The sequence below is a fragment of the Lytechinus variegatus genome, chromosome 9 (genome assembly GCF_018143015.1).
Source record: "Lytechinus variegatus isolate NC3 chromosome 9, Lvar_3.0, whole genome shotgun sequence".
NCBI lineage: Eukaryota > Metazoa > Echinodermata > Echinoidea > Temnopleuroida > Toxopneustidae > Lytechinus > Lytechinus variegatus.
Genome location: NC_054748.1, coordinates 442,945 through 510,713, shown reverse-complemented (window position 1 = coordinate 510,713; position 67,769 = coordinate 442,945). Strand labels below are relative to the sequence as shown.

The 67,769-nt window shown below is 36.1% G+C and overlaps 1 long non-coding RNA gene across 1 annotated transcript; it reads right to left on the bottom strand.

Moving 5' to 3' along the window:
• Positions 1-7,736: 7,736 nt before the first annotated feature.
• Positions 7,737-51,285, bottom strand: LOC121421567. Its single transcript, XR_005971002.1, has 5 exons — positions 50,044-51,285; positions 23,771-24,087; positions 10,258-10,482; positions 9,186-9,220; positions 7,737-8,487 (listed from the first exon to the last, which is right to left on the bottom strand). It is a non-coding gene; the product is annotated as an uncharacterized LOC121421567 (long non-coding RNA).
• Positions 51,286-67,769: the final 16,484 nt, after the last annotated feature.

Genomic DNA, 67,769 nt, shown 5'->3' with positions numbered 1-67,769 from the left:
GGGTATTGTGCTAAGTTACATTTCCGCTAAACGAAAACGGCAATTCTAAAAATGTCTTTCCAAACTTCCAAAATCTGTCAAATCTATACATTCCTGGAATGGAAGTCGATAACAAGATAAAGTAACACACTGAATAGTTTATGAGAATAATTTTTGTTGAGGGTATTCTCAAAATGTAATATTTAATATTGAAACTTGGGTGTTTGCAGGTCTCTGGCTCTTTTCAACTGTATATAATGTGAATCTGAAGTACCTCATTTCAATCACTCTAAGGAGTTAAATCGATTGTAGACGGTGCTAAAATACCTTAAAACAGCGAAAATTGCATTTATTGTAACATTCAATTTATTGATTTTTTTTAAATGCCGATACACAAATTTTTGTTGAGATTTTATTTTTGTGTTTCAGACTTGTTTGTCTTATCAATTTCATTGCATCAATTTGCCTTATTGATTTTTTTTCATTCTAATGTATATATGTGTATATAATATTGTGTATATATTCATATCTTATGCTGAAAGAAATAAGCCTGTGTCATATCTATGTATTTTGCTTTGTTATCGATTTCATGTGAAATAACAAAGGAAATGTTCCTCATCGAAGTTTCAATTCAATGAGTCTGTAAATAGGCTTTTTTCCCCCTCGCTCTTATTAGTTATGGGCTGTTTTATTAGGGCAGGTGCCAGGATATTTCTGGTTGGGATGGGGCAAGGCGATCTAAAAACGAAGACATATTGAACAAATATGTATGGCCGACCGAACTGGTGGTGGGAACTAGAGTTCCAGAAGTGACACCGCAGTGCAATTATTTTCATAATAATCATTTCGATATTGGCATATTAATAGGGGTCTTGTTTATTCAAATGCCGATCTTCCTTAATTGATTTCGAAATTAAATGAAATGAACGAACAAATAAATAAATACAAAATTAAACAAAAACAAATGGAAAAAAAGATAAATTGTCTCAAACGTAATTGAATTGAGACTGCTTATATATAGAAAACCAAAACAAATACATTCAATCAATAAATATACTATTGGTAATAAAAGATAATTATGTTTTTTAATCAGTCAAATTCATGGATAGAATTACACCATAGTTGTCTGCTGCGATTTCTCCCCATTTGAGTGTGTGTGTGGGGGGGTGTGGGTAATGCCCCTTTTAAATTGGCAACCACTACGCGGAGAGCTGCTGTGTCTGAAACCTTGTATTGAGGACAATACTCAATCACAAACATTGCTTCCCTTTGTAGAACGCCCTCTCGCTTCATTTAAGGATGAATTGTCAGAACCACTTGCAGTTTGGCCGGGCAACTAAATACGTAATAGACGGAGCTCTTCCAGATGCACATCGTTCAAATTTAGAAAATGAATTTGAAAAACGAGGGTAGCGTTATTGTGGAGATTCTTGCCATTAACTTCCATTGACATCTGTAAAGGCACTGATGTATTGTATCTCATTTATATTATTTAAGTAAATAATGATTTTTTTTTCTAGAAATACTACCAGGATTCCGTCTTACAAAGAGTTGTGATCGATCCAATCAACCTTAACCATAGTTTTCATGTTTTTTTTCCAACAGCCAATTGCATCAAGTCCTTTGTAAATAAATTGGAGCACACTGGGTTCCCAAATGAACGAGGAATGTACGAGTGATACGTGATATCTGGACCATATTCTTAACAAAATATTATTTAAGATGTTTGCGTTGCTGGCTTATCATGGTTATGATTTATCGGACAATCGCAACTGTTTGTGAGACGGGGCTCAACCAATTTCGGCTGAAGCCAACAAATTTAGGGGGAGGGGTCACCTTAAATTTGGGGATGGATACAGGTAAAAAAAAATGGACAAGAAAAACAAAAGAAAAAGAAAGAAAAAAAAGTTTTTCAACCAAAAATTTGAGGGGGGACCACAAACACTTTAGGGAGTCCACCTGAAATTTATGGAGGACACAAGTAAAAAATTGGACAATTGGAGGGGGGGGGGGGGGGGACAGGATCTGCATCTTTTCTTAATTTTGATTGGCTGAGAATACACTTCTTACAGTAACTGTAGGATAATAATTTGTTGAATAAAACATCTCACAAATCGCTAAACAAATGCTACCCTTATCCTGGGAGGTGCTTCATAAATGTACAGTATATCTATCAACTCTTTTTTTTCTTCAAAATTTGATAATTTTTTAATTAAAGAAGAAATATGGAAAAGTTAACACGATTTTTTCCTGCAAAATCAGCACCCTCAGATAAGAAAAGGAAGGAAAGAAAGATTAAATAAAAGAGAAAAAAATAGAAAGTACAATAATGATAAAAGGGAAAATGAGAAGACAGTAATAAAATTATTGAAAGGAAGAAGGAAAGAAAGAAAAAAAGAAAGACAAGAAAAATGACAAAAGAAAAAAGATGAATGAAGAAAAATTGATAGAAAGGCAATCAGAAAGAAAGGAATTAAAAAAGAATGAAAGAAACTAACACAAGTTCTGAAAGAGTCAAGTCCAACCCAGAAGATTATTTAAATCAAAAAGAAAATAAGTAAATTTGATTAAACAAATAATGAAGCCATGGAATTTTAAAACTTAGTTCCACTCATCAAAACATTGTTATGCAAAAAGGCTAGCGGCTACAAATATATTTTGCCATTTACTACTTCCTTGGCATTTATTTCTATCATGGACTTTAGAATAGTTCCATTTCATTTGAAAATGTAAAACAAAATACCAAAACTATGGTACTTAATCATGAAAGAATTTGCTTGTTCCCATTTTGTCAATTTGCCATTTTCATTAAATAGGATTGCATGTAAAAAGAAGGCATCTAAAAAATCTACACACTCTTAATACTTGAATTGCCATAGACAAAGCTTTATCGAAATCGCAAAGATCAAGGCCAAAATAATCATATGGTTTTACATGTATTTAAAGACTCAATTTACAATTTGTTCTATATTGTATGATAAGTGAGGGGGGGGGGGGTTATTGACGCATTTTACTTTCTTATTTCCCTGAAAATGACGTTGAGCAAGAGCATTTTTTTGTATCAAGGATAATTTTCAAATTTATTATTTAAATATGCAATTTTCAATTGCCTAAAGCCAGACACGCACTGTTGTACTTTTGTTTATAAAAAAAAATGGGCAGGTGTCTGCTGCGAACTTCAACTTCAAACATTCTAAAATCCACTGTTTAATAAACTATTCCACCGTTAAAAAAACTCTTCATCGTAAAATAACAACATGCTCACAGATTAATAGTTTGTTGTATATGCATCTTTATGTAGTATCGATAAACATTTACCAACAAGCATGATATATAATTGTGTATGATAGTCATTGTTACTGTTACAATGGTATTTGATAATATAATATTATATTAACTACTTGTATTTTTCTTTTATATAAATAGTGTATAAATCAGACACAACATGTCCGAATTATGTACAAGGGGTATAACAAAAAGACCTTTATACATGTGAATTACAGTATATATATCATAATGAATAGATACACACTTAGTACTTAGGAATATCGATCTCATATAAATTTATCTAATAACTGTGATAATTGAAATAAAACCAAATCGAATTTTGCTGATAATATTAAGAAAATGGTTAAAAAGACAACTGCTATCAGCCATCCCGAAACCAACGATAAGTCGCACAAAATGAGTTAAGAGATTTTCCCTTGGGCTTGAAAGAACAAAGAAAACACGTAAGCTATAAAATTATACGTGTGTATAACTTCTAAGCTCGACAAACAATAACCCCCACATGTATTTGCTTGACTGTAGAAGAAATCCAAAGAGAGGTACAAAAATAAGGAGAAAACAGGGATTGATTGATATAATTCTAAAAAAATAATATACACTCTAAAAAAAACACTCAATATCGGGTAAAATGGGGACATGTATGTTTCTTGCGTAAAATGATACCTAATACTTGGCAAACCTTAGGCAGTGTTGCGTTTAGATATACCCTTTAAAATTGCAGTTTTAGCAATATTGGGGAAAAGATTGGGCAAACATGTTCCATTTTTACCCAATATTGGGTAATTTTTTTCACTTCATTTTGTCGAGTGCAAGGTTTCCTCAAGCATGGTATAGGTTCACTATACAATCCCAAATGCAAGATATATAAACAGTCAGGAAAAAGTTGCGTTTACAAATCTCGTATGTGGTCCATCATTTAATTTTAAAACTTCAAAGATTGACAGTATGAATACGAATTCACTCGTTTAGATAAACTATTTTTCTAATGTTTACCTCCTGAATGCCAACTTACTATTTTGGCTATTAATACGGATTCTCCCCGGCCACTTATTGTTGGTTTTAGGGTGGCAGATGACAAATCTAAGAACGAAACTGAACATGCTACTAAATGTTTCGCGCAACATGTAATTGGTAATCAGAACGTTAAAGGGATGCTACGGGCTGAAAATATTTATATCTGAATACATAGGGTAAAATATCATCAAAATCGGAAAACAAATACTTAAGTTATTGAATCTTCAAGTTTAGCAATTTTTTTGTAAAAACAAATATTGACATCGTCATGAATATTCATTATGTGGGCTGATGATGTCACATCCCCACTTTCCCTTTTCTTATGTTATTACATGAAATCATAATTGTTTCATCATTTCATACATGTGTGAGTGATATGTTTCCTTTGTGATGAAACAAGTTACAGTACTGCATATCTCATGCACTAAATCAAATGTCATTCCAAGTATTTTAATTCTTGGAGGGATGAATCTTATTAAACCTAACTTCATATAATAAAATACAAAAGAACAAAAAGGGGATATGACATCATAAATTTGCTCATTGAATATTATGAAGACATGCTTAGAACTGCTTCACTGGAAAAATAAAAAAAAGGAAAAACAAAATGACATAATTGTGTTAATCCTTGTCCGCTTTTGATTAAATTTTTAAGTGTTTTGTTTCCCTGAAATGTCTTTATCTGTTCACATCATATTTACTTCAGCCTGGAGTACCCCTTTAGGAATTGGGTGACAACAAGAAGAGACAATATCACAGAATTTCGCGAAATTCATAGAAATTATGACGACGATTACTGTGACACTGACAATACTAATGAAAATAACAGTAACAAAAATAAAGAATTAATAATAATAAATATAATTATAATAAATATAAACATAAAATTCGATTATAAGAACTTTAAAAATCATTACTCAAAATATAACTTACATCATTGATGATAACAATTAGGAAATATTATATATACGTTATTTAATGAGCCATTTAAGATACAAATTAGTAATAAATGGAGAAATGGATGGGAAAATACTATTTGTCACCCAAGCAAAATAAAGTAAACAAAAGTAAGAATTTATCTTGATATATAAGTTCTATCATATTATGTGATCACTATATAATATTTTTTGCATAGATTTGTATCATAAGTACAATAATTACTCGTATAATATCAACACTTTCAAAAAATTACTACATTATGAATGCTATACAAATATCCCTTGTATAATATTCAATAATCATTACATTTTTTGGCATTTCTAGCAAAATCTAAAACAAAATTTACTTCTGAATGGCAGAGAGGATTGCAGAAAGTCACTCTGATATTAAACACTTTAAGAATAACGGTGTTAAATAAACACCTACCTTTGTTGTGAGAAAATTACAACGTACATGTATTTTGCCGATAATATACCACGGTTTTCTATAAACATAACATAAACCAGGGTAAAGTTTTACATACATAATTTATGATAACATCAAGTGGTTCTAAAAAAAACCTTCAATTGTTTTTGAAGTACCTCCCTTAACTCTCCAATGGCAACGTTCTTAGTGCATTTTTTTTCAATTGTTCTTAGACCACATTCTTGTAGTGTGAAATACCCAATCGGAAAAAAAATCTATTTCATTGATACCAAGTTTATTACACTCTTACTATTTCCTTTTTCACAATAATAATCATCTTTAGTACGTGAATTTACTCTTAACCTATTCAATATACCATGGCTAAAAATTACCCCTTTGATTTAGAATTTGCTTGTCACAAGGAACAAAAAGATGACCAGAAAAAAGGCAAAATTTATTCCACGCATGTATATCCGACATATGTAACTAAAGAAACAAAGACAACTACGGTTTTCGATCAAGGTTTCGTTCGCTGTCTCATTATGACGTCATAACATGGAGAACGAACGCTAGATAGAATAACACAATATGACGAGGGAGATGATTTGTTCGTTAAATCCTATCTGCCTAATTTGGAATGTTCACAAAAGGTTCGACGAATCCACTCTTTGCCTCAGAACGAAATATATACAAACATTATAATCGTGTCTTTTCTTCTATCAGCATACTACTGATAAATTCAGACAGAACTGTTTCGCCATTTATCTCATCTTATCTCTATTATATGCGTCAGAAAATCAGGTTCATGCTACGACTACTCCTCAGAGGAAAATGATATCAAAATATAAGATTTGCTGCAGGTAGAAACGGTCCATGTGCTCTTGATTGCATTTTAATTATACTAAACCTCGCTAGAAAATCATTTTCATTTGTTAAAAGAGGTAAATAAGAAATTGTATCATATTTATATCCTCGACCCCTTTCCCACGTGTTGTTTGTTCAGTGTCCATGGCAACACTGCTCTTTTGAATCGCTGATTCTCGTCATAGCGTTCTTTGTTATGAAGAGATTTAGATAATAGATTTTCTGCGTTCCAGAATGCGTCTACACAGTGGTTGAAAAGATTCCATATCAACCAAATACAATCGACCCATTTTTCCCCAATACTAACAATTCTCTAATCTTATTCACTGCATTGAACAAGGCCTAGTTCTTGTTTATCCAAAAATACACTCCTTGAACCTTTCGAGGTCCGTGATCAATTCTCTAGTGCTACTTCGTTGGTAAAGTAATACCAGCCTATTATACCGGATATGGATTGCAACAAAACGAATCAGAATTTTGGCCCACTCGAAGTAGGAAAACTTTCATACTTGGGAAAAAATTGTCTTATGCATCACACCAATCAGATAGACCATTAATCAACCGAATTAGTACTTACACAACATTTGGTATTTACACAACATCATTCATTGTTAAAGCGATTCACCTGTTTGATTTCAAGGTGTTCTTGTTTTAGCACTTATATGATGTGGCAACATCTACATTACGTGCTGGTGTTAAATTGACACCGGTAATTTGGATGTGTATATTCAATGGATTCCAGGCACCCGTATAGTGCTGACGTCATCACCAAGAAGAGAAAATGCGTTGCTCATGCAGTAGTATTTTCCCCTAACATCCCTCCCCTAATCTTTTTTCAAAATACATATTTCCTAGGATGTGAAAAAACCAGGCATTTACCTCACAATCATAGCATTATTACCACCATCGCTGCTATGGAAACAAAGCCAGTGATCTCCTTTAAATTCCTAGGGTATTATTAAAATGGCAGGTTGCAAGAGAAAGGGGCGATGTACATACAGTGTACGAACTGCGTTGCTTGTACATGTAAGATTTCCATTGAAAAAATGGACTGGAGGTTTAACGCATATTTATAAACTCAACCAAAGAATTCAAGGTGGTATATGAATACACATAACTGTACTGTCTAGATGAACTGAAAAAAGGGATTTTACTCTTACAGATGCTGCTATTTACATAGCTGCAGGGGCAAGCACGCCTCAACCCCCTTTTATTTTTTTACTGATAATGGCAATAAAATAATATATATATGTGTATATAGATAATTATTCATTTATATGTATAAAATGGTGAATGGAAAAACAATAACATTTAAAAGCGGCTGAAAACTTACGACTGTGCCGTATTCCTTTATGAAGAAAGAAAAAAAATAAGCTCCCTCAGCTTATTTTGACCCTGCCCCAATCGCTAATCACATTATCATGGCGTTGTCCTAGTATTGGAAATAAACCACTTTAAATTTATACTTTCAATCAAATAGATATAGAGCTCATAAACATAGTTAAATGGGCATCATAATAATTTCAAAATGCTTTTCCAACAGCAATCCCATGTTATTATCAAAAGATGAACGTCTGGACCCCAACAACAACATCGAAAGATTACTGCGATAAAAACAAGAGGTGTTTCAAGAAAATATGTCCAATATCAGTGTCTTCCTTATTGGAAAATTTAACAAAAAGAAATTTGCAATATAGGGATTCAAAAGAAAGGGGGACTTGTTCATATTTTCTTAATCCACATATATTATATTTCTTTTATAGCTAATGTATTATAACTTGTCTTGCTCGTTCAAACATCACGTTGCATTCGACGAATTTCACTAAAAAAGGGGACGAATGATTCGTAAGTTGTTCGATGAATTGTTTTTCCGAGTTTCACTGATGAATTGTGAAACAGTCCTCAGCAGTTGAAGTGATTAATGAAGTCGTTGTTGATTTGATCGATGATAAGAAAGCGATGACGACGACCATCTTATCTGTCGTACTAGGCAAGCTTCTGTAATGAAACCATGCAGAGATAATAGAACAAGGTGATTGCAAAGTCATATATGAAGGATTGCATTTATACTTTTTGCTAATTATGGAACAAAGCTCCTTCTTATAAGTCTTCATTAAAAATTGTAAATTTTATTTTCTCTTTGAGCGTAGATATAAATGTCATTTATTCTTTGATAAGGACAAAGTTCATAAATTGCCCTCCCCTTAACAAACCATAATATTATGCCTAAGCCTGTTTTTAATCAAATACACCCCGTTTGCATATATATATATATCCCTTTCCGTCTAAAGGAATGTCTAAATAAATTCACCCGCCTCATTTATTCTATTTTATGGCTAGATCTCTTCCATTAAAATTACTTTCCCTCAGTCATTTCTGCTTAAATAATTTATTTTTCTTGTGCAAGACAAGAGGGAAGCGACCAAGAATCGAAGGTTATACAGTATACTTTACGTGTTAAAAATTGTAGAAATGAAACAAACGGATCCCGTAAAATTTGTAATTTTGGCCGTTTTAATTCTAACCCATTAAGTGCAGTAAGTACAATAAAAATGACCATTGGGGTTGTACCTAATTAGACATATCATTTTCTCAATCATAATTATATCAAAAATGGTCGAATATCCAGTTAACTATGGTGTTAATGTTTTGTTTTTTTTAAAGATCGTTCATTGTTACGATATATTTGTATTTACCAAAGGAGGATCTCGTTAATGGCCATCCGTATTCCCTTTATATCGTGGAAAAATAAGAAAAAATATAAATGAGAGGAATGGTAAAGAAAAAAATAATAATACATATAAAACAAACAATACATTAGTGTTACAATCAGCCATGATCTAAATTAAAGCTCACCGGGGCGGATTGTCCTTTTTTGCCAATTCGATAAACAATCGGAGGGCAACTGCAAAAGTTGTGATGTCACAAATTAATGACCTTTAAAATGAATGTTCCTGTAATTATTGGATGTTTAGAAAACCATAGGATAAGCTTGAATATACTGTTGATATTCAAAGGAGGACACTTTTACTAAATTTATTAAAACAAATAAGGATGTGACTTAACACACACTCTAAAAAATGGAATGTTAAATCAACATTTTGAAAGGTTGGAGGAGTGACATTTTCTAAATGTTGCATTTACCACTTTAAATGGTTCTACCCAACACTTAAAATGTTGGATTTAGCTTTATACAAGGTTGGATGTAACATTTGGAAAAGGTTGTCACTCCAACCTTTCAAATGTTGATTTAACATTCCATTTTTTAGAGTGCAGAAGTCATCCTCTCCCCTCGACAACTCTCAGAATTCAAAGTAATTTTCAATCGGGGGTATGTAGCCCCGCTTGCCTTCAATCCGTGAATTAAAAAAGTGTATCTAGCGATCCTTAAACCTTTAATAGGACATAGTGATAGCATCACAATTAATTGACATTGAGTATCTATTTGCCTTAAAAGTTCATTAGAACACATTCGTCGCTCCTGGATTGAGGATTATTCAAAAAATATATAAATATCAATCAAAAAGGACAATATCTAAATGAAATACCTTTAAGTAAAAAAGTAAAAATGCTCTTTGAGGTTGAAAGACTTTTTCTTAAATCGTTTTAGCGAATTGAATTTTATTCAAATGAGAAAATAGTAAAATAACAATAATGATAATAAGGGTAATAACAGCTTTATGACAGACGCCATGAAAGCAATATGACTAAATATTTTGTCTAAAAGGCGAAAGAATAGTTTTATATACGAAATCAATGCATGCATACAAAACCCAGATAACCGTTGACTCGCTGTGTATCTGGCGGTTTAGAGTGTGGGTGTGTTCGTGGCTATGGAGGTGCGTGTGTTTAGCTCGTTGTGTGTGCGTCGTTGGATGTAGCACTTTCCACTCATCTTTTCTACTCCAGTATTAATCATTGATCAGCGTACACAGCTACTGCATGGGGCAGACATCGTCCTTCCGATATACGTCACAATGCCTAATGACTCACCTGTAACGAGTGGAAAACACACGGCAGCCATTATACTTTCGATATGACGCTTAGAAATATTTTAACACGCATATTAATTAATTTACATAGATGAAACCGTTCGTGCAAAGTCTTTTTGTGTAGAAGAGGGTTGAGCAAGGTATGAAAAAAATGAACACCATAAGTATGCTGAGCAAGATCCTTTTTGATGTGTGTTTTGCGGGCGTCTTATTAGGAACGCAGCGTTTCATAAACCTAAGTTGATGTTCACAGTGAAACATGCATTAAATTTTCAAATCAACTTTACACTGTTAAATTTGACAATTTTAATGTATAAATCATGCGTTTACATTGCCTCTTATATGAATATACTGTGAACAATCACACCGCTCATGTATCAATAATATGCCAATCTTCGGATTTTTTTTCTGAACATATTAAGAGTATGAATAACATTGTCAAATTGTCCACTATGTGAAAAACACTGTGAACACTGTTGAGCGTTGTGGCCCAGTGGATTAGTCTTGTGACTTTGAAACAGGGGGTCGTGGGTTCGAATCCCATCATGGCACTCATACAGTACAGGTGTCCTCAGTATGATATGGTTCTTACACAGTTTATTTTGAGCATTTTTAGATTTTATGAACACACTGTGACCAATTAGACTGTAGAGGTGTCCACAGTATAGCATATTCACACAGTTTACGTTTAACATTTTGGCATTGCGATTCACACGTGAGTGTACTGTGGACACTCATACTGTACAGGTGTTCTCGGTATGATATGGTTCTTCCACTTTTTTTTGAGCACTTTTAGAGTGTAAATCACATTTTGATGAACACACTGTAAACACTTAGACTGTAGAGGTGCCAACAGTATAATCATCTTCACGCAGTTTAAGTTTAACATTTTAACACTGTGAATCACATCTCTGCATGCTTGAATATGATGAACTATGTGAATGCACTGTGGAGACTTATACTGTACAGGTGACCAATTTATGAAATCATTTACCCTGTTTTTACATTTTTACATGGTAAACCACATTTTGATGAATACATTGTGATCAATCGGACTGTAGCGGTTTCCGCATTCATTACCATTGTTAAAAAAAATGAATTTGACCATTTTAACAGTGCAAATCACATCCCAACATAGTCCACTATGTAAGTATACGTTGTGAATCAAACTGCACTGTCGGGTTGTCCACAGTATGATGTCTTCTTTACACACATTTTTTTCCAGCAAATTAACATTTTCATTTGTGACCTACCACGCCCAAACCACCAATAAGTCGCCAGGTAAGGTTCTCTGTCAATATCCAAAATAGTATTTTAGTCTACCCCTCCCCCCAAAAAAGTAGCTTATCGGAAACAAAAACTTACTTCTTCTTCATACTGTGAAAATTTGAAGTAGTGAAGTTGAAGAAAAGAAAAGATGCAATAGTTTCTTGGACACTACTTTTTCGGAGTGTTTGGAAGTATCACCGAGATTACACAGCATGCACACCATCTCATTCTTGAGTAAATTCCAATCTTCAAACCTTGTTTTTTCATTATTTTTTAAGCTCATGCTGAAAATTTCCTCTCCATTCAATCAAGTACTTGTTGGTAAATTTTAACAAACTATATATCATTTTAAAGCTTAGGAAATGAATTTCCAAGCTCAATAAAAATTTCAACATTCATTTTAGTCGACATATTGTTGGTTCTCGGCCCGGGGGGGGGGGGGCAGTTCCATTCACGAGTGGATACCATGCGCGACCATGGGGTCTCGAAAGGCACCCTAAACACGTAATTTCCATATTCTGAAAATGCACCCCTTAACAAGTATTGGCGTGTGAAACCCTACCCTTTTAACAAGTATTGGAAACAAAACGATACTCTTGGCAAATATTCCCTGAAATGAACCCCTAAACAAGTACAGGAATGTTTTATTGTTACGGGTCCTTCGGTCGTCGGCTTTACCTTATTTGGTTTAGTACGACCCCACTTTCGACACCTCGCGCAAATAGGACTCTAAACACGAAGTGTTGGGGCAAAAAAGACATCCTTTATAAAACATTTTAATTTTGTTTTATCATTCCCGCAAATTCGACCCTAAACACGTAATTTTACTAGCGAAATAGATACCCTTTTTTCATTATTTTTGTGTTTTTGACACCCTTTTCACGTTACGTACGTAACGTGCCCTATCGTGAAAATGACATCCTTTTTACGTGTTTTTTTGGTCGCGCATGGTATCCATTCGTCAATGTAAGTGGCCCCCCCCCCCGGGGTTCTGGGGTGGCAGGTCAGGTATCGTCCGACCTGTGGTAACACTGTGAACACTCAGTCGGCAGATTTGGCCATCATGTTCACACAGTTAACTTTGATAGATAACATTATCGCACTTTCATACTGTCAAATGTGTTATTTTTGTACAGTGGGGTTACTCACAGTGTAGAAGCGTAAACAGTACGATATCATCGTCGCATAGCTTAAATTTGACAATTTAACATTGTGAATCAGTTCTCCGCTAATAATCCGCCATGTGAAAGGACTGTGGGCCCTTATACTTTACAGGTGTCCTCGGTATGATATTATTCTTACACAGTTTATTTTGAACATTTTTACAGTGTAAACCACATTTTGATGAACATCATTAGACCGTAGAGGTGTCCACAGTATGATGCCATCGTTACATAATTTAAAGAAGAGCATTTTAACAGCGTGAATGACATCCCATATAGTCCACAGTGCATGCTATGTGAGCACAATGTAAACCTGATCTGCACTGTATGGATGTCCACAGAATGGTATCTTCTTAACACAATTTATTTGTTTAGCGTTTTGATAGTGTGAACCATATATTCACATAGTTCACGAGGTGATCACACTGTGGATGCTTGGCCTGTAAAGATGTCCACAGTATAACATCATCTTCACACATACACAAATGGACATTTTAACCCCATTTATCTCCTCTCCACATAGCACACTATGTAAAGAAAACAAACGCTATAAAAATATTGTGCTCAGGCTTTGCTCCTTGTAGTATGCATTACTTTCCTATGGATGGGGACAATACACTTCTCCGTGGAAAAATGAAAACAAAATATTGACCCGGAAAATTTAAACGAAACTTATATTACGCGGTCATGTTTTGGTATTAATCACACTTTTTTTTATTATTTTCAAGTATTGCAACAGTATCCTGACCGTTTATTCATTTTCAAGTGCCTGTTGATTGTCAAATTTTGACATTGGAAATTCGATCAAATAATCCTGTTGGTCCTGAAATTAAGGAGATGGGGTCATCAATAGGGGATGCAAAAAAGGTGCAAAGTCCACCGAGAGACCGATACTCGGTAGTTTTAATATCCGGTCTTGAAATTAATTATTTGCCATTTACTACTCTGATTTCTATCTTATTGTTGATACTCTATAGTCTGTTGAACTCCCCCTGACCAGAAATAAAAGATTATTGATTTATATTTTCCAGTACTTCTCCTAAACAACGATGCAAAGGAATACTTCCTTTTATATTTGCTTCTTTTCTGTCTCTATTTTGATAATGTCAAAATGTTCTATTTTTTTATTTTTGTTTTTTTATTTGGCAGAATATGAAACAAGTCAAATACGATGATAAAAAATAATTGTTACAATAATACAGTAACACAAAAATAATAAAAGACTGGATTCACCTGGATGAGCTGCCAGGCATTGGGCAAAGTTAACCAAATAAATAAAGTCCGCGGACCGCCCTAACCCATACCCCATCCATGTGATTCCACTGTAGTGTTTTCATGCGAAATAAACATAGCATGAAATTTCGTTCAAAGTTACATAATATAACAAAATGTTCAATTACTCAGAATCAAATATAAGATCATACAAACAAGTATCAATAAATACACTTCATCAAAAGGTAAGAAATTGAATAACAGAATCTTTGAAAAAATATTTCGCTTTACATTGAGATATAGCCTTACATCCATTCTTATCATACTTCTTTTACTATCATTATTAGGACAAATATAATCATTATTATTATTTAAATCATTGTCATTAGTATTATTAAGTTCTTTGCTTTTTGTGGACCCCCCTCATTTCCATTTGTGTTCAATATTCAACTGTCTTTTTTTTTTTTGTTTTACAAAGTTAGAATGCTCGTTTGCAAAATTGTTATTGATTTGTATTACTTTATATTACTTTGTATCATGTTTGAATGAAAATGAAATAAAGAATTGTATTGAATTACAAATATCATTATACTTATTACAGTAACTAAACTGCATTAAAAGTTGCCCGCCTCATTTTCTTCCCACTAGTCTTACATTTCATCCTTCTCCCAGTGTTACAATAAACAAACGTAGAAAGCTTTGAGTGGGTCAAGATATCGTATAGGGCAACATTTCAAACAAAATAAAAAAAAAAGCGAGAGAGCAAAGGAAGAGCGAACAGACTTTTCGACTTAAAATAAGAGTTCCCACTAGTTTGAAATAATGTATGAAAAATTATATAACATTTTATCCCTTTCTCTTCAAGGTCCTTCTTTTTCTTTTCTTTTTTGGAAAGGGGGTCACGAGGAACATTTTCCGGGCTAATGCTCCAAGACATAACCCCCTCCTCCATAAATGAACTAAAGCTCCTTCCATCTACCCTTCTCTCTCTCTCTCCATCCAATTCACTCTCTATCAAATACCCAATGAACCAGTGAGGGTGACATGTATTATGAAATAACATGCCATTGGCTGACGGAAAGAGAAATTTAGGCTTCGATTGGAATTTGCCCTCGCAATATATTCAGAGGTAAGAAGAACAAGAGCTATATCAAACAATCACTTGAGAAAGAAGGGGAAAAATCAGGCACATATCTATTTTAACCCAAAAGTACATCACTCCCGAAGGCTGCTTTACGGGATGGCATATACATGACAGCTCTAAGTGAAGCTGTATTTTTCTCCCGAAAGTCAAATTGTTTCGCTGGCAAGAGGCGCAAAATAAAAAAACCCACTCTGTGGTTTATTCAGCCTGCATTTTGTAAACACGCAAAGCTTGTGCGTGTGTATTTTCAGCGAGTTTGGGGGCAATCAATACAGAAAAAGGAAAGAAGATTTTAACGTTCCGTCGCACACATAATGTGTCGCACAAGAGAATATTTGCTCCCATTTATTATTACAAAAGTCCTCCAAGCGGCTAGGCGTACTATTTTTAGAGGGTTTATTTTTCGTACTAAAGCCACACACAAAAAACCCATTTCATTCACAGTTAAATTATTAGGATGTGCTATTTTAGTGCAAAATTTTAATTTCACCTTGACATTTCAATACATGCCAAATCAAACTCATATGAATTGGTATTCCACAAAAGTTTTAGTAAAATTTGTGTGGGTAAAGTTATACCCTTACCCCCCCCCCCTCCGACATGGAAATTCCCAATTGATAGTCTTATCATGTCAATGTCGTAAAGAGTAATTTAGAGTAATGTACCCTTCGCAAGCGTTTATCTTAAAAAAGGTATATAGAAACCGAAAGTTATCGATGAAGTACTTGATATTTCATAATAATTTTTCCAAAAGAACAAACGTTTAATTGCACCTGTCAACGGATCTCTCAGCAAAAAATTGGCGATTGCTGTTGAGTGGTAGTGAGATACGAATGTAATGGTTTTTTTTTCAAAAACACGTCGAATGAAGAGGTTCTACCGTGCATGTCCATTCTATATTTTTCGCATCTATACAGATGACATTTATTCATATACTTTTCTTATTGATTACTTTTTCTTATTTATATATTAATACATTTATTAACAAAAATATTTTCATGTCTTTTAATCTTTGTTTTCATTTATCAAGTAGGCTTGAGACTTAACGAAATGGTTTCCTTGATATTCGCTCATAATGCGTGCTCACTCATCTATAAATAAAAAAAAAATCATTAATTTCATCGCTAAAGTAATATAAGTAGTATACTTACTTGTTTATTAAGTGTGGTTTAAATAATTAGATTACAGTTCCGAGTAAGTTCATTTCTTATGATGATGGTAATGCCCCCTTCTTGAAAGACTGCAGTGTCCCACAGCGCGTTTCCAGTCTAATGACAGTGGCCCGTATTCTGAACTCTGGTTTAAAATAAAGGAAACCAAAACCCAAGAGGAGCAGTAATCTTATTGGAAAGAGTAAAATGAGAGGAACAAACTGAAAAAAAGTTTCATCAAAATCGGTTATAAAATAAGCAAGTTATGGGAGTTTAAAACTTTTTGTTTTACTTTCCATTGGCATCCTCAAATTGGCGAACGTGCTTGAAAATAGTTGATTTTGTGGACAACTCTTTATTTGTTTTGTACACAAATTTTCAGATTCTCCTCAGTATCTTTAAAATTGCATCTTGCCTTCTTCTGAGCACAACATTTGTCACGGAAAATATAATCCGTACCATGTATGTCAAGGTCAGGAGGAGATAATGTGAAATATGTAATATAAAGGAGAAAATCTGAAAATATGTGTACAAAACAAATGGAGAGTTGACCACAAAATAAGCCATTTTGAAGCACGTTTGCCAATTTGAGGATCCACATAGTAAGTACAACAAGACTTTTGAATCGTCCAGCATGACCCGCTTATTTCATAACCGATTTTGATGAAACTTTTTTTAAATTGTTCCTCTCATTTTACTCTTTCCAAAAAGATTGCTTCTCTTCTTGGGTTTTGGTTTCCATTAAACCCTGGTTTAAAGATGTGGTTTAAATATAAAAAGCTAGTCAGAGCACAAATTCCTAACAGTACCATCCGATCTAGTTACTCATGCAACACCCACATTGTTTATAATTGTCTGGGAATGATAACTGAAACATTTTTCCTCATTATGAAAGCAAAAGGAAAACGCATAGTGAACATAAGAAATACACAATATAAAGAGATTTTGAAATTTAGGCTCCCAATAATTTTAGCACTGAGTAGTTAAACCAGGCGTCAGATTATATGGCCCGTATTCTGAAGTCTGGTTTAACTTAATCTCATGTTTAAATTCATGGTGTAAGTATGGATAGCCAAATGCTACATAAGTATCCCTAATAGTAGAGACATTATATTTCAGCTCATTTGGCTCTCAAATCATTTATGATTGTCTTGGATGTATGAAGAGATGATTGTCTTAACCATCGATGAATCAGAAAAGAGCACAGCAAACATAAGAAACATACAACTTAATTAACTTTTTGACACTTTTGGCTTCCCATAATTTTAGCATAGAATTAGATCGTGGTCTAAGTTAAACCTTACTTCATAATACGGGTCAGTGTGTTTAAAGTTTTCTTACAATGACGATTTCATTGGTTGAAAGTGTTGTACGTCGTGCTTACGCGGTGTTAATGGTGCATTTACCAATGGCGAATAGAGATGGGGTGGGGTTTGGAGGCTTCTTCTGCCCCCCCTAAAAAAGTAATGATAATAATAATTATCATAACAATAATAACCAAAAATAAATAAATAAGTAATGAAAATAATGATAGAATAAAAAAATCACGACTAGTGAAAAAAGAGCGAAAAAGAGAAATAAAGAGGAGGATTAAACATAATTTCATTGTCTCAATATTATGTCAAAGTCTTTCACAAAGTGGGATATTTGTAGTAAAAATGTCGAAATGTTTGCTACATCGCATCGCTTTCTCGCAACTTTTTTAATGAATGTTGCCCGATACGCCATCTCTAGTCTCTTCTTTTTTTTCTCATTACGCCATAGGTATGCATAGTGTATTCACAGTGTGTTCATTGTACTCACTATGCGTGTTAATATTCTCAACTTTAACAATGTGAAGTTCAGTGTGGACTCTTTTTTACAGAGTAAAAATTGTATAAGGTAGTCCTCTGAGACCATAACGGGGTCCACAACGTTCAATGATATTATTCTATATGTTAAAATGAACATGATTCCAACTATTTCTCGTCACCCCAGTATAGGATACAGTAAATATTGGACACCTATTTTAACTAACACAAAAAAGGGGAAAAGACAGCCAAAAAAATGTGTGTATATATATATATATATATATATATATATATATATATACATATATATGCACGTATGTGTGTTGATTAGGATGAGAATAGAAACATTTAAGTGAGGGTTTGTTTAAGTGAACAGGAATGCCATAGAAAAGAAAATATGTGACTTATCAGGATAGGCGCCTGGGTATTTTCATAGTTGACTGCGACCTAAATTTGACGTCATTTCTGTCTCAAGAAAAGAAAAAAGAGCAACACGAACCAGATATGTTTTTTTTTCTTCTTTTTTATACTCGTCTCAATTTCTTGTTTTCGTCCATGCAATTATATATAGTTGTGAGGCTGGTGAACCAGTATAAGATTTCCATGCTATAGTGAATTCTAACAATCTTTCTTTGGTTTTATTCATGTTTCCCAAACGTTCAATCAATTGTCTTCATGAAATTATTTTGTTTCTGAACTCTGAACTTGTGCATTTTTAATTTGTGTATTTCATTTCACTGAAGGTTAGTTTTATGGACGAGAAACAGTAAAAGCTGTGCATCAAATCAAATGCTTTCGTGGTATCATGTATCGGATCAAAATGTTATGTCCTCCAACGTGGCTGCTTGTGATGTAATTTTGGAACCCTTTAGAGTAATTCGGTGTTGTGTTCGGACAATTCATTATTCAATACTCTATCGTTTTGATTATCATAATTATATGAAAGCGATGTCAAGCATACATGTAGAAGTGAGGAAGATGTTTCCATCATTATCTTAATCTTAGACTCCAACATTGTTCCATTTCTTTGACATGTAAAAACATGTTTAAAAAAAGAAGAACGACACCTTTGGAGGAGCCGTGGTGTAGTGGTTCAGATTCTCGCCTTGTAAACAGAGGGTCGTGTGTTCGAATCCCAACGGGGTCTGGCGTCATTTGGCAAGGCGTTAATTCACACTTTGCCACTCTCGACCCAGGTGCTAAATGGGTACCCGGTAGGATGGGAAAGTCATTGTAGCTTGTCCAGTACTGTGTGCGCCTCTCAGGCGACTGACTGGAAAACTCCCCAGGGAGTGGAGGATGTGCACACATTGTGTGCGGGAATGACTGATTGAATCCGATGACCGGGGTAATAATGTATCTGTACAGCGCTTAGACACGTCGTTCCCATGTATTAAGCGCTGAATAAAAGCGGATTATTATTGTTATTATTATGGTATAGCCGAGCTTGTATCAAAGCAGAAGAATCTAAGTAGCACTAATCCATGAAAGTTTGAGTACAACTGGACAAACACAATGAGGCAGGATTAAAAAAAAAAGCTTTGCATGTCGCAATCAGTAATGCTATGCATGTCTTCCAAAATGCAATGGGACCAAGATTTGTGATGTCACACAGCAACTAGTCTGCTGTGCAAACCCTTCACTCGAGTAAAGGGTCTGAATTGCAGCGTACTCAAGCCCTGTGTACTGTAGGCCCTCGGAATTGAAACAGCAAGTTTTGTATGTGTTAGTCTTTGCGTGGAGACACACGAGTTCATCAAAGTTTCGATCAGGGTCTGTGCCTGATGAGTACACATCAACTACTCTCCCCTCCGTGCATTGACATCATAGCCCTCAGAACATAATTTCTCGCTAATTCTAAAGATACTCTTTGTCCATAATATAATGACATGCATCCACCTGTATTACATGCCCTCCCATGACATACATTTATGATTTACATAAATATCGAATGAAACGTACCATTTAACGAAATATGTACACAAGTAATTATTTAAGCATTCCAGCTGCTATATTTAAGCATGATGGTACATATACTACACTCGTTCCAACATATCGGCATAATGTATCACTTGATGATACTACAGCAAAGGCGACGTTGTTTCTCATACACCTAGAAGGTACAATGTTTTCAGCATGTCTTTACTCCCGAATCGATTGATTATCTTTCTTGCAAGCCATTTTATAATAAAGCCGGTAACCTTGGGTAGATATGGATCAATGGCCTGCCTCGTCGTAGTTTTAAAGCGACTCTAGTTCCCCGAAAGCCAGCAAAGTCAATATATAAAATGCATGTTTGCTCAAAAAAAAAATCTAGATATGAGTGTATATATCCATAAATTCACTGATTTCTTGAAATTTTGGTGTGTTCTTTTTTGTTTTCAAAGGACATTTAGGAAATTTCCTGAAAAAAAATATGACACTGATGGATTTCCATAGAGTAACGATTGATTGGATATATTGCCCACCATTGCGATTGATGCATTCATTCATAACTATGGACAGGCAGCATCATAGATGGTGACAGCGTGCATTGTCATAATCTGGAGATGATCGTTATAACTAAAATTTAAATGAACATCCCCCCCTAAAAAAAAACCAGCAACAGAATCATTCTGTTCTATTTTGTAAAAAAGTGGCATTTAAAAATGACCTTTATAACAATCAATACCGAAAAAAAGGATAAGTGCAACCTAGGTTCCGCATTTTGCACTTACTATCATCAGGATATTGATGGATAAAGTATAATTTCATATTCCTTTGGCGGTATAATGTTCCTTCCCTTTTTAATCATCCTTCCATTATCCGCCAAGTTATTTAGCGGATTTCGCTTGCTTTACTTCAGTATTTCTTTTCTTACGGTCATTCTCAAAGGCCCGTATTCTGAAGTCGGGTTTAACTTAAAGTCAGGTTTAATGTTGTGGTTTAAGTATGGACAGCCAATTGTTACGAAATCACTTACAGGACAGATATCATACTTCAGCTCATTCGGCTCTTAAATCATTCATAATTGTGTAGGAAGTATAAATAGATGGTTGTCTTCACCATCGATGAATCAGGAAAGCACAGTAAACACAAGAAACATACAACTTATAAAGAAAATTGATACTTTTGGCTTCCCATACTTAAACCACAACTTTAAACCTGAGTTTAAGTTAAACCCAACTTCAGAATCGAGGGGTACGTTTTGCTTCTTTGGCCCGAATTCACAAAGGTGGTTTTGAAAACCCACGGTTGAGTCAATGGTTTATGCAGATTTCCTGTATAAATTACGCTTAATGCTGATGCGCGCTTTTGTCACTCTGCGCAAAATTGACGCCTGTTACCATGGTTAGATACGCTATTTTATTCATAAGTCCACTCTTTGAAGAATGGACTCATGAATAAAAAGTTGACTCATGAATAAAAAAGCGTACCATGGTAACAGGCGTCAATTTGGCGCACAGTGACAAAAGCGCGCATCGGGATTGGAGATTTTTCATACACGCACCCGATACGCGCTAAATTAAGCGTAATTTATATAGGAAATATACATACACCGTGGACTCAACCGTGGGTTTTCAAAACCACCTTTGTGAATTCGGGCCATAATCTCACAGTCCTACACTCCTGCCCCCCCCCCGCCCCATCCATGTGCGGAAATCCCAGGGGGACAGGGGGGACGTGTCCTCCCAACTCAAAATAGTAGGGGGGGGGCACAATATCAAATGTCCCCTTACTTTTTTGGGTCGTTTATGACGGTAAGAAATACATCATTCAAAATCGAAATAATTAATTATTCTAGGACGAGATGACCTCACTTTTGGGATGATAACCATTTTTTTTCCCTTGTCAAATTTTCCAGCCCCTTGTACCCCCCAACTTTTGGGAGAGATTTCCGCCTCTGCCCCCTTCCACACTCTCTTGTAGAATGACAAGGAGATGCGGTGCGGATAGATTTGGAGAATATATTTCGATTTAAAAACCGGCATTAATTAAGCTTTAATTGACTAATTTCTTGAATTCTTAACACAAATGCCAAGGATCGTTCATAACATGTCTTAGGTTGATGGCATTAAAACGAAAAATGAAATCGGTTGTAAGATTCGACCTTGCGATCAATTACTAGGTTTTGTGCCAGGGACCCATGAAGCCACCTCTTACCTAGGTCAAGCCTAATGAGGTTATTGTGACTGAAATAGCCAACATATCTGGTGAAATTGTCCCAGCCTTCTAAGGAATGCACCCGGCAAAGAGGCTTACTTTACCAAAATGGGATTCCCATCCGGGTACACTTCTGATGATATTGGAAACGTCAAAAGTGATACCATCCCCCTAATCCTACAAATTCAATTTTATTCCTTAATGGAGTTGACAGAATCCATTTTACCATCTGACTGAATTTATTATCGCGATGGATATTTTTTCTTCATTGTTGTGTGTGTGTATTCGTCGATGTATCATATAGATAATGTTATACCAGCTTCGTTACGACATATTCCATATTGCATTTACAAATGGTTAAAATTACTTTATTATTTTTCATATAGATGTTCTGTCCTTGGACGTTTTTGGAGTTTGTATGAACTCATAAATACGTGAAAATGCTTGTATGTTATTTCAATGAACATTTTAATGTCGAGCTTGACTTTACTCTTTTATATTAATAATTTTAATGATCATACGAAGAACAAGAAGAAAAACAACAAAAATAACATAAACAATAATAATAACACAATTATAATAATAACTATTATAATAATAATAGTCCGCTTTTATGTACCGCTGAAAACATCGGAACGACGTTTCTAGGCGCTTTGCAGATTTATTATTACCCTGGTCATCGGATTCAATCATTATTCCTTAACACAATGTGTGCACATCCTCCACTCCCGGGGGAGTATTCCAGTCAGTCGTCGGTGAGGCGCACACAGTACTCGACATGCTACAATGACTTTTACGTCCTACCGGGTTCCCATTCAGCACCTGGGTCGAGAGTGGCAAGGTGTAGATTGACGCCTTGCCAAGGACGCCAGACCGTGGAAGGATTCGAACACACGACCCTCTGTTTACAAGGCGATAGTCAGAACCACTATACCACGGCTCCTCCACAATACAAATAATAATAATAATAATGAAATAATATTAATAAAAGTATAATACACGAGACTTTCAACTTATTATCAAGGTACACTAACACCATTTCACAGAGGAAACTCATTGAGATCATTTATCGTGACAAAACCCCAACTTTTGTATGAACAACATATGTGTATATTATATTTTTTAATAAATTTAAACTTTAGCCGGGAGGTTTCTTAACATGTATAGAGTGCAATAGCTTCACCATAAAATTCGAATTACATATCAAATATGAACGTAGCATATTTCTTATTTTAATGTCAAGTCCACCCCAACAAGAAAACTCATTTTAATATTAGGAATTAACAGTTCAATGCAGTATGATCAGATGGTGCTTTTGTTATTGCTAATGGTCCCAAAGTAGGATGCACTTTCGAAAAACAATAATAATTAAACAATTCAAATTTGACAGAGGAAGGGTCATATGTCTAATCCTTACTTGAAATGCGATCACGTGACGCCCGGTGAGGTCCAGGAGCCAATGGGAACACGCGTCTCATCATACCATGTCTGCCCGATGCTTGCTCGAGATACACTGTGGAAATGCCTCTCTTTGTACTGGCGTGAAGCATGCTGACTGCTGGTGTGTACAGCTATGGTGTGCAGTGTGTATTGATCACGTGTGATCCAAGAAGATTTCTTAGGGCTTGGTATAAAGGCTGACTGTTAGAGTAAGGAGAACTGGATCAAAGACTAGAGAGGACAGGTTGGCGCCTTTTCATCGGTTCATCGTGTATGTTCCTCCAACATGGCTGTCTGTGTACGAAGAGGCATTGAATTCAGATTAATTCGACGACAGTATCAAATTAAAGCAGAATTTTGATAATAATGTGATATCAATGATACTGATAATAAGTGTAATAATCAGTATATCAATAATAATAGCAGCATTAATAATACAAATCTGGCCAACCGACCCAAAACCAACACCCAAAGTGAATTTTGAAATTCTAATCTAGATTGAACCACAGACATGGTCTTATAATGATATACAAATTTGTCAGAACCAATCAACAATAACCCACCGAAATGCTCGATTGAATGCAGAAGAAACAAAACGAGCTCTTCGGAAAATAAGGAGTAAACGACGTTTAAAGATTGCGTTCACTCAAGCACTCAGATGCGCACACTGCGCAATTTAAAATAAGCTTTCAAGCAGTCCACAAAAACTTGTGTCAAACAAACGCTTATCTTGTCTTTTAACGAACTTTACAATTTTGATTTTTTTTCCAGCGTGAAGATAAACAAATACTTCTTCAGATAAAATGATTTTTGTCTCACCTGCGAAGCAAAGTGAGACTATAGGCGCCGCTTTTCCGACGGCGACGGCGGCGGCGGCGGCGGCGGCGTCAACATCAAATCTTAACCTGAGGTTAAGTTTTTGAAATGACATCATAACTTAGAAAGTATATGGACCTAGTTAATAAAACTTGGCCATAAGGTTAATCAAGTAATACTGAACATCCTATTAGAGTTTCATGTCACATGACCAAGGTCAAAGGTCATTTAGGGTCAATGAACTTAGACCATGTTGGAGGAATCAACATCGAAATCTTAACCTGAGGTTAAGTTTTTGAAATGTCATCATAACTTAGAAAATATATGGACCTAGTTCATGAAACTTGGACATAAGGTTAATCAAGTATCAATGAACATCCTGCATGAGTTTCACGTCACATGACCAAGGTCAAAGGTCATTTAGGGTCAATGAACTTTGGACGAATTGGGGATATCTGTTGAATTCCCATCATAACTTTGAAAGTTTATGGATCTGATTCATGAAACTTGGACATAATAGTAATCAAGCATCACTGAACATTTTGTGCAAGTTTCAGGTCACATGATCAAGGTCAAAGGTCATTTAGGGTCAATGAACTTTGGCCGAATTGGGGATATCTGTTGAATTCCCATCATAACTTTGAAAGTTTATGGATCTGATTCATGAAACTTGGACATAATAGTAATCAAGCATCACTGAACATTTTGTGCAAGTTTCAGGTCTCATGATTAATGTCAAAGGTCATTTAGGGTCAATGAACTTTGGCCGAATCGGGGGTATCTGTTGAATTACCATCATAACTTTCAAAGTTTATTGGTCTAGTTCGTTAAACTTGGACATTAGAGTAACCAAGTATCACTGAACATCCTGTGCGTGTTTCAGGTCACATGTCCAAGGTCAAAGGTCAATGAACTTTAGCCGAATTGGGTGTATCTGTTGAATTACCATCATAACTTTGAAAGTTTATGGATCTGATTCATGAAACTTGTACATAAGAGTAATCAAGTATCACTGAACATCCTGTTCCAGTTTCAGGTCACATGATCAAGGTCAAAGGTCATGTAAGGTCAATGAACTTTGGCCATGTTGGGGTTTTTTGTTGAATAACCATCATATCTCTGTAAGTTTATTGGTCTAGTTCATAAAAAGAGGACATAAGAGTAACCATGTATCACTGAACATCTTGTGCGAGTTAGAGTAGTATGCAAAGTCAGCACTGCTGCTATATTGAACCGCGTGATGCAGGTGAGACGGCCAGAGGCATTCCACTTGTTAATGTTTTGCTCTTGAAGACCAATTTACTATTTTGTCTATTACAAAGAACCCTCCCTGTCGACTTATTGATGATTTTTGGAGTGGGAGGTCAATAAAAGTATAAACATTAATACTAATGCTACTACTACTACTACTACTACTACTAGTAATAATAATAACAATAATATTAATGGTAACATCAATGATCATATAGATAATATGGATCTAAAACGCTATATCAAAAGGAAAAAAGACCCTATTACAGAGAACCCTCCCTGTCGACTTATTGATGATTTTTTTTGGAGTGGGAGGTCAATAAAAGTAGAAAACATAAATACTAATGCTACTACTACTAGTAATAATAATAACAATAATATTAATGATAACATTAATGATCATATTGATCATATGGATCTAAAACACTATTTCAAACGGAAAAAAGACCCAATCAAAAGGGAGATTTGAAATTAAAATAAAAGACCACCTCAAACAACCATCATGCTGACATTCCATCAATACTGGATATAAAGAGGTTATGGTATAAAACAAAAAAATATTGTTTATTCCAAAGGAAAGAATGCATATGCACATCAAGTTTGATACGGGAATTAGAGTTTCAATGGCCTTACTTTCCTTCTTATTATACGAGATGTAAGCAAAAAAAGAGGCTTATTTAACACGTTTTTAAATGTTGGAGAAGACAATTATTTTATTATAAAGAATTAAAAACAGGAGTTCTAAAAGTCGTCGACCCCTTCATTTGAATATTATCCGTGTAGCAAAATTCCATTGTATAGTTCCCTTACCGCATGTTATACTCAACTTTGTTTTTGCTTTTTTTTTGGGGGGGGGATATTTCTCTCTCCCTAGCAAAATCATGGTTTTGTTGAAATTGTGTTTTTGATATGACTTTTTGAGTATCTATATCACCACGTTTCATTTACTGTTCTATTGATACTTCCTCCGCTACTACTACTACTGCTACCATCACTACCAGAAATGATATTGCCATCACTACACAGTAAAAACGCTGTTAAAGAATTCCTACTACACTGTTTGCTATATGAACCTTACAGTAGTTGATTAACAGTTTAAACAGTCATGTTTAATGCATTGAAGATTAGATATTGAAAATTAAACTTTGTTGTTTAAGATTCTAAACATCTGTTTAAACTGTTTAAACAATTACTTTAGGTTAATGTAGTAAACAGCGTTGTATAAAAAAAATAAACAGCGTTTTTACTGTGTACCATTTCTGACCACCACTGATAAAGCATAGTTAACCTGATCTATATACGAATAGTAAATAGTGGTAGTAAAATACGAGCTGTGATTGGCTGGATTTGTACCACGTGACCTCCCTTCAAAAAGTTATATTGTACATATGTACAATATAACTTTCGATTTTTGGATGGCAAAATCCATGATGGGGGGCTTAGATTAAGGGATCTATTTACTATAATAAATAGTGAACGTTCTATCATACAATATTACTGGACTATAATGAACTCCAAATATAAAATTATCCCTCGTGCAAGCCTATTTCACCTCGGCCTTCGGCCTCGGTGAAATAAACCTGCACTCGGGATAATTTTATATTTGTCGTACATATAATCCAGTATATTGTACAATAGATTGTACACTATTTATATAATATGTGATAGCCACATTAACCCAAGCATTGAAAAATCAAAAGGAAAACAAAATGTAAAAGTTTAGGTAGAAGTACTAAGAAGAATAAGATGTAGTAGTATAAGTAGTGACATTATCGGCAGTTGAAGTAGTAGTAGAAGTACATGTAAGAAGTAGTATGAGTAGAAGCAGCAGCAGAACAAGTTACGTTAGTAGTAAGAGTAGCAGTATTTGTATTAGTAGCAAAAGTAGTAGTAGTAGTAGTAGTAGTAGTAGTAGTAGTAGTAGTAGTAGTAGTAGTAGTAGTAGGAGTAGTAGTAGTAGTAGTAGTAGAGAAGAAGTAGTACTAGTAATAACATAAGTAATATCACCGTTTATTCTAATTTAATCAACCGTCAATAGGTTGTCACACTATCATTGTAATCGTGGCCAGTGTTTCGTGACCACCCCACCCCCTCATCCGTATTACCCCCGTCAATCCATATCACAATAAGGAGCAACCATGCTTTAACAGTGTACATAATTTGCAAGTAATGAAAAACAACATTGTCCTTGTTCCAATTGTAATGATCTTCACATGGCTACCCGAGCACGCTCCTGTTTTAATTACCTTCGAAAGATAACCAGGCATGATCGATATTCCTCCTCTTCGATATCGTTTGATTACAACGCATTTTTTTTTACAAAATGGCGCCATGAATGCCTTTTGAAGAAATATTAAGTAAGGCACGCTATGTCATATCAGTGAATACTGTCATTTTTTTACCATGAGATAAAAATAAAGATGACTTAGGAATGACAGGAAACTCCAAAGCAACAACAATATTCGATTACCACATTCATTCCGAGATGCCCAGTTCTATCACTCGATTTTGTCTGCTTTAAACTATGTTTTAGCTTCCTCACAAACACACTCACGCACAAGCCCTCACCCGCACGCGCACACACCCATACACAAATACAGTCGCGCACACACAAATCAAATTTGATTTCTACCATTCTGTCTTTCTACCTCCTATACCAACATACATACACAAGCCCAATCCTCGCATACTTCTCAATGGACCCCTCTTTCTTCATGTTCTTTAACCCCTATATGCCTTCCCATCAGAGTGGATAAAGCATGATACTTTGCATTTTCTTTTCAATATCTCTGCCGCTTTCTCTTCTTATTTTCCGCTCTTACATCTCATAACTTGAAACTCGTCACGCACATTTGTAGCCCCAACAATCACAAAAATACAAATATTTGATTCATTATTCCATTTTTTTTCCATAAGGGAAGCATTTACAGTTCATTTCCACACATAGAGACACAAAGAAAGAGAAAGAGAGAGAGAGAGGCGAGAAAAGGCGTGTATATCATAATTAACCATAACCTGAAGAATATTTTTTTTCTTTTTTTTCAAGGACTACCGCCATATTTTTGGCCAGTTCTAACAACTACAACCATTATTCTTATGTTCCCAGTGTTCAATTTGTATTGAACTGCACTACTTTTCAAATACGCTTGCGCGTTGCTTACACTAAATACAACAATATTTTTTCTTCAAGTAACAATGTGCATTCTTATTTAAGTTTCCCTTCTCCACGTTCCTCTTTATCCTGACTACCCCCCCCCCCCCTTTACATACATGTATCTTTCTCCTATGCATGACTTCCTCATGCTCAATCGTGCACATCTCCCCCACTCCCCTTCATCCTAGAAACACACACACACACACACCCTCTCACACACAGCGGTTCTTGACCTATTTCTCCATCCCCGCTGTTCGCGTTCGCTACAAACCGAGCCATGGTGCATTCATTTTGCCTATCAGCTGCACCAATGCTCCAGTGACGCACGACAAAATGAGAAAAACGAGAAACCAATTACCCGCTCCTTGATGGAAAAATTCAAATGAGCAAAGATATACTACAAGGGTATGCAGAGCCGTTCCATTTTTCCATCAATTTTCTGGGATAGGGATAGCTTTGTCGGCGGAAAAGTTTATGCAAGATCGTAAATCAATGCTCTATAGAGAAATATCGCTTTCTAATTCTTACAAAGTAGGGTATGTTTAAAGCTTTGGAAATGTAAGAAAAGCAATCGCTATTTTCTATTTTCGGTGTCGCGCTAGGAGGGTAACGCATTTTCAGATCCATATCTCCTAGCTTCGAAGTGAACCTGCGATTATGACTGTTCGAACATATTGGGAAGTTTATCACTGCCCTTGAAATTTCTTAACAAATATTGAGTTGAAATATTGACCACAGTGGCAAATGACCCTAAATTCCAACCCAACCTCCCAGCTACATCCACAATAACATAATGCATTGGTCATTTTCCAATAAAATTTAGGTTTGGATTTGAAAATATGTAAAAGTTGTAAACCAGGTTTCAGCTACGTGAGTGGGTTTGAACGTAAATGACTTGAGTGGATTTGAAAGTAAAACAAAATAGTAAATTCCTAAATTCGTCGCGTATGTCCAAAATATGATTCTCGAAAGACGAACTAGCACGGAAGGAAGCACAAATTTGCATGTCTCTCCGAGAATCGCAGAAATGTCAAGGAATATTCATGTTGTCTGTAGAATGAGCATGTGACCTAGACAATAAAATTCGTAGAATCATTATTCGTCTCCAGTAAATGGGTGAACATATATGCAGCAGATGCGTTCGTTGAATGAACGGTAGATATAATACCCCCCCCCCCTTCCCTGCAATTCACAACCCAAAGTATCATTAATATGCCATGTTTTAGAAAACATCTAATTTAATGTGGACCTTTTTCTTTATTGTAATACTCTGAGCATAAGGTGTTTCAATTGTTTATCTTGAAATGTCCTATATCAGGGGAGCAGGAAAGAGTGGATTATTATATCATTATTTATGTCATTTCCATTTATGCTCGATATTATAATGCTTTTTCTGTTTTACGAAGTAAGAATGCCCTTCTATAGAATTGCACTTGATTTGTATTACTTTATATTACTTTGTATTATGCTTTTAATGGAAATGAAATAAAAGTATTGAATTGAATTGAATTATTATTACGAACCATCATCTAAAAAAAAACATCAAAAATGTAAATCATGATATGATGATGATGTGATAACATGATCTTCACTGTCATGAACATGCCTATGGTGGTGTCAATGGTGTGGGTGCGTCGTGGTCTAGGGGTTCTGACTTTTGCCTTTCAAACAGAGGGTCGTGGGTTCGAATCCCAGCCATGGCTTATCCACACTGTGCTGCACTCGACCCAGGCGAGGTGAATGTGTACCCAGCAGGACTTATTCCTTGAATGGCAGCTCGAGCTAAAGCCAGGATAATAATAATAATTAACAATCGGCCTCGGAATAGACTGTTTCTAGATTGATAGCGCTAAACAATTTTTGTTTTATTAGTAGTATATGTCGGCTATGTCGACGTTAACGATAATGACGTCGATTATGATTAAGCTTACGGGTCACGTGCAAACGAGCAATAAGATGATCATAAAATCTTATCACTTTGATATTGATCAGGACTATTGAATAGAAATGTTGTCGTCTAACTTTAAAATATCATTCTGCAATAACATGCCCAGATGGCATGATTTTTATCCGACATACGCCCAGACGTTTATCGTTTACCGGGTCAGTGGTCAAAAATCATTTATCGGATTAATTTGCATCTAAATTTAGAAGCCTCTTTTCAGCGCAAATGAGTTCTATTATGTGATAACGAAGTAAAAAAAATGCGCCTAATAGCTTTTGACTAGCTATTTATTTATTCATTTTTTATTTTTTATTTATTTTTTTTTTTTTTTTGGGGGGGGGGTGCTTGCCCCCACCCCGCTCTTCGCCCCATTAATCCTGTGGCCGATGAAGCAAATTTTATAATGGAGATACTGTGTTACAGTAGACCTACGTTATCACAGAATACGCATTGCATAACGGGCAAAATGACAAGGTTGCTTATTTGTCAGTCATACCCTAATTAGGTCATTAGGCAATATGTTGTCAAGATGATGTACATGTACACGTCAATGTCAGATCATTTGCGTGTATTGTCGAAAGGAAACGTTACAAGTGGCACGTTTCGTTAAAAGGAAAAATGTCTTAACTTTTACGACGTTACAATACACTGATTTGCCATGTATTGTGTATTTTAAAGAACGTGTTATGATACACGGAAATATGGCACAACGGAATGTCGTTTCATGTGTTAACATTGGGTCAAGGGTTTCGTATGATCTACAGGCAGTTAGTCAACCTCTCACATTGTCTGATATCATGAATGTGCGCAAACCCGTTTTGGTCTACGATCAATATGGTCTAAGTTCCATATGGTCTACACTACACTTTGTTATGGCATTAATACCCACTGATTTAGTCTAATGCCAGTTGGTGCAATTCTTACTTGGTCTGTTTGTCATTTTCCACTTTTCAAAATGAAAATATTAATATCAATTATACTTAAAATCACAACAACAATAATAATAATGATAACATTAGCAGTAACAACAACAATAACAACCATAATAATAATCAGGGGCTGATTAATAATTTTTCGAAAGGGGGCACATTTTCCCAAAGAAAAAAATGACTAGCAGAAAAAATAATAAAAACAAAAGAAAACAACGAAACAAAAATAACAGCAGCAACAAAAAGCAATATGCGTACTTTTTGTATACTAATGCCCTTTGCATCCCTAAATGTGATTCATGAATAGTTCATTCAAGAATTCTAAACCATATTCACTTGGTGTAACCCAAGTGGAAGGTATTCTAAATGCCAAATCGGTTAAATGACCATTAGATCCGATGATTAGTCGACGAACTGGTTGTAAGCGAAGGTAGGATTGGATTAAGACTTAGATCAAACGGTAATTATACGAAATAGATGTACATCAGGCTCCAGTTTCCAAAGGTCTCCGCTTGGGCTAAATAATAGACCTAAACTACTCTCTGACGAAGGGGATGAACTTGTGGGAACACTAATAAACAAATAACTAAATTTGCCTTCCAGTACACAGCAAAAACTGTGATGTTAACCGGTGTACATACAAGACCACACCAGTTATTTTACACCGGTGTTAAATTAGTGGTGTCATTTTTACACCTATAGGTGTTATTACAACACCTTTTGTTGTTACATTTACACTCTTTGGTGTTATGATTAATCTCTAGGGTGTAATTTTAACACCTCAGTGTGTGGTCCTCTATTAACACCAATTGGTGTCAGTTTTAACACCGCACATTTTACAGTGTATTTGTCAAAAACAGGAATCGCAAACTACAAGCATGTATTTTGGCTTAGAGAAATGTTTAAGTGGGTATTCAATGAAATATGTCATGAACAAGGAGTTTGTACTACCATAAGAATGTACAAAGATACATATACTGGGGTTACACTTTCCGTAGACAAGGTCAAGGGTGAAGGTTCAACTTTTGAGATATCACAAATCTTGGTCGCAGTGTCGACCGGACGCTCTACATAGCATTAGTGATGTCGACATTTGAGTGTCCATAATTTGTGATATTGTTTGTACAAATGTTCTGGTAATTCCATTGATCTTATTCTTTCATTTGTTTTCGTTTCAAGTGGTGTTAACACTGACACTAGTTGGTGTTGATAGAAGACCACACCCTGATGTGTTAAAATTACACCCTAGAGATTGAACATAACACCAAAGTGTGTACATGTAGCAACCAAAGATGTTCAAAAAGCATATATAGGTGTTAAACTAACACTCCCAATTTAGCACCGCTGTAAAATAACTGATATAGTCCGCTATGTACACCGGTTAACACCAACGTTTTTTTTACTGTGTATGTAAGCTGAGTTGATCCAAGGGTTTCATTCTCCTGTGAAGTGATGGAAATATATAGATTACTTTATATTGTATCTAACACCGAAGAACATACCATGTTGCGTGTACCAAACGGATATGAATGAATTACAAGGTTTATGAAATACAGATCAGGTCCGTGTTAGACGCGAACCTTAACGAATGATCGCACACTTTATCTGTATGATTTATGACGCAAAATAACCTATGGACAAAACCGTAATTATAGCCCTACAGTCAATCAGTTAGCTTTTGCGTTGCAGAGGCTAAGTGCGAGAGAATAAAACCGTGAATCAAATATATATATTCCAAATTTCGAATCTTTTGGACTTACTTCATTTTTCTACTGCAGTTAAATATCAGTCTCGGCATAAAAGAAGTAAACATGTCGACAGACACCAGACTCGTATCCAGGTTACGAGATTTTCATCCAATTAGTGCTATTTTTATTCATTCTCGTTTTAAATCAATCGCTATGTTATGAAACCTAATGCCATCTTACGCAGAATAATATAGTACGATAAACTGACATAATCATAACTTTTTTGTGGTTGTTGAGAAATCTTGTTTTTCTCTCTCTCTCTCACTCTCTCTCATTCTCTCGAATGAGTCACTCTTCCGGTACCATATATAGACTAACATTTCATCCTAAATATCATTAGCGACAGCAGAAAACGGAGACAGTTATTTTCGTTTCCTTGCAATTGCGTCACTGTTTCATAATTCATTTTGTATTACATATATATATATATATATATATATATATATATATATATATATATATATACACATATATAATATCTCAACGTTTGCGTATTTCACAACAATGCCTCTCTTGAATAAATCACAATGACTTCAGGGCAATGGAAGTTCCACGCATTAAGTTGGAATCCCATTTTGGTAAACATATTCATGAGAAAAAACAACCGAAATATTTAATTTTCCATACTGTTAACAGGTCAGTTTATTGTTGTTATTTTCATTACAGGCACTTTTTCATGTTTAACAATGTATGTTATTACTTTATAACTGCATTTAATTTATATGTTTGATAAGTTATTTCTCTGTAGACATTTTGATAAAGTAAACTGGGGAGAGTGTTATATAAACAGTAAATCTATCGGTACTTGAAAAACGTGAATAAAGTTACCAAATTAATAATTAAAATAATTGTATTGCATTGTTGAATATAATAATATTCAACCCTAAATTTATAAATGAATACCAGTGATTTCGAGCAGAATCGAGTGAAATGCCACAAAAGTGTTTGTATGTATGATTAAAAGGGAAAAATATGTGCCAAATAGCCCTAGAAGAAAATGCGTAATTGCTGAAAAAATAGCAAATAATTAAAGCATGGAATTTCATCAAAAGTCGGGTATTTTTCGAAGCAATGTTAATACACCGTCCCACATATGCTTTTCTGCGTTAGTAATCATCAGAGATGTCGATTTTGAGCTAAGATTTTATGATTTCCAAAAGATAAGTTTACATTAATGTACCAGATCTAGATATATGATAATATTTTGACAATGAACCTTGATTTAAAAGACATTCTCATGAAGCAGTTGGATGCTGCAACTTCTGTCTCTTACATTTCAACACTGTCTAGTGGAATCCTCGTTTACTGCAACTACATTATTCTTAGCTATAACACAAATTTTAGGAAAGAAGGGAAGGCACATAATCCGAGGACCATATTTTTCGAACAGATTTGGTTGGAGTTATCTGAAATAGAATTACTTCATATCTACTGCTGATGGCAAGTTGAATTTGTTAATTCTTTTTTTTTTTCGGGCGGGGGGTGGCCTTATTGAATTACTAAGTTTGATTCACTCAAAATAATTTAAGAGAGATGTATAAATATATTGTAGTAAGTCATTGCCTGATTACGATTAAGTGGATAAGGATTATATTCTATATTCAATTCAAATCTGAACGTCATAGTAGCTTTAGTAGAATAGTATTATAGTGGTTGTAGTAACGTAGCAGATTCGCCAATCCACTCGTATTTTAAGTAACATCTTTATCCACGCGTTTCAACTGCCTTTATGTATTTCGATTGTACTTGATGTTAGCTTTTACTCATTTGAGATATAAAATTCAATCTTACTGTCAAAGTGAATTGAATTGTAGGGCCCCGTTGGGCTATAGTTTGCGTCATCATCACCATCATCATCACCACCACCACCACCACCATTGATTATGGTAATTTGATTACTATTCTACGTTACATTTATTTTTTTGTTTGTTTCTGTCTAATATCCAAAAGGGTTCTAATCTTATATTTCGTGCACCAGCTTATGAAATCTTAATTTTGCTCCATGCATCATGTAATAAATTCAGTGATGATTGGAGGTTGACGATACAGGCCTACAGATCCTCCGCAGACGGTGTGTTGCGCGTGGGTTGGCACCGCAGCTGTTTGGATCCCTCAGTGTAAACTGTGCTTGTCCTACTACTTCTGCACAGTATGAATGTAACTATCGACTTTAGGACTCCCCGTAAAGCGTTCTGTACCATGAACAACACAAATAACTATGTTGTGTGTATGTTTAATCTCAGAGTGTGTGCAACCATGCACAAATGCCAGTGTATGGTGTCCTGCGGCGATCGATCTAGGTACAATTTAAAAGGTTTGTTAGAAAAGTAAAGCTCACCTATTTTGCAAAGACCTTTTGTTGTGGTGCATCGCACATGTATAAAACCAATAATTTTACATTAATGTGCGTCACATTGATAATGTATATAAGTAATGTTTGATTAAGGAGGAGATGGTCATTTCTGATTAACTTAGTTTATTTTCCCTTTTGAATACAATTGTTACATGTTCCATTTAACTACGTTTCTATTTATTTAAGTTTTCGGAGGGTTAGGCGGTTGGTAGATTTTGGATATCGTGGGTGTTGATGTGGAGTATACACTTTCTGAATATATGACTTCGAAAGTAATCAACGAAGCTGGAAACATTATTGTTAAATTCGTTGTAATAAAAACCAAAACAAAAAACAGTGCTTGTATATATATATATATATATATATATATTTTTTTTTTTTTTTGGGGGGGGGGTTGTTTTGGTAATCGCACAATCCATAATACGTATAGACACAATCACACTAATTCCGTTAAACAATGTAGCACACACTCATTCTTTTTAAAGATGATACGAAAGCACACACGCACGCAGGCACACAAATGTATACATCATCCTTCACTATTTATACACAGCATGCACGTACACAAGTATTCCCCTACCCCATCTTTAAGAAAGAAACGCACACACTCACATTGCCACGCACGCATTTCCCCTCACAAAACATCAGCAAATTAGAACTCACGTATACGCACACACTCATTCTCATTTACGAAATGACATACACTTACTCAATCACCCACATACACTTCCCTTCAAAATATAGACCTCACACATGCTCAAACACACAAGTTTATTCTTCTTCATGCACAAATAAAAAACAAGAATAAACCGCCAACGTACTAACAGCACGCTTTCACTCTTTGCCGCGCGCGAATAAAGTATATCCAAGTAAACATATAAACTGCTTCTTCGTTTGCCATATTTCAAGTGGTATCAAAGCCAAAATCGTATGATGGGTCAGAAATTAGTGTAGTAATTGCATGATTGCATAAATCTGATCGCACAGGAAGAGCAATGGTGTCGCCAAGACATTTTCATGCGCAGAGGGAAGAGAGGGGGACAGACTAACTGAAATGACGTCATATTTTTTTTCAGTTTGAAAATTGGAACATTAAGGGATTCCACGCCCCAAATATCTTCCGTTGTTATGTTTGTTCTGTTTTTCTTCCCTTTCCTCCTTCCCCGACTACTTAAAATAGTAACAGGGACGCCTCCGTCTTTCTTTCCCCAGCACGAGTTAACAAAATCAGGCTTAATTAACACATACATTTTCGAACTGCTTTTGAGAAGGATTACTCAAATGTCCGAAAAAATGACAAGATTTTACGCATTAGTCTTTATATCTATACGTTTCAGAATCTGTGATTATATATTCAACGGGATGCGTCGCAGCATTCCTGTTTTAAAAAAATGAAAAGACAAAGCACTTTGTTCTTCTCCGTTAATTATTGTGATTATCATGGGAGTAGGGATCAATGCTGATGACTTCTATTACAAAATGGACATCACTGTTCTTATGATCGTCAATTCTCAACCTGTTTATCACTGGCGGATACAGGGGGGGGGGGCAAAGCCGACCCGTGGCCTCCCCTTTGAGAGGGACAATTTAAATTTGTAATGTAAAACTGCCCCACGTGGAAGTGAAGACCTTTTTTGTCAGGTTTTTTTTTGACGAAATATTCTTGATTTTGGGTTAAAAACCTTTTTTTTTGGGGGGGGGGGGAGTGGTTGTGAGATTTTTTCGTGCACGAAATATCTTTATTTTTTAGTTGAAATCCCATTTTTTTCCTTGTCTTTTAGTGGGGGTGTTTCTTGTCATTTTTTTCTTCGGGAAAATGTGCCCCCCCCCCGTGGAAACTCCTGGATCCGTCCCTGCTGTTTATTATAGAGTTTACAAGTGTGATACCAGTAGTACGTAATTGCACGTAACTGACGTGACAGCCTGCGACGCTGTTGCACAAGCAATGCACACGAAGGCCATCTACTAAAAATATGACGGCGGAGGGCAGTTTTTAATCTCGCCACGTCTGGAAATCTAGTTTAGCTTTCTAAATCTGATGCCAATCGATAGAGCGGCTTGTGTTATTAAACCTGAGTAGACCTGAAATTGACAGTAAGAGAACACATTCCTATAGTCATGGCGGAGGGTAATAAGGTATGCAGATCACCATACGCTCGCCTGGTCTCTTACCAATTGGTCTAAGAAAGGGTTAGTTCTGTATAACGGTATGGAATACTAACGTTTCTAACACAACATGACGTCACTGTCTTTCGGCCAGTGAAAAGCAATGGAAAGCCTTTTGTCCCAAATCCCCCGCAATACCCGTTAATGTTAGTTTTTCTTAAGCAAAGTACCCAGCCGTCAAGCGGTGGATGCCTTTCATATTTTCCATTTGTGAGTTCACTTCTAGTTTTGGTCTGAGTGTTGAAAATACAATGCGTTTTGTTTTCTTTCTCGCAACTGATTAGCTCGGGTAACTTGACCGTGCAGATCTCCATTGATCTTATCATCATTATATTTTGTTTTATTTTTTGCATGCTTACTGTTTTCACTTCTTGAAAATCAAATAAGACGGCTGCCGAACTCCCCCCCCCCCTTCCTCGTCATGCTATTGGAGCCATTGGAATCAAGCAACTAATGATAAGCTCAAACGGGTATATACCAAGCGGAGAAAGCCCATCAGAATATGAAACCCAGTAAGTGAATGTAAACGACGTTTACCTGCCAAATCCAAGTAAATTTGCATTCAATTCGGTGGAGCGTGATTTTCATCCATTCATTTACCTATACGTATTACATACAACTCCTGTAGATTATTTCTTATTCCATGATAATGTAATTGACAGATGTAAAAAGATGCAATGACAATATTATTTTTTGAAGAAAAACACCCCGAAATGGAGGTTAGCTACTTCAGGGGCACGTTATGGAACCTGTAGAAAGAGTAAGTGTTAGATAAGTTAAAACCATTTGTAAAACCAGCTAAAAAATAATTCTAGTGCCAAATAATCAGTTAGCAATATTTCAAATAACAGGTTTAAGGCTTTCCTAAGCATTGAACTGTTTGATATAAGGAATAAATGATAGCCTCTTGCAAAGAAACGTCGTACAATTCCATATATTCTTCTTATTCTTCATCTTCTTCTTCTACTTCGGTCTCCTTATTCTAATTCCTCTTCTCATTTTTCTTCTTATCATTGTTACTATTATTATTATTGTTATTATTTACTCCAATTATTAGTTCTAGGGCCAAATGACCGCCACTTTCCTCACAACAAATATTATCATCAGATCATTAGCAACGACGTGATGCCCCCAATTGATAATGCACTAACAAGATACAAGCAGTTCGTTACTTGATGCTAATTGACCCAATTGAGCGTTATTGATTGGCGGGTAATTTGTCAACAAGTTAGATTGTCATTCTAACAGGCCTTACATGTCCATTATACGGTGGATTTAGAAGCTAGAAAGTCAGAATGTCATTTCTACACAATGACCTTAAAATCAGTGTGGCATAAAACCTTTTTTTTTTCTTCAATTGAATAGTTCATATATTTATTCATTTATCCATCGATCATTGATTGATTATCAAGTAATATGTTTGAAGATCATGTGGCCTGCCACCCCCTCCCCAAAAAAAAATCGCCACTACTATTATATCAGGAATAATACCTACTACCATTGTCATTGCCAGTTTTACGGAAGCCACTGCTACTTCTTACCACCTCTACTTCTAAAACTACTTTGTACTACTATTCAGCAAGCGAGATTGAGATACACAACTCGTTCTTCGTCTAAAATCGTGCTCAAAATGTCCACTTTTCAGATTGGAATATCAAGCTTAGCAGATTGACCATCGAAACAATCGAAATACAAAGAGAAGAAGAACTTGTTGAATCTGATCATTGCTTGATGTACATACGTTGCCGAGAAAAAGATGCAATGAACCAGAAATACGTTCCCATCTGTCTTGTACCTCGATTCTTTCATTTTGTTTCTCTGTGTTATTCATTCTGATAGCTTGGCGCAATATCCAATGGTTTCTGATGAGCCTACTTGCAAAAGGGGTTAGATCCATTATTCAGCGAATCTGATTTTTTTGTTTCAACATATAGACTTACAGTAGCTCTATGAGATGATACCAAAGAAAACTTGAATTTCCCATTAAAAAGTGAACAAAAATTGCAAAGATTTTTTTTCAAAAGGGGTTAGATCCATTGATGTTTGATTGCAAAAGGGGTTAGATGCACAAAGATTTCTTCTTTTTAGTATTTAAAAAGAAATTCTAACAGAGGTGGATTTCTCTTGTAACCAATTTTATGTTCACATGGTAGGATATCATGAAAATTTCGTTTCGTATAAGAATATTGCAATATGAGACAATAAAAATAATTTATTAGGATTGGATCTAACCCCCTTTTTTCTGAAGAAATCAGTGGTCATAAGGGAAAATATATCTGTTCATTGGTTTTTGTTTCAAAACCTATAGATTTTGGTCGCTCTGATGATACCAAAGATAATATGAAATTCACATTATATAAAAGTGGCCAAGGCAAATCACTTCTTTTATTCAAAAGGGATTGGATTCATATCTTTTTGCTTGAAAAAAAGGACTAGATCAACGATGATAATTAAATAACAAATGAAGTAAGGTTAATTTCTTTTAAACCAAATTTTATGTTCACATGATAGGGTAGTACGTCATGTCAATTTTGTTTCTCATAAGAATGAATTTTCTCGGAATGGTCCAAAGCGGATCTAACCCCATTTTGCAACCAAACTCTTCATATATCGGCAAAGGAATAAAGTTTGAAATACTGGCATCATCATTCTCGAAAATATTAGCATAGCCCTTTTATTTTATTCTTTTAATTATTTTATCAAGACTCCCTTACTTTAATAATAATAATAATAATAATAGGCATTTATATAGCGCCATCTATCTAGAAATATTCTATTCCGAGGCGCACAAGAAAAGAAAGAGAAAGTTTGGATGAGTGTCAAAGTGCCAATAACTAATACTGTTAGAAAAGATAAGATTTCAGTTTTGATTTAAAGGTCTCCAGTGATTGTATAATTCTTAAATTTAATGGCAAATTATTCCAGAGAGAAGGTGCTGAGGCAGAGAAAGCTCGTGCACCATATGCAACACGTGTCTTGGGAGTCTTAAGAAGTTGCTGGTGTGATGATCTCAGGCTTCTAGCTGGTGCATAAAGGCGGTTTTCCACTAGGGCGCGGACAAGACCAGGAAGGGTTGCGGAAGCTACTTTTGACATTTCGGCATGCTGTCCGCAACCAAATTCCGTAGAAGATTATGCAAATGATCTTGTCCTAGGACACAACCAGGACTGTCTGCTTATTGTCGTAGGTCACTCCTGGGACTGTCCTAGGACAAGATTATCTAAATAAATGTGTCGGCGTTCGGTGCGGACAGCATGCAGATCGTATAAGGACAGAACCGGAGACATTTAGGACAACGTCACGAGTGGTAAATTCAAGGACTAGAGACAATCAGACAACTTGCGAATACTCCATGAAAATTATCATCCATATATTTTTTTTAATGAATTTAGGGGTGTTATTTTGGTTTTCTTCGACTACAAAGACTATATAGGATTTTCTTTTATTTCAAATCAAATTGCATACATTGGTGGACATCCCAGGGGGACAGGGGCGACGCGTCCCCTCACTTTTTGGAAGGGGGCATTTGATATCAAATGCCCCCCTCCCCAATATTTGGAACGAGAAAAAAAATTAAAAAATGGAAAGAGAGGAAAAAGAACCAGAAGGGAAAAGAGAAGAGAAAACGAAGAGGAAAAACAAGAGGAGAAAGACGAGTGAATTATATAAGATGGGGGGGGGGATTTCATGTCACTATGTTAAATTTTCGCTCACGCTTTGTGCCTGCATTGCCTAATCTATGAGATGTATAACTTGCTCAATAGACTTATATTGAGCTTAAAAGATCAAGTTTTGAAGTAAATATACAAAACATTTCTCGGAAATTAAGTTTTCAATTTGTTTGATTTACAAATAGATTTTATAGTTTTCTATAAGATGACTATATTTTATGGTTTAAATATGAACATTTTCCGCTCGCGCTGCGCGCTAGCATTATTTGATTTGTCAAAAAACTATTCTCTTCGTGTATTCCATATTTTTTTTAAATATCCCTTTTTAGGATGGTCTGATTGTGAATAGTATCAGCTAAAGCTGCTCGCTTGCATTTTGATTGGGGAGTTATGTATACCTGTATCAATTGTAACAAATTATTTTAAATTCCTCTTTTATGACAGTTTATTAAAATTTTCGGCTCACAGTTTGCGCTCGCATTATTTTTGTTAAAAATATATCAACCCATGTATCCTTTTCATGATTACAAAATGTCCAGTTATCTGACCTTAATATCAATTTCGAGCCCTCATTTGATTAATAAGTCATGTAACAATATTTTCATGATTTCCTAATAATCATTGTCCGTTTTTTTCAGAATGGAATATCGACAAGTTTCATAGGAAGATAGTCATCATAGTCATTTGAAGACAAAAAATGACCTTAAAATGTCCCGGTTGCTACTCAAAATATATGTAATGATAAAAATATAAACTTGAGCTTCGCACTCGCATCATTTATTAAGCGAGATCAATATCCACTTCGTAACTGCGCTTAAATTCTTTTTTTTTAGATCTGAAAATCAAATATAATTTAGCTCGATCATCGCGCTCTTATTAGTGATATTGTAATAAAGAATGTAATTGGAAGTTCCTGATTCTAGGTCCGGATCTAAACACACGCACGCATGTTTATTTAGATACGAATCTTGTGCCAGTTTCAGATCAGATTACCAAATATTATTATTAATGTAGGAATATTATCCATCTATCCAATTATCCATCCTTTTTCTGATTTACAAAACGTGATATGTCGAATTTCGTTTCGGCTCGCGCTTCGCGCTCACATCTAGTGTATAGTCATACTCCTTTCCTGTTCATGCTTTTAAAAGGTGCTTAGAATGCCCAGTATTTAGGTAGGAATGTAAAAAAAATGTTCAGCTCGCGCTTCGCGCTCGCATTATTTGATTGAAATGTGGAGGATAAAGGAAAGTGTGTTAGCGGTGTAATGTAGTATTCACTTTTTGAAAGCAGATTTTGTGCATTTTGATACATAACAATAAATTATCTCGGATCTTGATTTTTTTCAACTAAGGTAACTTTAAAAAGACTGCATATGTTCATAGCAAAGTCGGGGCTCTCTTTATAACATTACTTTCTTATAATTTTTTTACAATTTAATACATAATCATATATTACAACAGAGGAAGAAAACAGGAAGTTAGGATGCAAATTGCATTCGACAGGCACATGCGGATCAAGGGGTGAGGTGGTCTTGCTCCCCCTTTAAAAAATACAAACAGAAGAAAAATAAGTGAAATGGAAAGGGAAACTTAAAAAAATAATATGGTGGAAAAGAAAAAGGGGGTGCCGTGCTGATGCGGCCCTCCTCTCCCTGCTGCTGGCTTACCCCTCCCAGTATTAAATAGATATACAAACAGCACAAAAGAAATAGGAATAAACGAAGGAGATGAATGAAATAAGGTGAAATAGAATCGAGGAAAAAAAATCGCGATAATGAACAGAAAATAATTGGTCGAGATTATGAAAGTGTAAGATTAGAAATATCAGTTTTAATTTATAGACGAAAATGTGAATCCAGTGTCTAATCGCCTTTGCCTCCTCTTGTACCAATTGAAATAGACTAAGTAAGAAAATGTAAATGGGCAATTCCAGGAGGCCGAATGCGAACGCTACGCCCTATTGACTGCGTAAAATAGGAAAAATGGAGTAACCAAAGAAGAGGGGAAAAAGGAAGAAGAGTGAAGACGGGGAGAATATCTGCGTTTCAGCTAGTTCAATTTGTAGAAAACAATGGTCCATTTCACGCTTCATACTTTCAATAGTTTAATCATAAGAAGATTGTGCACGCTGTTCATTTTTTACGAAAAATACTTAGGTCTTTTTATTTTCGTCCTTGATGTTTGAAAGAAGTGAGTTCGCGCTTCGCGCTCATATTTTATGTTAATGAGAAACATGCTCTGTGCACGACTTTTTTTCAGGAAGGCCTATTTTTTGTAAAGAGTCGTGGTGTAGTGGTTCTGACTCCCGCCTTGTAAACGGAGAGTCGTGTGTTCGATTCTCACCGCGGTCTAAACCGTCCTTTGGCAAGACGTATTGCATACCTTGCCACTCTCCACCCAGGTGCTAAATGGGTACCCGGTTGGAAGCGAAAGTTATTGTATGCTTGAATTTGCCAGCGCAATTTTTATACCGGGATAAATGCAAGGAATGCTTCCCAGGGTGTGGAAATTGTGCACTTTTCATGCGGGATTGAAATGAATCCTGGGTAAATCGTTTTGCCCCTGCTGTTTTGAGCCGTTCTGATAAAAGCGATATTTATATACTTGCTACCATTTATTATTATTTCTTATTAATGACACCTCATTCATGATCGAACAAAGTGCTTAAAATGTAATAGGAATATACACTTGAATTTCAGTTTGGAATCTACACCTGTATTATTAATTTTGTTATGATATTTGTCCTATTTGCAAAGTCAAGCGCTGCCTATAAGGTCCTTTTTTCAGTCGAGTACATTAAAATAATCTAGTTCATAATCAAACGTTGCATGAAACATCTTTTTATGTTCAGTACAGAATAAAATAATCTGCTCACATCATTGCCAGTTTCACTATTGCAAGAAATATTTTAAAAGTCCACTTTTCAGATCAGTAGAAAATGCTTGAAATATTCCTTCTTCAAGTCTGTAACCCCCCCCCAAAAAAAAAAATCAACTCGTGCTTTGCGCTCGCGTAATTATGTTTAAAACACTGCTTGAAATACTAGGTTCTCAGGTTTGTTTAGTATATACTAATTAGGCCCCTTGACCACGTATTTCTTTACTTTTTGAAATTTTCTTGTCTTGTATTATCCCGTTGCCCCATCTGGTGCTTTTGCAAATGGTTTTTGCTACTTGTGTACTCGTTCCATACATATTAGCATTGGATCCACACATTCCTGAATCACTCCGCTTGCCTTCCTATTCCAGTCCGAACGTTCCTGAAACAGTCCGCTTGCCTTCTTATTCCTGTCCGCACGTTCCTGAAACTGTCCGCTTGCCTTCCTATTCCAATCCGCATGTTCCTGATAAAATCCGCATGGCTTCTTCTTTCCTTCTTGAAGCTGACCTGATTGCGGATGGTTTCCGGAAGACGCGGAAGGGTTTAGGAAGGGCAGGACATCATCAGGACATCGTCAGGACAGGGTCCCGAAGGTGTCAGGAATTCATTATCCGCGTCCAAATTTTGGTCTCGACCAAAATTTGGATGCGGACAAATTTTGATTTCCCGAACACCAGGAAGGGTTTAGGACAGCGTGCGGACACTCCTAGGAATGTCCGGACAGGTTGCGGAAGGGTCGCGGATTGTAATTATTACATTCCGCGCCTTGTCCTGACGCTGTCCTGGCCCTAGTGGAAAAGGGGTTTAAGGCGTGACAAGCTCTTGTAGATATTTTGGTGCCAAACCATTACACACTTTCCAAGTGAGAAGAAGTATTTTAAATTCTATACGCTTCCGGATTGGCAACCAATGTAACTTTTGGAGAATTGGTGAGATGTGTTGATATTTTGATGTACCAGTTAAAACCCTGGCAGCTGTATTCTGAGCATACTGAAGTTTATTAACATTGCGTGAGGTTATATTAAAAAGAAGAGCATTTCCAACATCTAATCGAGATAGTACAAATGAGTGTATAAGCATAGCAGCAGACTTATGGTCAAGGACTTTCCTCATGCTGTTAACATTATGAATATTATAGTATACTGATTGACGTATTTTCTTTACTTGTGCATCCATAGACATATGTTCGTCAAATACGACACCGAGATTTCGAACTGATGACAAGGCTTTAATCAAGGAGTCCCCAACCTGTATAGTCCGGTCCTTAATCAAATGACTTTGTGATTTAGAACTAATAATCAACAAGTCTGTTTTACTTTCATTTAATTTCAACTTATTCTTTATCATCCATGACCGCATATCATCTATTGTATTTTGTAAACGAAGCCTGGCAGACAACTCACTAGCAGGGTCAGTTGGATCAAATGACACATACAACTGTGTATCATCCGCATACATATGAATGTCTATGCCATGTTTATGCGCAATTTTTGCAAGAGGACTGGAATAGATGGCAAAAAACAACGGCCCGAGAACTGAACCTTGGGGCACTCCAAAAGGAAGTTTAACAGGAGACGACATATTTTCACCAATCTTGACAACCTGTGATCTATCATGAAGATAAGATGAAAACCAATCAAGAACAACTCCTTCTATGCCACAATATTTCAACCGATCCAATAGCAAATCATGGTCAACAGTATCAAATGCTGACGAAAGATCAAGCAGAAGGAGGAAAACAGCCTTCTTGTCATCAACAGCACGAAGAATATCATTTGATACACGAACCAAAGCAGTTTCTACCCCATGACATTTCCTATATGCAGATTGGAAAGGTTCAAACAATTCATTATCCAAGAAATAGTTGGTGAGACGCACAGCAACAACCTTTTCTAATATCTTTGACACAAACTTTAAATTTGAGACAGGTCTATAGTTTTTTAATTCCTCTGAGTCTAACGATGGATTTTTCAAGAGAGGAGTGACAAGTGCTTGCTTGAAATCATGAGGAAAATTACCAGTTTCAAGAGAAATGTTGATAATTTTTGTGATTATTCACCTTTGCCCCACTCTCCTTTTTTAATGATTTTTTTTCTTTCTCTGTCAACTTATTTTCTGTTTCACCCTTTGCTTCTTGCTCTGTCTCTTCCCATTTGTCTTTTTGTTTGGTTTTAGCAATGTATTCCTTTTCATCATATCTATTTTGATATTGTAATTTACATAATCAGGACGAAAAAATCACACAGTCAAGTAAAACGGCGTTTGGATTCCAGAATTCATTTCATGCCCCCGAAATGTTTTCCTACAGGTTTGCGTGTTAAGAGTCTCTTGATACGGCCATTAAACAATATACGTCAATGGGTTGAGCGGCAACGTTAATGAGCGATGGACATTACTGCACGAGGGGTCAGAGCAATTACTCAATTGGTCAGCATGGCTGGGTAAAATCAATAGTCACGTGGTTTCATTAATGGTCAAGCACCTGTGATTCACAGGTCCTTTTCACGTCCATATTGACCATTGGTGTTATAATTGATGGCAGCTCGAAAAGCTTCCTTCAGCTGACCAGTGTGACCGAGAATGACGTTGCAGTCACAATATCATATCCAACTCCAAACTGCTAAAAGATTTGCCATTGTCAATAATGTAAAAGCTCTGATCGGTCTGGGTCGTACATTAGTTGATAAAAAAATTTACTAAAATCAGCTTATTATAGCTCAATGAAAGATGGAGGCACACGTTAATTTTGTCTCCGCGTGAAAACGGAAATGCTCAACGAACTATGTCTCTAAGGATGCTCACAAAAATAACTCCCCTGTTTCAACGTACTAGTTGACTGATATCTAACTTACAAATATGATTTTCAAAATGAGTTTTTATTCATCAATTGACACATGTTTGTGTGAGGGAATGAAAATTGAACCACACGATCATGCAAAATTGTAATATTATTCTTTTTGAAAACATTATCAAAACTACGAGAGTAAATGATATTGAATAAAAGCAATTATCTGTGTCCAATCATCATCAATTACTTTCAATCACTTGTGTTTAAACAAATGTTATTTATAAACATTACAAAATTGTAAAAAAAAAATGGGGCCAAGTCTGATTCCGAATGAAAAGAAATCCAAAAGGGGGAAAAAACTGAAACGTCTACTGCACCAATTCAATGCAAATTTAGAATAATACTACAAAAAATACAAAATGTGCATTTTTGTTTTCATTTCTTTATCAACTTATTATGGAGGTTCAAGTTTTATTAAGCGGTGCAGCTAGCCTTCATACATATTCCTAGTATATTGTAATTGTTTTTGTTGAACTTGAGGTAAAATGAATAAATTCTATCTTTATTCATGCATTAAGAAAACAAATGTAAATAGGAATAAAGTACTGGCGTATAATCTATGCATTCCTTTTAAAGTAGGACCTCGATGCATAAAAGTTATCATATGGTAATAATTCAGTTCAATTAGCAACTGCCATATAATCATTAACATTGATTGGCTTTTGGTCATAATTACCACTGTGGTTACCATTGCATGTCAATAATACCATTAATAGTACCGACGGGACATTGGGCCCGTTTTAGAAAAAAAAAATCTTAAAATTATGATAACAATAATAATCCGCTTTTACACAGCACGTTTCAGGAAAAAAAAACCGTAATAAGAAATAAAGGGCTGATACTCGAAACATATTTAATAAAAAAGAAATATGCATGGATATCAAGGAGAAACACATGATCTTTCAGGTCATACCTTATTTGTACAATCTGTGTCATGTATAGTCGAATTAATTGATGTTGAAGACAACAGGTGAAGACACAACTTTTTCCAAGTTTTTTAAAACTTGATGAAAGGGTAGAGGCTGATATTAATACTTTCATCGATGCCTAATCTGGAAACACTCTTTTGATTGGACCCCTATTCTACCAAAGGAGTGTAAATGGGCGAATGTACAGATGATTAATAAGGAAATCATATCACAGTTGGAAAAACATTTTGAGAAACAGGTTCAAGGAATGTACAAGCATCTTCGGTGGGTCATGGCTGGATTCGGGGCGGCACTCCATCCCATCGTTCCAACATCGTTCGATATAGACCCAGAGAACTATTTGGACATAGAGTTTTTGGCCTCAACCATGACGTGGAATGGACAACAGGAAACTTAACACAATTATTTCTCCTTTTTTTCCTTTTTTTGCGGGGGGGGGGGGGGCACATAAGAAACAAGGTGTTTGCTACTCCTTCCCAAGATCTTGGTAATCTGCAGGGCCGAATTCGCAAAAGGTGAATGCTTTGCGCAATGATCCAGCAATGGTGAGACGAGCTGTTCAAGATATCCTTGTGTGCAAATGAGAGGTGAACATGTTGAAGGTGTGGGTGAATAGGGCATTAACCATGTTAACCTTTCAATCACCGTTTCAGAGAAATGCCTTGACTCTTTATTCTAAACAATTAAAAGTGAAACACATATTATTCTGTCAAGCGCACATTTTACCCACTTTTACCAAATCTTGGAAAAAGTGGTATCTGCAACTGGTGTTTTCAACATCAATGAATTTGGTCATGCATGGCACATTTATGACACAAATAAGGTAATATTTGAAAGCTGATGAGTTTCTCTATAATATTCAGAATATTTTCACAAAATCCATTATGATTCGAATATCAGCCCTATAGATTTGGATCACATTTTTCTGTACATGTATAGCGCTAAATCGCAACAACGTCTTTCAAGTCATTTAAAAAAGTATATTATAACCCCGGTCATTGGATTCTGGCATGTCAGATTACACTGTATGTACTTTCTCTACTCCCTTGGGAGCATTCCAACAAAAGTTCAAAGACTTTTATTGTTAGGCATACTACATAGGCTTTCACATCCTACCCGGGTAGCCATTTAACACTTGAGTGATGAGTGGCAAAGTGTGGATTGATGCCTTGCCAAAGGACGCAAGGCCATGGTGGGATCCGAACACACGACCCTCTGATTAAAAGGCGAGAGGCAGAACCACTACACCACGACGCTTCCACATAGTATATTTGGAATTGTGGCGACTACCACGGTATCAGAACTCAATAAAGATTTCTCTAAAATGTTCCGTAATACCATAGAGTTGTAAGTCTTTATGAAACCGGCCCCAAGTCTGATGTCAACAAGGTGTAGGAAAGTGCATTGTCATTACAAAGTGTTGATTGAAGTACACTGTTGGGTAATGGAGTGAAAAATTAACAACTTTATGAAAGAAATAATCAGATGGCATATTAATGATATATCGTTAAATGGCAATTCCACAAGAAAGGAAAACAAATTGAGAAGGTAATCTTACCTTAGGACATATGATGTCCGGGCACCCCTCTGCTTGGAATAGACTCGTCGAATGGGTATGATGGTCTGTCTTCCGTTTGATTATTCCATTTGGCATGCGGGGGATGCGTTGCACGTTGTAACCAAACTGTTCACTTGACAGTGATGTCATTAGCTCGGTGACGTTCTCGTGTGTATTTGCGTTCCTTGAATCACTTTCACTCAAAATTCAATTTCTTGCATTCCTTCGAGAGCTCCTCCGATAGGCAGTGATGATACATATCCAAGTCAAACAGATAAAACTCAATCGACGACGCCATATTTGTTGAAATAGATGTGGGTTAGAGCACGTCGGGAGAAGGGGGAGGGGTCCTGGGTCACAGTTCTTGCAGTCTCTGAATATCCGTTCTGTGAGGGGTACTTTCTTTTAACAATCCTATTATTAACTTTATTCAAGTAGCAAATCAGACACTTTTCAATTAAAAAAAATTTTGCAACATTGTTTTTTTTTTTTCTTTTCAGGGAAACCGTATTAGGGAGTAGTTCCAGAGAGTGGAAGCATGTCTTGTGAAAAACACCCTGTCCATATTGAATGGACAACAAAATGTTAATGAGTTTCACTTGGCTCTAATTGTCTGGATAAGGTTATTCATTACTCATAATGATGTTTACCACTTTAATCTTTTTTGTCTGCATTCTTAAATACTATTCTTCACCGTTCATACGACTTGTTGGAGAAACGAGAGAGCTGAATTAGTGATAATATTCCAGTGATCGCCGAATTCGTTGTGGACTTCCAATTGGCCTTCATGTAATATTGAAGACCGGGGTCGATCGGGCTGTTGATCACAGTGATGCTACGCCAAGCAGAACACCAATCACCATCATCATTGTCAGCCAAGCAAACGAGTCAGGGTGTCTCCTCTTTCTAATCAAATTCTCCACCTTCTAGTATGTTTTCTTTCAGCTCTTCTCTCGCGTTTAAGGGTTGAGATCCTCGCGATGTCTTGCCATCATTCCTGTTTTCAAAGACTATTAATATGCTCTTTACGAGATTTTATCATCATCAACTGACCTCAATGCAGAGAGAAGATGACAGCTTGTCAATAGGAATCGGTAGATAAAGTATGACCCAAAATCCTTGGAGCCCTTCAGTTGTGTCTAGAGGTTTCACAAACTGTGAGGATATGGTAAACTTGTTTCCAGAATTAAGTGACCAAGAAGGTATATTCTAAGGACATTGCTAAGGCATACCCAAGTTATTCCATAGAGAGAATATGATTATGATGTTCTCGGGTATATATATTCTTATAAACGATGTTTGTTCGTATTATGTTATTAAATGCGAAGGCTGGTTTTTATTTTTCATGAAGTAAAAGAGTCATTAGGGCAATTTAAGTTTTTCTTCTGAAACCAAAATACCTTTTCCAAAGTCGTAAACGACATTAAGTTTAAGCTAAAAGTGATTCTTCAAAACAACAAATAACTTCTAGGTATCACATTTTTATTAAAAAATGCAAAACAACAACCAAGCTTTGGTAGTCAGATGGTGTCTTTATGGTATTTACCTGATGCTTTATGATTCTAAAAATAAGCAACTAAGAAATATGAATTAATCCAAATGTGGCTCAAATACAGTACATGCTAACATAGATACAAGCTAGACGGAATTTGAGTAGATCATGATTGATTCGTGCACAGAACTAACATTGACAGCAGCAAAAGTGATTGTACCGAATTGCGCAGACTAGTAATTTAGTCATAATAGTCAATAGTTTTAGGGATTTGCGGGGGAAGTGGCGGGATCTCGTCGTTTCCAATTGTTTAATTAGTGTGATAAATATTCAGGTAATATACTGTATAGAATATGTTGCAAATGCTAGGCAATTTTGTTTACCACTTCCCCTATTCTTGTAATTTGTAATGGCGTTAACGTCATCGCAGTGTCATTCTACCGCTATTTTCTCGTCCTGGCCTTGTGAATCGGCATTTGTTTTGCACGCACTATTTCTCTTCCAAATGCTTCAACTTCCTTTCGCGAAAATTAGTCATTCCCCATAGTCTACTGCACGCTTCATAGCCCGGTCGAGCAAAGCATGATGGGTAGAGAGCACTTCGCCATTTTTCAGAGCACATGCATCACACGCAATTACCACCACGCCTTATCATGTGTGCGTTTAGTAGAGGGTGGGTGAGAGAGATTTGGGCGAGTGTGGGTAATATGTGCGAGGGATGGATGGGTGTTTTATTTTTATTTCACCGGCGCGCTCTATGGCAGTCAAGGAACACTACAATGGACCAGTGATAGCGTCCTTGAATTATTTATGCCTGGGAAATTGGGTTGTACCTCTGCGACGATAATGACGAAAATGCCGCCGTAGCCGTGTTTAAAGAGAAGGGAAACTTTAGATTATCCTTGTCATTCTGTAGATACGGACGCCTAAAATGCTAAAAATACATAATTTGCACAAAGGAAACATTAGACAAGTAAACCAGGTACGGTGGAAGGTTTGACGATATGATATGATATTCATTTTATTATGATTATTATTCGTTCTTAAACAGGCCGAACACTTTATATTACCTACAACATAATTATGTATACTTAAAAAGTATCTGAAGATAAATGATATGTGAGGATTACCAAAAAAAATCCTTATTCATATCTCGATTGTTTCCAATAATAGAATTAGAGAGGGTTCTGTGATTGCTGTCTGTTCAAGTGTAATATTGTTTCTCAAAATATTTAGAAAACAAAAATTCGAAGAAATTGAAACACTCGAGTCAAAACAATCTAGATAGACGAGGTTCTAACGACTGCGTGAAAAACACCCCAAATTATCCACCTATATACGAATTGTTTAGAGTTGAAGGTGCAACTTGTAAACATGTTTACAACCCCTCTTACATTTTCCTGTTAACGAGTCACCAAAAATAATATTCACAGAACTGGTAGAATATATGGCACAAGCGGGTGCAATTCTAAATAAATAGTGCTGCCAATTGAATCAAGGACAATCCTATAAATTTGTAGGCCTATATGTAAAACCCAATGCCTAGTCTGGTTTGAATATGCGCGACTATGGCTTGTAATTGAAAGGTGAAATTGGATCCTTTGTTTTTTGGCTCATAAATCACCTTTAATACCTTAGATGTCAGGCCGGGCTTAGAAGTAGGAGCGGAGGCTCGTCGAGGGATTTCCCGCCTATTTGCCTCAAATCTCTTCCATTAGACGTCCCTTTACCGCGCTTAATCTCACACGCACCATGACATACGCTTCTGAAAGTATGCCCCAGGCACACGAACGAACTCAACTCGATGCATGCCGATAGCCCGTTTTCGAGCAAAAGAGACGAACTTTTTTGATCGATCATGAGTTTGGTTCCTCACCTAGACTTCGACATGAGACAACTTGTGTTGAACATTTCTAAAGGTGAACAACATTAGAAAGGTCAGTTCTGAGAAATTCCGAAACAGAAAAGTTGCGATGATTTGTATATTAGCGGTGAAAATAATTTGAATTTTAACTTTATTAGCCACATTAAACGATAGTGCCCTTTAATATCGCAAACATGTATTTGAATCAAAGAACGAGCAGGATGTGAGCTAAATTATGTTCTTGTTTTTGCCTGTCTTACTATAATGATTTACCGGTTTAAATCATTTGAACAAGTGAAGCCAATATACATGTAGAGTCTGAATATGAGGCTATTTCGTTATCCATTGACTCACAGGCGATTCACAGCATACATTTAATTTTGTAAGAAGGGAATGGATCAATGATGATAAAAATAAACACAAATCATTTGTGTCACTCAACACCTATATCCTAAAGGCCTGGTCACACCGCCCGAGCGTTGTTGGAGCGGTCGTGGAGCGGTAGGGAGAGAGGGTCGAATTTCGCTCACAAAATTGGGAAAAATATCGAAAACAAAAATCGAAAACAAAAATAAACCAATCGAAATCGAAAATGGTGAACGGTAGCGGGCGGTGATGATTTTTTTCTCTCCGCTCCACGACCGCTCCAACAACGCTCGGGCGGTGTGACCAGGCCTTTACTAACCCATTATGTTTGTGCAAGCAGTTAAAAAAATAACCAAGCTTACGCTGCATTGCTGCAATAATTCAAGGAAAAATATCAGGAAAATTGAAAAAAAAAATAATCAGTTTCATTTTTCAATTGATATGACGTAAACAGTGTGGTCTTATGATGCATTCTTCTTCCAATTTCAATACAAACCGCTGCTAACAAAAATAGACTTTATGCAGTTTTAAAAGACATTGTGATTTATAAATAAGAATATAAAGGGAAATATGATTATTACTTCAGATTTGAAGCAGAGGGCTAGAGCACGGTACAATGCACATTCTTCGTTACACAATGCCAGTCACTAATGTGATATATCCTGGATATTTGCGGGATATTTATCACAAGCCGTCTTCATATATTTCAACAGAAAAAAAAACGAAAAGATCAGTGTGGTAAAATTCGATTTCAGACCTAGTTTCTCGCCTGATTTATTTGATGCCGTTGACATTCGTTGGTTATTATGTCAGAAATGATTTTCCATGTCAGAATCCGCCTTTTCACAGGAAAAACAAACTCGTAATTTTAATGTTTATTCCAGTGAAAAATTAAGGCCAATGACGAATTTAAGCACATTTAAGCATGTGAAAAGGAAGTTAAACATGATTAGAATCACGAACGCTAATCACAATCATGAATTCAAACTCCGGAGGGGAATTCTAGTTAAATTTCACCCAAATTATGGTACGAATTGTACGTGTGAATGGCTTGACCCCAAAAAGATATTTTGGGGCGGACCTTACGTGACCTTTTAGCACTTCCGTAGATATTACAATTGCCAAGCACTCATCATTGTTTGTATTTGCGATGCAATATTTTGATTGACAAAGCACCAAGGACACATACCGCCTTCGCTCGAGAATTAATTCAAATCTTTGTTTTAGAGTGAGCGTGTGAAAGGTCCGATGATTCTAAAGACGAATTTAAATCAGCATTGCAATGATGATTCGAGATTCACGTGTAAAAAGGTCCTAAGACGTATATGAAGTTACTTTAGAACATCTACCTCTTTAGAACTATTTGCCTCTGCCTGAATTGGTGTTTAATGAAGTATTTATCAGACTAAATTCCTTAACAGGCTCAGGTTGCATTAGAAATAATTAAACTTTGAACACCGTCTGCTTGTACCACAAACAAGTAAGGATTTGGGATGTTAGCGTTGTCAATGTGACCGATACTTAGCCTACACGAGTGAGTAACATATCAAAATACATTTAGATTTATAATCAACAAAACAATAAAATAATGATAACACACAGATTGGGGAGATTGGCATTCATCTAATTCGTTTTTGACGTTGGTACCGCAAAGCCAAAAAAGTGACAAAATCAAGAACTAGAGCTTAATAAATTCTCAACCATGCATTAGGGTTAGGGCGCAGTAACAAACACTGAGCAAATAAGTTTTCTCTACTAATTGTATGAAAGTGGTGATTTACTATGGAGTTGAACTTACGTTTCATTGCGCGTGTGTGCATGGTTGACATTGAACTCTTTGTGATATTTCAAATATGTATGTTGTTACTTTATATTTTTTTCGAGAACGGATAGTGATTAAAATATCAATGGCTACATGCTACGAAGAGGCGCTAGATGTGTGGCTGTCGTTATTTTTGTGTATTTCTTTCTTAGTTTTAATACAGCTATATAGTGCATCGCTTCTTCGGTCGTTATGGAAGTTTGTTCAATGTGAAAAGGATATGGTAATGCAGCGCATGCGCATTTGGGGTTTAAACCAAACCTGTACTCGGGATTCGTGAACAATAAAAAAATGAATCATTAGATCTGGTGGGGTACAAAGTACCAAACAATGGTCATGGCAAAAGGCTATAAGGCTGGACGATCAAGTCTTTGACATTCTGATGTTTTTCAGTGGTTTCATTGCTACAAGCTAGCGGGCTAAATGCGACGTCCACACAGTACTGAGTTGTAAAGTAGCAACTTTTAATGACGTCACTCTGCTTGAAGTTCAACGCACTCTGTTGAGTCCACTACATCCTCCATAGCGGCGACAGAAACTTGACATAGAGGTATACCGGTACACTGCAGCAATGGTGTACTGCGCGGTTTGACACGTAGATTCTCTGTGTATAATGCTTGGTGATGGGAGAGTAGGTGGAGAGCTGGTTGGTTCAGACATAAATAGGTATGTTGCACGCCGACAGGTGAAGGCGGGGGGAGGTGAAGTAGAGGCCAGAGACGAGGGGAATATCGCTGGGTCACGAGTATCAAATGAAGACGCGCGAATGACGACATCAGTTAAAGTTTAATGAAGTTGGTCCTACGGCGTGTTTACACGAGCCAGACTTAATCATTTAAAATTTTCTCTAGGATGGATTATATCTATACGAATATGAAATAATTGCTTTAACTGCGTAAGTTGGCCCTTCGTAATTATGACGGTTGACTGTTCTTGTTGTCTAAATTACACTGTTTAAAGATGTTACGTTATTCCCTTTTTCCGGCGATTCAGTTTAGAAATGATGATTCTAATTTCATAAAACATAACGTAATAATGCGTTTCGTTAGTTCTTCATAATATGACGATCTAATCTGGAAAACATGCTTAAATAAAACAAAGGATGAACACGCGGTGCTGATTTGCCATTTTGTCAATTCAATTTCGAAAAGTATGCTGCTCCTTCCTGCCTAAAATGCAATGTATGAACACGGGTTTATTAGAAGAGACGCCGTAGTGTTTCAAAGCCTGAAGGGGATGACTGATGTTCCATTTTAGGATTTACGTGTACTTTGTCAATCCACCGAGCTTGTATCGTCCATTTAACGATGAAAATAAAGCATTAAAACGTCGGGCGGGATACTAGGAATCAATCATAAAATCTCTATTACACTCTCACGTCGGTAGCCAGAGACGATTGGCAATGTTTTGGGGCTTTGATCGTCCAAGATGAGGCAGAATAGTACCTTTAAACTGCATTTTATGTGCGAATGCGGCTTCTTTACAATCCTAATCCCGAGTCTAATACCAATAATGACAATTTTATACTGCAATGTGGTAATATGCACTACATCACTGAATTCGGCCTATTGAATGCATATTTAACTACGTGCACTTTTATCACCATTGTTAATTCGTCAATAGGTGTGTTTCTGAGATACCTGCGGGCCGTTTCATAAAGCTGTTCGTAAGTTAAGAGCGACTTTAAGAACGACTGGTGATCCTTTCTTACGCGCTAAACCATCGCCATTGAATATAACATTTACCACAAGAAAGGATCACCAGTCGTTCTTAAAGTCACTCTTAACTTACGAACAGCTTTATGAAACACCCACCAGAAGAAAATGCATTCTGTCATGGTTAACACCGTTATATTGTAAAGGTACCGTCACCAAGAACCAAAAGAGTGATACATAAAGTGAGAAGGAAGTACCGGGATGAGCTTGTTCGTGTGCAGAAGAAACAATATGGGGTTACTATTGGAATAAAATGTCCCTCTATCATGTCAATTCGGTGGTATAAACAATACCTTAATATCCACCTTAATGGAGAGATCGTGGTACGTTCCTGTGTTGGAGAGTTAACTGTAATTATTCGGTTAGCCCTAAACTCTCTTCAGTGTTTGAAATAATTCAGTCGGGAAAATCCTATATTGGTTTCCGTTTTCTGTACGTTTTATATGTGATGTGATTTGATGATTAAGCCATATTTCATGGGAGGTTGGGGATTAAGGGGATGTTTCGGATAAGAGGTAGGGCCCAGATACCTCAATTCGCTCAAAACTTTTGATTTATATTTGTTAGAAACCATATAGTAAATGAATACATTCAGAAGTGACCGAATCAATACATGATAAGAAGTGTAACGAAATGAATGCTTGAGCAGCACACATACCGTGTGCATTCGTAAACACTACATTAAGATCTACGTTAGATATCAATGTTCTAAAATCTATGCGTGTAGGGTTATTTCCCTTTGGGCCAAATATAAGGTAATGTGATTTAAAAAACTTATTAGTTTTAATGTTCAGACAGGCATATTCACCAAACTTTATCAAGCTTTAGCTTGTTATATTTCGTTTATTTGAATAGTATAAGGACACCTCTGTTTTTGTTCTCAATACAAAAGCTGTTGAACAATGACACTTTAACATTAGCTCAGTAGGTCAAGATGTATCTTAAGCTCAAACTGTTACTACCTAACTGTATTCAACTTAAGAGTATTGAGTATAATGACGCCAAAGACACGATTCTTGGAGAGAACATACACACATTGCGTTTAGGGGCAACACAGTAGACCTACTCTAGTCACATATAAAAAACACCAATCGTAACGTGTGGGTCTGACTGCTTTAAGCATAATCCTTAAAAACAAAATGGCCTCTCTTTGGCATAAGGTGACGCCCGTAGACCACCAATCCTTCATGTTACCCGACTTGACGCGCTTCAGTATGTTTGCATGCATCATATAGCCTGATGATCTAAAGGCGTCTATATAGCCTTTAATCCAGGCTATCCTACCTGTATTTTGCTCACAATATTTGAATTTTTTTCAAGGCTACTTTGATTTTTATGTTTTTAAATTTGAATCGACTTTTCAGGCCGTCACTGAGTCTGAAACCAAGCCCCTCATTCTGCCAAAGTGATTAGATGTCATCCTACATACAAGCAACCGTTTTCGGCGCCTAGATAACATGCCTTTTACTTCAAATTGGTGTGACAGGTTATCGAATGGACAGGATTATTTTAGGTTCCGAATTTGATTATAGTGGATAATATCATGGGAATATGAAAATCAAATCTACGCCAACACTACTTGATGATCAGGTGTTAGATTGGTTCTAAGATATTAAATAACACAGCATCCATATGTGTTAGTTGGTGCTGCAGAAAACAAAAAAAAACATAAACTGAAAATAAAATAATGGTTAAAATATTATCTTCAAGAAATTCACATATAAACATGGTAGGCATATATGAAATCAACAAATGTTAAGAATATGCGTTGCCAATTTGATAAATGAAAACTCGGTAGGTTAAGATACATACGGCATTACTGTGCACGCATTGCGAGAGTGCGCAATGATAATAGTCGGGCAGGCATGAAAGCAGGCGATACAGCATACATATGGGCGGGAAGACAAACTTAGCATACAAATAAATACCGGCCCAAGAAAAAAACAAAACCAAAAAAAAACGTGCGATAACTAAAGCAAATTTAACAGATATGTATATATGTGCTACAACTAAAAGCTTTGCGTTACTTTGTGGGAAAACTCAAACAGTATAATGCAACACAGAACAATGGTTTATATATCTGCATATATATTAGTAGATATATTGCCACACACTGTTCTAATCAGAAAGAGATGTTTAAAGGGTAATTTGTATACACATATATATATATGGTTACATATTGAAATTAGATAATATTTCATTGCGTGAATAGAGGAAGGATAAAACACACCATGCCAGGGATAAGTTATTATTATCTTTAATCAATAATTAAGTTCATATGGTGTTCATCATAACCGCTAATGAATTAAATTTCTAATTATTTCAAGATAGAGCTACGGTCATAATTATAAGCATGGCAAACCTGCCGGTAAAAACGTATCATCGTTTAAAATGGAGTATTCAAAATCTCTTTAATTGCTCAAAACGATGTGGTTGTTTATAGATTATGGCCGCAAGGGTGGTGGTAAAGATCACTAAAGAACCAATGTCGTTTACATGAAGTGAAGAATGGTGGATATCTGTTCATAACTTAAATCAGCTGTTTTCCCGGATGCACATGGATGCATGTAACTCATGTATGGGCGACTAAGGTCTTTAATATCTTCACGCCATTAGATGTAAACGCTAACCCGTTACCAACTGGGACCAGATGATAAATCTGTACAAAGTCTATGTGAATTTCAAATTTCAGGATTCAGGTGGTTAAATGGGCCAATTCTTATGCATCTAAAAAAAGCTTTTTAAAACTTGGCTGCAAGTTTTATAATTTCATTAATGTTATGATTTGATATGAAGGCCCTGTGGATATCAGAGTATCCAAATCCATTAAATGACACAACGGATTTATTTCACATCTTTAATTAACGAAAGTGGGGAATGACACGACCTAATTTTTTTAAACAGAAAGTGTCCTTTGCTGTCTGAATTAAAACCCTCAATTTCGAATAATAGCAATATGTGGGGGAGAGGCTGGATATACTTTTTATCAAATCAAATTTGGGTATTCCGTTCACACAACATAACAAAATATAGAATTCAAATAAATAAACAAAATCAGGATAACACAATGAAATCATATTGGTTGTCACCAAAATATAGATGGTGAAACCATTATACAACTTTGTAATGGTAAAAAAAATGGTAGTTCTGCATTGAAAATCTGATGAATATAGTTAGTCGCTTATCAAAAAGTGTTGAAATAGTTCAGATTTTTCACATTTATGTGGGAATTCTAAATGTGTTAGTAAGGAATTTGCAGGAACAACTTTTGAGGGAACATTATACCAGTATTAATGGCGAATGAATTCGGGATAGGGGCGTGTGTGCTAATTTCTAAGCCGTGAGTTTGTGCTCTATTCCTGTCTAAAACATGAATACTTCACATAGACATCTTCTCAAATCGACAGTTAAAAATGAACAAACGGAGACTATCTTCACAACGCTTGCTGAAAAAATTGACATGTAAAACAGACATAAAACACCGCACAAAGAGAGGGCCATTTTGAATTTAGGTTACTAAGGTAAGGTTAACATTTTCCTTTAGAATGAACCGGTAATCTTTGATCACAAACCGAAGTAACAATCAATCCCATCCATAAACATATCGTATTAGTACACAATGGAAATAGGGGGAACTATAACCGACGTTGTTTAATTAGATACAATCAATTCCTGCTGGGAAAATTAATAAACATATAAGTGTAGCGTGCTGCCTTTACGGCAATATTGTTTACTCTCTGAAAGAGATTCTTAACACATAGATTCTCATCGATGTTGATGCTGTGGTTGATCTTGCTGATAAACTGACATCAATGCGAAGCAAAGGGTTAAAGTTCAATTAACATTCCTTCACCCTTCATAGAGCTTTTAATGTAGCCACCAAATGAGTTTACAGGCTTGGTTGAATGGTGATTGCTTCTCCGGCAGACTGGGGGTAATTTGAGCTTGAAAAACAATACCCCCAAGATGTGTACATGCACCAGTCATTTTGCAATGATCGATGTTCGTCCCCGTGGATGTGTGTTTATAATCACATATCCCTTAGATTTTGCTTCATTAAATATGATGAGAAATAGTGGGTGGTTTTACGATGTAGGCGCACCGCCATGAAATTATCGTATATTAGACGATTGGTATTTTAATTAGCTTCCAGCCTGCACGACCAGAACCTGGGGGTCACTCTACATACCTCAGCAGGAAGAATGTACGTATGGTTCGTAACATCATTCAAATTCAAATTTTGAACGATGCCGATGCAGGCATCACTGGTCCGTGTGGTGCAGAATATGACGTTTCGTTTTCGCTTAAATCATTGATCGAGATGTGAGGATGCACATTGCACCGGCCGGGCAGGTTGAGGGAGTTGTGAACCTGCGTGGAGACTGAGGCAGATGGCGCGGTAATTAAGGTTGACTTGGCCTAGTGTGCGCTGGTTAGATTTGTAAAGCATTGCTGGGCTTTGTGATGGGGCGCGGGGGAAGGGGAATGGGGGGGGGGGGAGGCTGGCGGATCTGCAGTAGAAGTGCATTGGGATGACACAAGAGAGTTGTGCAAATAACTCGCCTCCGGAATAACATGAGGAGAGCCTCACTACAGTCCTGACAGTGCTTCTAAGTCAGTAAGCATTGTACGCCTACTAATACACGTGTGGGAATTTTATTTGCGTTCGAGGACGAATTATTGTTGATCCACTCTTAAGGATCCTGGAAACTTAAGATTTAGGCGAAATTAATCGAATTCGCTTTCATGTAATGTCTTATTGAATTAGAAATGACGCTTGTTTACCTAGCAAACCTTTTAACAAATAATTCAAGCAAAAGTAAATTAGCCAAAATACAGAAGCATTACATATTTCGATATTCTAATCTCACTTAACCTTTAAAAACGAAAAAAAAACCCTCTTCTTCACTCCATGCTAAAAAAGGCTCTGCACAGTAAATTAAACATTCACAGGCAATTCAAGAATGAAATAACCAAACATTTCAAGCCAGACTTACTCCAAGCACTTAAATGAAAATAAAGTTTCCAAGACTAAAACTTCGTCATGCTAAACCCTATTATTGTATTATAGCAGTGATATAATATTTCATCCGTTCGGTTTCAAACCCTTTCTGGGCAAGTGTAAAATATAGCTACTTCATGGAAAGTATTATTTAAAAAACAGTAGTGCCTACTCAAGACCAAATCCGTTATAAGGAGAAACACCACCATATAACTCACGCTTGCACCCTCTTTCATGATGCATAGTTTGGAATGAAACCCTCGGCTGCCATACATTTAATTCAGTTTTCATTATTATAGTTGAGTAACGGGGGTAACGCTAAATTAATCTTCGACCTATTGTCAAAACGGTGTATTGTAGATACCCAATTTTAACCGCATAGAACAATTTATCCCCTGTCAAACAGTTTTGTCCATATTCTCCTGTAGTCCTTCCCTGCGACATCCCACTCACCGACGATTGATTCTTGCTGATAGATAGCATCATTGTTTAAGATTACCTAATGAACTTATTCAAGTATCTGCTCTGTCACTTTATGTCCGTCTGGTACTATCAAATAAATTAAAAAGTTAATCAGCTGCCCGCCGTGTTACGAAGGAAGCCCTTTTCCAGTATGCAGATTGCTTTACTTGAAATCGCGAACCAATGCCTGGTTGCATGTTAACAGGCAAGGCACTCTATAGACAAACTAGTCAGAAAATTGTATCATAAGATGATCAGTTGCAATTAGCTCACTAAAAAAATGTTATTTATTCTGGATTATTTCTCTAAGGTATTAGTTTCTATGCGAAGATGAATTGGTTGGAACAACAGATTGAATAAAACATAATTAAACCCTAGAAAAGGTTTGAAAATGTAAATGCGTATCAAATAAACGAAATCATTACATTTTGGATCTGGTTCCTAGTTACTCTGAATTTTGGATAGATGATTACAAAAAAAAGTATTTTCTTAGATATCCAGCTTATGAAAGGCACTGTTCAACGGTTGATTATAGGAACAGATTTTTATGTATTTTTTTTCTCTCTTGATAGGTTTAAGAGACTGTACTCAAAGTATAAATATGTTACTCTAGGAACCTATAAAGAAATGGCCTAATGAGTAAGAGAAGCTTCGAAATTGGTAAAAAGAATCTGAATGCCAAATCCTGGGTTATTTCATTTTTAAGCAGGTTAAAGGAGCTTTCATTTTTCCCCCCTTTTTCTCATCTCATTCCCACTATCCCCTACAAATGAAATGAAATTGTCTCGGAAAGCTTTCCATTATCAAAAGGATTTTTCAACTGAGGCACTACGAAACATAACAACCCTTGATTATCAATATGCATTTCGTACACGCATCGCAGTGCATTTAATAAAGCCCACATAATACCGCGCTCTTCTCTCCCATCGGCGCAGCGAAATGTCAAAGGTCACCAGCCTATGGTATCCTGTAAACAAAACACACTCTTTCAGATAGAGGCCATTTGGGAAAGCACTGCGTCTTTATCTCCGCTATTCAGACAGCTTTTACTGTCAATATAAATATAATTACACTACGTTAACGACACATAAAGATGACTTTGACATCTGTCTCGTAAATAGCTTGGCATTTTATGGCCCTTTATATCTTGAATACCCATTTCGACGGTTTCATTAATAACATTGTGTTAGTTCTTTACGGACATGAAATGAAAATAATAGTAATATTCACTCGACAGTTTTGAAAGGATTAACAACTGATGCTAATCACCTCAATTATGCAAACCTATTCATTTAGATCATTGTTAGCCTGACACAAAAGAAAAAGTTGAAATTAAAAGAGTAAAAATAATGTGGTTCTTTCACAAAATCTACTCGGTGAAAATTGAAATCCATGCTTGACATACAATGTTATTGGTAATAGCATGGTCACATTTGCTCTACGGCGGCCGTACGGCGAGTCGAAAACAGCCGTTTTAACATTTTTTGCACCAGATGCATATAGTGGTTTGAATCAAAATTAATAAAACGGCTGTTTTCGACTCGCCGTTACGGCCGCCTTAGAGCAAATGTGACCAAGGTATAAATCGTTCATACGATGTCATAATGAATACGAATATATACAAAAAAGTTAAAATTCGATAGCTTAACTTGTATCAAAGCAGAATAATACACAAGACTTATCAATGATGTTAAAGCTAACTTCTTTTACGGGGTAAATGTGAAAAAAAAATATATTGACGACCTACATGCATCCCCTTTCATCTTCATGAAACAAAAGTTAAGGTTCATCAAATGCTTTCTAAACATGATTTTTATATGCACTTCCACTGCAAGGTCCGAGCTTATTCCCTCAAACATCCAGTGCATTGCGCCGCAGAAGGATAAAGCCTTACTTATGCCATAACAATATACTGTTGAATAGTGTTACATGGTATATTCGAATATTCAAGATTCATACACATTTTAAAAACAAGGAAACTGTGTTTTTTTACATTTAATCAATGAATTATATGAAACCCGGTCTGTGTATTCAGGATGTTTGGTGAAGGGGGAGGGGTTGAAAAGGAACACTTCTCAAAATACCAAGCCATCTGCCTGAGTCTGACTCCAAACCAATACCAGTGCTTATTATGGGCTAATTTCTGTTGAGCCAATTGCTCCAGAAATTAATATATATATATATATATATATATATATATATGCAACCTAGATATGAACTGATCAAGTATTTTCTTTAAAAGATAATTTTAACAGATATTAACATCAATTTTTAATTTCTAATATGCGTAAAAAAAATAAAACTAAAACGTCGTTGTTTAATTATGAAAGATATTTTTTTTCAAACGGCCTTCGAAAATCTTTTAAAATCCGTGAGCTCATGCATAAGGCAAGGTTGCATAAAATATGCTCGAGTTGTTTAACTTTGTTATACCGTGAAAAGAACTAGAAACAATAGACTCGATTTGTTTAAATGAAGCTGAATCACAGACGAGTGACTCTGTCTTGCGTGTCTATAGGACCTTCCACAAAGATATACGACCTATGAATTACATGGATTGGATATATTTAGCCATCAAAAGATGTCTTTATAAATGGTAATATGGATCCTAGTCAATCGATTGGTTGAATTCTATCACGTGACCAGGCACTTACAGTAGTTATTTTAAATGTGTAATGAAACGGTACCTGCAATCACCGTCCGTGACTGTCTCTCATCGCCTGATCCAATGACATTTCCGCTACCATTTCCACAAACAGATGTCTCATATTTTCGACCACGCTACAATAATAAACCAAACCCCATTTTATACATTGAGTCGGGGTGGTTCAGCTACGAATAATGTCCAAATGCAGTGCATCTCAATGCCCTGGGCGCATTAGGTCGAGTGGGCTTAAATACTTAAGGGTTACATACCATATTGCATAGTTTGACAGGGAGGATTTTACACAAAGTAACTACACGTGTCATTTTTTCCGTGAATATAGGTCACGTGATTGTGTGGGAATTTGTTTTCAAAGATCACGTGATTATTGCGTACAAGTTACGTAGGATCGCTGCGCGCTTTATTTCGGGCGTCTTTACCATCGCAGGAGCCGGATAACTCACTCGAGACCACCGGGCTCATGCAGGCCTCTTATCTCAACCACGGCGCCATTACCGGAGGTTGGTGCGCATTAGTTGGCGCCATTGTCCATTGTATAATGCATAATATGCTAGCACATGGAGCGGCACCGCGGCGAGTGCACATTGACCCCATTACCCAAAAAGCATCATCGGCTCGTACAATATGGGAAATAATTATTTTCAGAACGATCCACTTTTTCCTCGTAATCCCTCAAACTGACTGTCCATGATTGGAATGATTAACTCAGTGATTTTAGAATAAATACATTTCTAAATGAAATGGAGAAAAAAGCATAACCGGAAAATGCTTGTGTAGAGTCTAACACTCAATTTATCATATCGTATTTGGCGCAAATATTTATACCTGAGTCCCAAACAAGTAACATGATTCTCAGATATATTCATTTTATTTGATAAAAAATAGTCTCCCTATCACAATGCATGTTTTTCATCACTGCTAAGAAATAAGATAATTTCCAAATTCTGATACCGGTAAGACCTATCTCCTCTTAAATTCTGAACTCCATGTTAATTTTTGTACAGTGACAATTCAATATCAGTAGCAACGGGTTAACGGATTTCTGTCGATCATTATAGGGTCGTGGCGTAAGCAATGCCCCATGAGCCCGGGTGAATCGTGTGGCTATTTCGCAGAGGGTGAAAGGTTTCAAAAGGACAGGAAAGGTTTCGACGGATAGTAACAGAACATTGCTAATTAACTATTTCTCGATTTGTTTAGAAACGTGCAAGTCATGGAACCAATGCTGAAATTCAGTGTTTCCCAAACTTGGGGGGGGGGGCAGTTTTATGTAGTTTTATGCCTTGTTAATTTATAGGTGATTTTTACCACCTCTCTCAAATATGCCGGATAATACTGTCAGGAGAGTGTGGAAAATACTGCCGCTTTGTTTGTACCACGCATCCAAATGTCGATCTATTTTCCAGCTCTCTCCATTCATAAACATTTATCTATATATCATTTGATCTATCCATCAATCTTCGTTTATGGCTATTTCCAACATCAGAGTATTTTGGTAAGGGGCAATTCGACTAAGCGGTATAGTCATTTTTTTACAAGGACAAGAAGACACGTCTCTTTATTTTTTAAGCACTTGTTTCTATTTATCTGTCAAATACATGTCGTGATACTTTATAACAAACCTTAAGAGTAAGCGTTAAAATAAAGACGTCCATCATTTGCTGTTAATGTCAAGCTGTGCTTTATACAGTTATTTCTTGTCATCCTAGAGGAATTACTATGTTTTGTTTAGAACACATCAACAAAACGAGTTCCCCATTATTTAAATTATTGGACAAACCTCTGATAAAGAATTTGTTCCTTGACTTGCACGGTCAACACTATCTATGATTCCGCTAGTACAGTCTACATCCGTAAGACATGTTTGGCATGGGGGCTATAAATATCTATACTAAATCGTGTCCAGTTCCACGCACATGCACACATGTGACTGTACCCTTGAAAAAAATGGGAGGGGTTGGACGGGGTGGGGCAGAGGGGAGGGGGTTGCAAACCATGCTTCGTTGTTGAATTCAAACAAACGTAAACTTACTACTGGAGCGATCATGGTCCTTTCATTCAGTGATTTCATATCACATTCGTGTTCCCTTTTCCGCACAGACTGTAAAAAACTCGGTGTTAAGTGTGACACCAATCGCGGTCATGACAGGACCACGCCCTTAGGCGTAAGAATTACACCAGGGAATTCGAACTTAACACCATGTAGTACTCAAATAACACGGATTATAATCATAGCAGTTTGAGCTAACACCATGCATGCAACACTGATGAATTCTTGGTGTTGGCATCTGTTAGCAGTGGTGGTGCACATTTAACTCCGGAATCTTACAGGGTGTCT